This window comes from Pseudophryne corroboree, chromosome 2 (assembly GCF_028390025.1).
Source record: "Pseudophryne corroboree isolate aPseCor3 chromosome 2, aPseCor3.hap2, whole genome shotgun sequence".
Classification (NCBI taxonomy): Eukaryota; Metazoa; Chordata; class Amphibia; order Anura; family Myobatrachidae; genus Pseudophryne; species Pseudophryne corroboree.
The window spans coordinates 587,928,990-588,001,078 of NC_086445.1; the positions used below are offsets into that span (position 1 = coordinate 587,928,990).

At 46.2% G+C, this 72,089-nt stretch overlaps 1 protein-coding gene across 1 annotated transcript; it reads left to right on the forward strand.

Annotated features, from left to right (window-relative positions):
• Positions 1-25,199: 25,199 nt before the first annotated feature.
• STX12 (syntaxin 12) lies at positions 25,200-53,913 on the forward strand. Its single transcript, XM_063954547.1, has 9 exons — positions 25,200-25,446; positions 30,608-30,677; positions 30,843-30,942; positions 32,619-32,756; positions 33,687-33,730; positions 41,696-41,801; positions 42,375-42,447; positions 43,722-43,804; positions 53,063-53,913. The coding sequence occupies exons 1-9, from the start codon at positions 25,350-25,352 to the stop codon at positions 53,153-53,155; spliced, it is 804 nt and encodes a 267-aa protein (XP_063810617.1). The 5' UTR covers positions 25,200-25,349; the 3' UTR covers positions 53,156-53,913.
• Positions 53,914-72,089: the final 18,176 nt, after the last annotated feature.

A 72,089-nucleotide genomic window follows, 5' to 3' on the forward strand; every position in this document is an offset into this window, starting at 1 on the left:
TGTGAAGTCATATAGTATATTTTAATTTAAAACAGTGACAGGCACACAGTTTATTATACAAATAGAAGATTGCAGTGCATGCATCCATCCTGGGACTTGTAGTCCCACTTCCTGTCAAAGTCAGAAAAATATCTCTATGCACGTTGCCATATTTGCACCGCACACTGGTCCGCGCTGCGCATGCGTACGCTCTCCCGTGAAGGCGCATACCCGCAATAGCGTGCACTCGCAGGCGCGGTATGCGTATTTACGGTAGAGTTTATGTAGTCGTAGCGTGCGACTCATTCGTTACATATTTTCACAATTAATGTAGTTTATAGATCATGATCCCTTTGATAGATTCTGAAAGTTTGGTTAATATAGAATGTCCCTGAGCTGAGGAATCCCTCTTTGTATTGTACGAAGGGTCTGATAGGAATCATACAGCAGTGTTTGGTACCCATCGGAAGAGTATTTAATTAGCAATATTCCGGTGTTGGTCTGGAGCGTATTAATCGCTCGTGCGAATAGTTATGGACATAAGAAGTTTATGTCCATTTCTAGTATTTACACATACTCAGGTATGCGGCGGGAAACCCAGTTTCCCACCCACCTGAGCTGTTGGAAATCGTCACAGCCCACCTGTATGAATCAACCTATGACCTTTTGTTATGATACAGGGCCGAATTCCGACGTCCAATGGACAATGGGATTGTAGGGACTATGAGATTGCATTGTGTGTGGGGCATAAATAGGCAGGCCGACCACATCCAGCTCTCACTCTTCAACGGTTCTCACTGCTGAGAATCGGGTGCTGGATGTCCAGGCGCATGCGATCGTTTCCCCTTGTGCGTAAGTTTTCTCTCCGTAATCATATTGTCTTACTGTGAGCCAATCTCTCTCTCTCTCTCTCTCTCTCTCCATCTCTCTCTCTCTTTTTTTCCCTTCTCTTTCTCTCACATCTCCCCTAGACTAGTATTGAATTGTATTAGATAGTATTGTATTTTGGTTAGGAAGTCTCTGTTATATTGTAGTGTATCATTTGTACTGTTATCCCCTTTTACAAGTATATTAGATATAATACAGTTAATAGGCTTTGGACCCTAAACCAGTATCTGTGTATTTTCTATAGTGTTAAGTGTTCACTTGAGCGTCGGTGACGCTCAAGCAGCTTTGTAGTTAGTCAGGTTACACAAGGTTGCACTTACACCCTGTATTCACATTAAGTTATTCTGAGTATTTCATTGGTATAAGGTTTAAACATTAAGGTATAGCGTTGTGAGCGTCTGCGCCGCTGGTGACCTCCTCGTGGTCTCGAGCGTATGCTACGCCATAGCGAATCATTACTCTAGTCATAACCAATAACGTGTCCTGTGATCACTGGGCCGTGAGCGAACGTGACGCTTGAGCGTCTCGCCTACGGCGGAGCGATCGTTACGCAAATAGCGTACCCTTACGGTACTTCTTAAGCAAACAGCGTACAGTGTTCTTAGACTTCATAAAGGGTTGTTTATACGACAAAGGAATTTAGCATTGTCAATTGGGGACTCGTCCTATCCTTCTCATATCTGCACTAGGTAGATCAGCAGACATTATCCCCCCAGCAAAGGGTGGGAGGTTGTCTCGCAGTGCTGACGGGATAAGCGTCTGCTTCGCTTAGATAAAGAGTGCTGAAGGAATCCGGGAACCGGAAGTAAGAACAAAACGCTTGTGTCTTTTAAAAAAAAAAAACTGTTTATTTCTCTTCTGTCTTGCGTATACACGCACGCATACATATATATCTGCATTTCTTTTTCAATTTCGTATATCACTATTCCTGTTTGCCAATTTTTATAGTTGATAGAAAGTGCTAAAAGAGATTTGCTGTTATTTCATAGTAGAGGTAATAGTTAAAATATAGACCAACACACGGCTTGTCCGGGAGATAAGGCAGTCAGTGTGGTGTGCGGTAGATGATCAGGGATCATCCACATTGATAAAAATAGAAATTGTGTTACGGTGGATCTTTGTGTTGCGTACACGTGTCCCTAACAAAAGACTTGCGTACGCAATCCAAAGGCAGACGCACGCAGCGTACATTACGCAACGTAGCGTCTGGTTACGCCCACGTAGCTCGTCACGAAAAGTTGAATTAGCGCAAAGCGATAATTAGCGCAAAGGCGATAGGTAACGCACAGCGGTAAATAACGCAAATCTATTTTTGAAAAAATCTGAAATTTAGTTTAACAGATCCTGCTCCTAATTGGTAACACAGTTGGACTGAAGACAATTTCTGCGCAGAAATAGATATAGAAACAAAAGTGTACATGTGTTGAGTGAGTGTGTTTTTATCACATAAGTTTATATAACTTAGAGGTTGAACCAAAAGGAAAGTCGGGTACTCGTCAAGGGACATACGTGTAAGTGACATATACGGTGGCTAGGGAGGCATCCCTGGTTAAATAATATTTGAGCATTAGAGTATAGCGGACCATAAGGTAACAAGACCAGGAGGTCATAAGGTAACAAGACCAGGAGGTCATAAGGAACAAGACCAGGAGGTCACAAGGTACTAAAAGGTCCGCTATAAAGGTACAAGAGGCACAACGCCTGGGGTGTTGGTGCAGAACCCATATAGGCCATAAGCTCTTGCTGAAGGAATCGCGGCCGGAAACATCGATTCCATTAATCTCTCAGTACATAACAGGTAGTGCTTATGTACTGAACGATTGGACCGCACGTAATTGTGTGCAGTAGTTAGTACGCTATTTGTACATTCTGACGTGATTTGTGTAATTTTTTATTTTTAAAGGGAAGTTCGCTGGTCACTCAGGAACTATCTAACAACCCCAACTTTACTGGAAAGAGTAAGTGTCCTTCGGGTAACCCTCATATGTTCCAGTAAAATAAAGGTTCACAGGGGCCCTGGGTTGGGTACCGCAGCTCTGGTTACAGTGATTGCAGTACTGGCCAACGTGGGCGAGAAGTAAGTGGGGTACTTGATAAACCACCACCGCCGGCCTGCCCAGGACATCTTGGTTTGTTTGTAAGGGTTCGCTGAAAACCTTGAGATAAAGATCCAAGGAGGAATAAGCAACACCTGCAGATTATGGGGGCCATTTGTTCAGGTAGGGGGCGATCAACCTCGGTTCGGGTTGATTCAGGGAACCGGCCAGTCGGGTCGGCACGATATGTGATGTGTGAGAAATATGGAAATCACGCTGAAGTTTTGTGTGATGAATGGGAGAGAATGACTGTACAAGACAGGGAGAAATTCCCAAGAATAGGTAGCTCCAGTCCAGAAGTGTTACAAAATTTAAGGAGGAGGATATGTCTCATTGAACCAACAAAGGGACGAAGTAAACATTATGATTATTTGCAGTTAGGGCAACAGGAAGGTGAATTACAAAGAGATTCAATTGACTTTTCTGAGAGGAGAGATAATGGCATCGGGGGAGGAGTTGATTGCGGAGAGAAAAGCACAAGGTTAAACAATAAAAACGCTCTTAGCAACTGTAGTATAGATTATAAGAATAAGTGTAATAACTGTAACAATGATTATTGTAATACTGTTGAATGTATAACTATTAACCTGTGCAAGTTGCACCCCATGTCAAACTTCCCTAAGGAATACAAACAAGAAAGTGAACCCAGAACGATGTCAGCACCTCTTCCAGCAACCATCACAAAAGCCATCCAGGTGGACGCGACCAAATTGGTAAAGGCAATAATCGAACCCCCTAACGGAGGGTCAGGTGAGGTCGTGTCCACAGGTACGTACAATGTTTCATATCACGCACAAACAGATGTACCCCAAAATGTAAGACCAACACCAGATGATGTAACTGAGCTCGATCTGGCCAGGGTGATCTCAGTCCCCAATGGGAAGACTGACGATCAGGGAATCATTCCCGTCAAGGACAGTGCAATGCGCTGTCTCTGGTCCCGGACCAAATTGAGATCAATTATGTCTGAATTTCCTGATCCTAGGAAAAATCTAGCCAAATGTCAAAGGTTTATTAAAGAACTAGGAAACGCCACAGAACCCACCAACAAAGAATGGCGGACAGTGCTGAGGGCATGTTTGCCCTCCAGGGTTGACCCTGAAAAATTCATTGCTGATTGTAAATTAAACACGGAGGTACCTTGTATGGAGGAACACAATCAGGAATGTATTAGGCAGATTAACCGACAGTTAGGAATATATTTCCCAGCTGCTGTCAAGTGGAATGACCTTTTTTCCATAAGGCAAAACGAAAGGGAAAATGTTTCTAATTATTTCAATCGAGCACTGCAAATAATGGCTAGAAACACTGGGATCGCAGACATCAAGACAAATGCACAACATAAAGGAATAGCGGTTAAGGTATTAATGAATGGTTTAAAAGATGAATTAAAAACAAGGGTACAGACCACCAACCCAAACTGGAGAGATATCTCGGTGACCGCACTAAGAGAGGCCGTCATCAATCATGATCAGAATATCACCAGATACAGAGAGTCACAAAGAGATAAGTTAATGGCAGCAAATATACAGGCCCAAACCACAAGACCACCCCAACAAAAGGCCCACACCCCTGCGAAAAATCCAGATATGGAAGTCTGTTACAATTGTCATAAAAAGGGACACTTTGCAAGAGATTGTAGATCAAGAGAAAGACGACACCATAATCATAAAATCCAAGGAATCAGGGAAGTACAGGGGAAACGATTGATGATGATGAGCATCCGAGCGTTTGAGGAGGCATCAAATCAACCAAAACCTCAGGTCATTGACACGTGGAGGAAGCCCAGGATTTGTTATCATTGTAGAAGAGAAGGGCATTATGCCAGCAACTGTAATAACCCACATAAAGTTAGACCCCCTAGACCAAGAAATGAGCAAAATTACAACACACACACCATTATAATCAGGGATCACATAGGCAGGAAAGGTGATTATTAGGAATGGAGGCAAGCCTGAGGTAACGGTTAATAAAGTGGGAGGTCATTCACTGGAGACACAGGAATGACCAGGTGAAAAGTTGTAAATGTATTTGTGAAAAATGTTTTTTTTTCTCTCTCTCTCTCTATCCCCATCTCTGACGAGTAGTGGTAAGAATTCACACATTGCATATCCACTTGGTCCTTGCAGACGTCTACCAAACCCCAGCATGACCTCCGCCACAATGTATTTCTGGCCAGATACAGACAGTGGAGTAATGCAGGTGCTGGTGGGGAGGGACTGCTCAAGGAGACCATTAGACACATAGACATGACAGCCTAATAGTCTGACAATGTTTTCTTAATGTTGACAATGTTTAAAAATGCTTTGTTTCTCTTTTCTTATTGGTGGTTATTGTCGAGTTATGTAATGTATATATGCACATGAATTGTTCTCTATCTCTTTTGTTTTTTTGTTGTCTCTCTCTTCCCACTCATGTTTCCATGGTTTAAAGATGGTATGTCACCCCTCAGTTGGACCAATGGTAATGCCAGATTTTTGCAACCCTCAGAAAGATCGCCGGTTAGGAAGGAATATTGCATCACCAGAATGTTCGTTTGGAAGACTGAGAGACAGCACCTTTGAGAGGATAGCAGAACAAGAAGAACAACAAGACGAGAGAACTTATTATCGTAACAAGTTCTCTCCCCCTCAAACTGTTTTCTTATACCCCCTTTACAAATTTCTTCTTTTCTCCTCCTGTAAGATGGACTTGCCCCAAGAGACTGTGATATGGATTTTTCCGTTAACCATGATGTTGACCAGAGCAGTCTGTTTCGGTGAGAGTACCAGTGAGGTCGAGAAAGGATCCAGAAAGGTCCTGATGACTGAGACGGAGGTGTAAATTTCCAATAGCAACCCAATCACCAAGCAAAGGCGAGTACCGGGCACGATCTAACAACCATGTTATCTGTAAACATTTTCTTTGAAGGATTGTTAGTTCAAAAAGAAAACTGTATCTGTAGGCTCGGTAACAATAATGCCAATCCAGTTTTAATAACCATATGGACCAGCATCCATTGAGTGACCATCACTCCTTAGTGGGTAACGTGTTAAATAAAACAGATTGTTGGGTATGCTCTCAAGTACCTCAGGGTCATAGCAAATCAGGGCTAGTACCATTTCCTTTAACGGTAGGGGAGTTACTTGAGCCAAAGGGTGGGAGACCGGTGGACAGGAGGTTTAATATCTCCAGCCCTCCTAGTTTGAAGTTCCACCAATATCATGTGGATAGGTCCCTCTTATGTTTTAATATCTCCAATCCCCGTAAGCCGGGAAATTGGGAAGTGTCATGGAGCAACCTTACCATGACCTTTTCGCATAGAGCAGATAGAATGCCTACAGATACAGAGCTTGTACGCCACATAGCCAGTAGAGGAAAATCTTTCCGGTATCGATATACCTTAGGAAATAGGATTACTAGAGTTGGAGAGGTATCACCAGGATACTGTGCACATATCGTACAAACTGATACGTGCATTAAGCAGATGGAAGAATTAGGGTCAGGAGATTTCACCTGGAAGGTTTGTAACATGGTCATGTCCTTCTCCGTCCCTTATGTTCTCCCCGATGACGCATATTTCATATGCGGGAGAAAGGCGTACAAGTGGCTTGCCCCAAACTCTGAAGGATTGTGTTATATTGGAAAAGTATTGCCTGAAGTGATGACTGTTACACATGACAAAATGAAGGATATACACCGTGGTGCCCAAGCTCCTTATACTCACACTCATTACGAGCACCGAGTTAAAAGACAACTGTCAGAAAGGTTAGAGCATCCGGCCTCTGATCTTATCCATGAATCCACCGGGATTCAGGTTCTGGTAGCGTTAGATTTCACTCGTACCGCTCGAGGAGTGATGAATTATAGATACATTTCCGCACTCGCCAATTTCTTAGATAATATCACTGAAATGTATGATGACACGTTTAGATACACTGGAAGAGAACTTCAAGCTTACAAAACAGAACTAGTTCAGCATAGGATGGTTCTTAATTATCTTACAGCAGTAACAGGCGGATATTGTGTTACATTGGCAACACAGTACGGCATAAAGTGTTGCACGTATATCACAAATAGCACCGAGGATCCGGTAGAGGTCATAGACCAAAAGATGGACGATATTTTGCAATTAAAGTGGGAATTTCGTCGAAAACACAATCTCACCCTTGCTGCTGTAGGTAATGAGCTGACTGGTTGGGTGTCATGGTTGAACCCGCGAAATTGGTTCTCCGGTTTAGGAGACTGGGCTCAAGGAGTCATAATGGATGTTGGAAAGTTTCTACTATGTATCTTGGGTGTCGTTATATAGATTGGATTGATATTTAGATGCGGGCAGGCTTTAATGAGGTGCAAACAAAGTACAAAAGTGATGAGCTTGAGGAGTGAGGAAACCGTAATTAACCTGGATTTGATTTATGACCCAATGATAGAAACCAGAATGTGATGAAAATGCGATTATACGGTCCGTTTCTTTCACCTGTTTTTCTGCTTTTCTCCAAGATACAAAGACCCCCTTGGACGAGGAAGTTGACGAGACGCTATACAGACAACAGACAAGCACCAAAGAAGAAGATTTGACAACTTTAAATATGGACACTTGATGAACTTTGCCATGGATCCCCAGTTTCCCTAGTATTTTTAAACTCACGCTAGCCCAATATTTTTTGTAAATCCGATGGCTCTGACAAAGCTATTTGCTCATGCCCAAGGAGCAATACAGCGCAAAGAAGACGACTCTCAACAGATACCGAACACAACTTCAACAACAGATGTACATTTCCCTGACATAGAATATCATTGCATTTTTCGTAAGTGTTCTTTATCTTCATCTCTACAACCCTCAGGTAACGACACACATAGACGATAGGGAATACAGGCACAGATAGCAGCAACCACATACCTCCCCTATTCATGTATCATCAACTAAAATGTGCATCCCCATTTTGTTACAACCACAGCCGAAATGAGCTCGGTAGAGTTTGACAGCCCATCCACAGACCTGTACCACAGGATAAGAAGGAATTCAAATGTATACTTCGCAATACCTCGAAGCTTGATTTACCACACGTACGGCACGATGATACATGACCCTCCAAACATGGACTCATACACACATGCTTCTGCTTTCTCACTAGGTCATACCCTCTTCACACCTACTCCACTCTTCTTCCTTACCCCACCATGGAAATGAATTAACCCCTGACATATATTTTTCTCCTTTTGAAATGTTTTAGAAGGTGGCAGTTATTATTGACTGCCAAAGGGTGGACTGTCAAAGTCAGAAAAATATCTCTATGCACGTTGCCATATTTGCACCGCACACTGGTCCGCGCTGCGCATGCGTACGCTCTCCCGTGAAGGCGCATACCCGCAATAGCGTGCACTCGCAGGCGCGGTATGCGTATTTACGGTAGAGTTTATGTAGTCGTAGCGTGCGACTCATTCGTTACATATTTTCACAATTAATGTAGTTTATAGATCATGATCCCTTTGATAGATTCTGAAAGTTTGGTTAATATAGAATGTCCCTGAGCTGAGGAATCCCTCTTTGTATTGTACGAAGGGTCTGATAGGAATCATACAGCAGTGTTTGGTACCCATCGGAAGAGTATTTAATTAGCAATATTCCGGTGTTGGTCTGGAGCGTATTAATCGCTCGTGCGAATAGTTATGGACATAAGAAGTTTATGTCCATTTCTAGTATTTACACATACTCAGGTATGCGGCGGGAAACCCAGTTTCCCACCCACCTGAGCTGTTGGAAATCGTCACAGCCCACCTGTATGAATCAACCTATGACCTTTTGTTATGATACAGGGCCGAATTCCGACGTCCAATGGACAATGGGATTGTAGGGACTATGAGATTGCATTGTGTGTGGGGCATAAATAGGCAGGCCGACCACATCCAGCTCTCACTCTTCAACGGTTCTCACTGCTGAGAATCGGGTGCTGGATGTCCAGGCGCATGCGATCGTTTCCCCTTGTGCGTAAGTTTTCTCTCCGTAATCATATTGTCTTACTGTGAGCCAATCTCTCTCTCTCTCTCTCTCTCCATCTCTCTCTCTCTTTTTTTCCCTTCTCTTTCTCTCACATCTCCCCTAGACTAGTATTGAATTGTATTAGATAGTATTGTATTTTGGTTAGGAAGTCTCTGTTATATTGTAGTGTATCATTTGTACTGTTATCCCCTTTTACAAGTATATTAGATATAATACAGTTAATAGGCTTTGGACCCTAAACCAGTATCTGTGTATTTTCTATAGTGTTAAGTGTTCACTTGAGCGTCGGTGACGCTCAAGCAGCTTTGTAGTTAGTCAGGTTACACAAGGTTGCACTTACACCCTGTATTCACATTAAGTTATTCTGAGTATTTCATTGGTATAAGGTTTAAACATTAAGGTATAGCGTTGTGAGCGTCTGCGCCGCTGGTGACCTCCTCGTGGTCTCGAGCGTATGCTACGCCATAGCGAATCATTACTCTAGTCATAACCAATAACGTGTCCTGTGATCACTGGGCCGTGAGCGAACGTGACGCTTGAGCGTCTCGCCTACGGCGGAGCGATCGTTACGCAAATAGCGTACCCTTACGGTACTTCTTAAGCAAACAGCGTACAGTGTTCTTAGACTTCATAAAGGGTTGTTTATACGACAAAGGAATTTAGCATTGTCATTCCATAGCAGCTAAGGAGTCCCAGTTAAAATGTTACTCTATATACCTACTCTGGTGTATATGACCATCTTTTTACAGATAACTGTGCACTTTACATAGTACCAGCACTATAAAATAGGCTTCTTAGTACAGTGTGCCCAAGTGTCAATTCAATGTGCGCTCCCTCTGTGCCCATGCCTGCCTGCACTCTGCCAATTCACCATGAATACACTACAGGTGCACAGACAGATCCGTAGTGTCTTACCCGATGCCTATCCCGCTGTCAAGCCCCAGTGGACAACTAGATGACGATTCCCATTTTGGCATTGGCTCGTAGCACTCGGCTGGCTCACACATTTGGGAGGCCTAGAGGACCCTGGAGCGGAAGAGGAACTTATAAGGGTAGCCGCACACTTGCAGAAGTGCCAGCTCGGATGTCATGGCCTCCTGCAGAGCTGCACCGGGTTCCAGTGCTTGCCTGCTACTGCCGGTAAGTGTCAGAGACACCACACAGCGCACCTCTGACATGGGCATATGTAAAAAAATAAGATTTTACTTACCGGTAAATCTATTTCTCGTAGTCCGTAGTGGATGCTGGGGACTCCGTAAGGACCATGGGGAATAGACGGGCTCCGCAGGAGACAGGGCACTTTAAGAAAGAATTTGGATACTGGTGTGCTCTGGCTCCTCCCTCTATGTCCCTCCTCCAGACCTCAGTTAGAGAAACTGTGCCCGGAAGAGCTGACAGTACAAGGAAAGGATTTTGGAATCCAGGGCAAGACTCATACCAGTCACACCAATCACACCGTATAACTCGTGATAAACTTACCCAGTTAACAGTATGAACAACAACGGAGCATCAGATCAATTCTGATGCAACCAACATAACCCTTATTTAAGCAATAACTATATACAAGTATTGCAGAAGAAGTCCGCACTTGGGACGGGCGCCCAGCATCCACTACGGACTACGAGAAATAGATTTACCGGTAAGTAAAATCTTATTTTCTCTAACGTTTTAGTGGATGCTGGGGACTCCGTAAGGACCATGGGGATTATACCAAAGCTCCCAAACGGGCGGGAGAGTGCGTATGACTCTGCAGCACCGAATGAGCAAACACAAGGTCCTCCTCAGCCAGGGTATCAAACTTGTAGAACTTTGCAAAGGTGTTTGAACCTGACCAAGTAGCCGTTCGGCAAAGCTGTAATGCCGAAACCCCTCGGGCAGCCGCCCAAGAAGAGCCCACCTTCCTTGTGGAATGGGCCTTAACTGATCTAGGCAGCGGCAACCCAGCCGCAGAATGAGCCTGCTGAATCGTGCTACAGATCCAGCGAGCAATAGATTGCTTTGAAGCAGGCGCCCCAAGCTTGTTGGAAGCATACAGGATAAACAAAGATTCTGTTTTCCTGACCCTAGCCGTTCTGGCTACATAAACCTTCAAAGCCCTGACCACATCTAGTAACTCGGAATCCTCCAAGTCACAAGTAGCCACAGGCACCACAATAGGTTGGTTCATATGAAAGGATGACACCACTTTTTGGCAGAAATTGTGGACGGGTCCGCAATTCTGCCCTGTCCATATGGAAAACCAGATAGGGGCTTTTATGTGACAAAGTCGCTACTTCTGACACACGCCTAGCTGAAGCCAAGGCTAATAGCATGACCACCTTCCACGTGAGAAATTTTAACTCCACGGTTTTGAGTGGCTCAAACCAGTGTGACTTCAGGAAACTCAACACCACGTTAAGATCCCAAGGTGCCACTGGAGGCACAAAAGGGGGCTGAATATGCAGCACTCCCTTTACAAACGTCTGGACTTCAGGAAGAGAAGCCAGTTCTTTTTGAAAGAAAATGGATAGAGCGAAATCTGGACCTTAATGGAACCCAATTTCAGGCCCAAAGTCACTATCGACTGTAGGAAGTGAAGGAAACGGCCCAGCTGGAATTCCTCCGTAGGGGCATTCCTGGCCTCACACCAAGCAACATATTTTTGCCATATACGGTGATAATGTTTAGCCGTCACGTCCTTCCTAGCCTTTATCAGCGTAGGAATAACCTCATCCGGAATGCCTTTTTCTGCTAGGATCCGGCGTTCAACCGCCATGCCGTCAAACACAGCCGCGGTAAGTCTTGGAATAGACAGGGCCCCTGTTGCAACAAGTCCTGTCTTAGAGGCAGAGGCCATGGGTCCTCTGTGAGCATTTCTTGCAGATCCGGATACCAAGTCCTTCTTGGCCAATCCGGAACAATGAGTATTGTTCTCACTCTTCTTTTTCTTATGATTCTCAGCACCTTTGGTATGAGAGAAAGAGGAGGAAATACATAAATCGACTGGAACACCCACGGTGTCACTAGTGCGTCTACAGCTATCACCTGAGGGTCTCTTGACCTGGCGCAATATCTCTGTAGCTTTTTGTTGAGGCGGGATGCCATCATGTCCACCTGTGGCAGTTCCCACCACCTTGCAATCTGCGTGAAGACTTCTTGATGAAGTCCCCACTCTCCCGGGTGGAGGTCGTGCCTGCTGAGGAAGTCTGCTTCCCAGTTGTCCACTCCCGGAATGAACACTGCTGACAGTGCTCTTACGTGATTCTCCGCCCAGCGAAGAATTCTGGTGGCTTCTACCATCGCCACCCTGCTCCTTGTGCCGCCTTGGCGGTTTACATGAGCCACTGTGGTGATGTTGTCTGACTGAATCAGAACCGGTTGGTCACGAAGCAGGGACTCCGCTTGACATAGGGCGTTGTATATGGCCCTTAGTTCCAGGATGTTGATGTGAAGGCAAGTCTCCTGACTTGACCACAGCCCTTGGAAATTTCTTCCCTATGTGACTGCCCCCCACCCTCGGAGGCTTGCATCCGTGGTCACCAGGACCAAGTCCTGAATGCCGAATCTGCGACCTTCGAGAAGGTGAGTACTCTGCAGCCACCACAGGAGAGACACCCTGGCCCTCGGGGATAGGGTGATTAACCGATGCATCTGAAGATGTGATCCGGACCACTTGTCCAGTAAATCCCATTGGAAGGTCCTCGCATGGAACCTGCCGAAGGGAATGGCCTCGTATGATGCCACCCTCCTTCCCAGGACTCGAGTGCAGTGATGCACTGACACCTGTTTTGGTTTTAATAGATTCCTGACCAGTGTCAAGAGCTCCTGAGCTCTCTCTATCGGGAGATAAACCCTTTTCTGGTCTGTGTCTAGGATCATGCCTAGGAGAGGCAGATGAGCTGTAGGAACCAACTGCGACTTTGGAATATATAGAATCCAGCCGTGTTGCCGTTACACTTCCAGAGAAAGTGATACGCTGTTCAGCCACTGCTCTCTTGATCTCGCTTTTATGAGGAGATCGTCCAAGTACTTGATAATAGTGACACCTTGCTTCCGCAGGAGCACCATCATTTCCGCCATTACCTTGGTGAACATTCTCGGGGCCGTGGAGAGACCAAACGGCAACGTCTGAAATTGGTAATGACAATCCCGTACCGCAATTCTGAGGTACGCCTGATGAGGTGGATAAATGGGGACATTAAGGTATGCATCCTTTATGTCCCGAGTCACCATAAAATCTCCCCCTTTCAGGCTTGCAATGACCGCTCTTAGCGATTCCATCTTGAACTTAAACCTTTTCAGGTATATGTTCAGGGATTTTAAATTCAATATGGGTCTGACCGAAGCGTCCGGTTTCGGGACTACCACATGGTCGAATAATAACCCCCTCCTTGTTGAAGGAGGGGAACCTTAACCACCACCTGGTGAAGATACAATTTGTGAATTGCAGTTAACACTGTTTCCCTCTCGTGGGGGGAAGCCGGCAGGGCCGTCGGTGAGGGGGCATCTTCTCAAAGTCCAGTTTGTATCCCTGAGACACAATATCTATTGCCCAGGGATCTAACAGGGAGTGAACCCACTTGTGGCTGAACATACGAAGGCGTGCCCCCACCGGGCCTAGCTCCGCCTGTGGAGCCCCAGCGACATGCAGTGGATTTTTGTAGAGGCTGGGGAGGACTTCTGTTCCTGGGAACTAGCTGTGTTGTGCAGCTTCTTTCCTCTGCCCCCGCCTCTGGCAAGAAAGGACGCACCTCGGACTTTCTTGTTTCTTTGTTCGAAAGGCTGCATTTGATAATGTCGTGCTTTCCTAGGCTGTGCAGGAATATAAGGCAAAATATCAGAATTACCAGCTATAGCTGTGGAGACCAGGTCCGAGAACCCTTCTCCACACAATCCTCAGCCTTCCATATGCCTCTTAAGTCGGCATCATCTGTCCATTGCATATTCTACAGGACACGTCAAGCAGAAATCGACATAGCTTTGACTCTAGGACCCAGTATACTCATGTCTCTTTGGGCATGTTTTATATATATATATATATATATATATATATATATATATCTTAAGACAGCATCTTTAATATATATATATATATCTCTATATATACATATATATATCTACATACTAGGGTCTCAATCTCTGCTGATAAGGTACCTGTCCACGCTGCCACAGCGCTATAAACCCATGCCGACACAATCGCCGGTCTGAGTAGTGTACCAGAATGTGCACGCTATCTGCAGGATCCCTGAGAATAGCTGTTACGTCAGGGCTACCTTTTGGGCAAACGTGACACCCTAGGGGAAGATTCCCATCCTATCCTGGCCCTAGTGGGGAAAGGATACTGCCTGAGAATTCTTTGTGGGAAACTGCAGTCTCTTGTCTGGAGATTCCCGCTCTTTTTCATCATGAGAGGAGGGAAATTTACCTCAGCTTTCTTCCCCTTAAACATGTGTACCCTTGTGTCAGGGACAGATGAGTCATCAGTGATATGCAAATCATCTTTTATTACAATAATCATATATTGAATACTTTTCTGCCATTTTGGCTGTAAGTTTGCATTATCGTAGTCGACACTGGAGTCAACCTCCGTGTCGATATCAGTGTTTATTATTTTGGATAGTGAGCATTGAGAGACTCTGAAGGTCTCTGCGACATAGGGACAGACATGGGTAGATTTCCTGTCTGTTTTCTAATCTTTTGTGCAATAAATTCACCTTAGCACTTAATTACACATATCCAAACAGGTGTCGGCGTTGTCGACGGAGACACACTCACACACACATATTTGCTCTATCTCCTCCTTAGGGGAGCCTTTTACCTCAGACATGTCGACACACACACGTACCGACACACCACACACTCAGGGAATGCTCATCTGAAGACAATTCCCCCATAAGGCCCTTTGGAGAGACAGAGAGAGAGTATGCCAGCACACACCCCAGCGCTATTAACCCAGGAATAACACAGTAACTTAATGTTAACCCAGTAGCTGCTGTTTATATTGATTTTTGCGCCTAATTATGTGCCCCCCCTCTCTTTTTACCCTCTTCTACCGTGTAACTGCAGGGGAGAGACTGGGGAACTTCCTCTCAGCGGTGCTGTGGAGAAAAAACATGGCGCTGGTGAGTGCTGAGGAAGAAGCCCCGCCCCCTCGACAGCGGGCTTCTGTCCCGCTTTCATGTACAATATTGGCGGGGGCTCATACATATATACAGTGCCCAACTGTATATTATGCAAACTTTTGCCAAAGAGGTCTCTAATTGCTGCCCAGGGCGCCCCCCCCTCCCCCCCTGCGCCCTGCACCCTACAGTGACCGGAGTATGTGGGTTTAATGTGGGAGCAATGGCGCACAGCTGCAGTGCTTTGCGCTACCTCATTGAAGACTGGAGTCTTCTGCCGCTGATTTCGAAGTCTTCTTGCTCCTTTCACCGGCTTCTGTCTTCCGGCTCTGCGAGGGGGACGGTGGCGCGGGTCCGGGATCGGACGACAAAGGGTGAGATCCTGTGTACGATCCCTCTGGAGCTAATGGTGTCCAGTAGCCTAAGAAGCAGGACCTATCTTCAGAGAGTAGGGCTGCTTCTCTCCCCTCTGTCCCACGATGCAGGGAGTCTGTTGCCAGCAGATCTCTCTGAAAATAAAAAAAAATAAGAATTTACTTACCGATAATTCTATTTCTCGGAGTCCGTAGTGGATGCTGGGGTTCCTGAAAGGACCATGGGGAATAGCGGCTCCGCAGGAGACAGGGCACAAAAAAGTAAAGCTTTACTAGGTCAGGTGGTGTGCACTGGCTCCTCCCCCCATGACCCTCCTCCAGACTCCAGTTAGGTACTGTGCCCGGACGAGCATACACAATAAGGGAGGCATTTTGAATCCCGGGTAAGACTCATACCAGCCACACCAATCACACCGTACAACTTGTGATCTAAACCCAGTTAACAGTATGACAACAGAAAGGGCCTCTTAAAGATGGCTCCTTAACAATAACCCGAATTAGTTAACAATAACTATGTACAAGTATTGCAGATAATCCGCACTTGGGATGGGCGCCCAGCATCCACTACGGACTCCGAGAAATAGAATTATCGGTAAGTAAATTCTTATTTTCTCTATCGTCCTAAGTGGATGCTGGGGTTCCTGAAAGGACCATGGGGATTATACCAAAGCTCCCAAACGGGCGGGAGAGTGCGGATGACTCTGCAGCACCGAATGAGAGAACTCCAGGTCCTCCTTTGCCAGGGTATCAAATTTGTAAAATTTTACAAACGTGTTCTCCCCCGACCACGTAGCTGCTCGGCAGAGTTGTAATGCCGAGACCCCTCGGGCAGCCGCCCAAGATGAGCCCACCTTCCTTGTGGAGTGGGCTTTTACAGTTTTAGGCTGTGGCAGGCCTGCCACAGAATGTGCAAGTTGAATTGTGTTACAAATCCAACGAGCAATCGACTGCTTAGAAGCAGGTGCGCCCAACTTGTTGGGTGCATACAATATAAACAGCGAGTCAGATTTTCTGACTCCAGCCGTCCTTGCAATGTATATTTTTAAGGCTCTGACAACGTCCAACAACTTGGAGTCCTCCAAGTCGCTAGTGGCCGCAGGCACCACAATAGGTTGGTTCAGATGAAATGCTGATACCACTTTAGGGAGAAAATGCGGACGAGTCCGCAGTTCTGCCCTATCCGAATGGAAGATTAGATAAGGACTTTTATAAGATAAAGCCGCCAATTCAGATACTCTCCTGGCATAGGCCAGGGCTAGTAACATAGTCACTTTCAATGTGAGATATTTCAAATCCACCTTTTTCAATGGTTCAAACCAATGGGATTTGAGGAAATCTAAAACTACATTTAGATCCCACGGTGCCACCGGAGGCACCACAGGAGGCTGTATATGCAGTACTCCCTTGACAAAAGTCTGGACCTCAGGGACAGAGGCCAATTCTTTTTGGAAGAATATTGACAGGGCCGAAATTTGAACCTTAATGGATCCCAATTTGAGACCCATAGATAATCCTGATTGCAGGAAATGTAGGAAACGACCCAGTTGGAATTCCTCCGTCGGAACCTTCCGATCCTCGCACCACGCTACATATTTTCGCCAAATGCGGTGATAATGTTTCACGGTGACTTCCTTCCGTGCCTTAATCAAGGTAGGAATGACTTCTTCTGGAATGCCTTTCCCTTTTAGGATCTGGCGTTCAACCGCCATGCCGTCAAACGCAGCCGCGGTAAGTCTTGAAAAAGACAGGAACCCTGCTGTAGCAGGTCCCTTCTCAGAGGTAGAGGCCACGGTTCGTCCGTGAGCATCTCTTGAAGTTCCGGATACCAAGTCCTTCTCGGCCAATCCGGAACCACTAGTATTGTTCTTACTCTTCTTTGCCGTATGATCTTCAATACCTTTGGTATGAGCGGCAGAGGAGGAAACACATACACTGACTGGTACACCCAAGGAGTTACCAGTGCGTCCACAGCTATTGCCTGTGGATCTCTTGACCTGGCGCAATATTTGTCCAGTTTCTTGTTGAGGCGAGACGCCATCATGTCTACAATTGGTCTTTCCCAACGGTCTATTAACATGTTGAAGACTTCTGGATGTAGACCCCACTCTCCCGGATGAAGATCGTGTCTGCTGAGGAAGTCTGCTTCCCAGTTGTCCACGCCCGGGATGAACACTGCTGACAGTGCTATCACGTGATTCTCCGCCCAGCGAAGAATCTTGGCAGCTTCTGCCATTGCACTCCTGCTTCTTGTGCCGCCCTGCCTGTTTACATGGGCGACCGCCGTGATGTTGTCCGACTGAATCAACACCGGCTTTCCTTGCAGGAGAAGTTCCGCCTGGCTTAGAGCATTGTAGATTGCTCTTAGTTCCAGAATGTTTATGTGAAGAGACTTTTCCAGACTCGTCCATACTCCCTGGAAGTTTCTTCCTTGTGTGACTGCTCCCCAGCCTCTCAGGCTGGCGTCCGTGGTCACCAGGATCCAATCCTGAATGCCGAATCTGCGGCCTTCTAATAGGTGAGCCTTCTGCAACCACCACAGAAGTGACACCCTTGTCTTTGGTGACAGGGTTATTCGCAGGTGCATCTGCAGATGCGACCCTGACCATTTGTCCAACAGATCCCTTTGGAATATTCTTGCATGGAATCTGCCGAATGGAATTGCTTCGTAAGAAGCCACCATTTTTCCCAGGACTCTTGTGCATTGATGTACTGACACTTTTCCTGGTTTTAGGAGGTTCCTGACCAGATCGGATAACTCCTTGGCTTTTTCCTCTGGAAGGAAAACCTTTTTCTGAACCGTGTCCAGAATCATTCCTAGGAACAGCAGACGAGTTGTCGGGATTAAATGGGATTTTGGAATATTCAGAATCCACCCGTGTTGTCTTAGCACCTCTTGAGATAGTGCTAAAGCTGTCTCCAGCTGTTCTCTGGACCTTGCCCTTATTAGGAGATCGTCCAAGTATGGGATAACTAATACGCCTTTTCTTCGAAGAAGAATCATCATCTCGGCCATTACCTTGGTAAAGACCCGAGGCGCCGTGGACAATCCGAACGGCAGCGTCTGAAACTGATAGTGACAGTTTTGAACAATGAACCTGAGGTACCCCTGGTGTGCGGGGTAAATCGGAACGTGTAGATACGCATCCTTGATGTCCAAGGATACCATAAAGTCCCCTTCTTCCAGGTTCGCTATCACTGCTCTGAGTGACTCCATCTTGAACTTGAACTTTTTTATGTAGAGGTTCAAGGACTTCAGATTTAGAATAGGCCTTACCGAGCCATCCGGCTTCGGTACCACAAATAGAGTGGAATAATAATACCCCTTTCCTTGTTGTAATAGGGGTACTTTGACTATCACCTGCTGAGCGTACAGCTTGTGAATGGCTTCCAACACCCTCTCCCTTTCGGAAGAGACGGTTGGTAAGGCAGACTTCAGGAAACGATGAGGAGGATCCGTCTCTAATTCCAACCTGTACCCCTGAGATATTATCTGCAGGATCCAGGGGTCTACCTGCGAGTGAGCCCACTGCGCGCTGTAATTTTTGAGACGGCCCCCCACTGTCCCCGAGTCCGCTTGAGAGGCCCCAGCGTCATGCTGAGGTTTTTGCAGGAGCCGGGGAGGGCTTCTGTTCCTGGGAAGGAGCTGCCTGTTGGTGTCTCTTCCCTCTTCCTCTGCCTCGTGGCAGGTACGACAAGCCCTTTGCTCTCTTATTTTTGTAGGAGCGAAAAGGCTGCGGTTGAAAAGTCGGTGCCTTTCTCTGTTGGGGAGTGACTTGAGGTAAAAAAGTGGATTTCCCGGCAGTAGCCGTGGCCACCAAGTCTGATAGACCAACTCCAAATAACTCCTCCCCTTTATACGGCAAAACCTCCATGTGACGTTTTGAATCCGCATCGCCTGTCCACTGTCGTGTCCATAAGGCTCTTCTGGCTGAAATGGACATAGCACTCACCCGAGATGCCAGTGTGCAAATATCCCTCTGTGCATCACGCATATAGATAAATGCATCCTTTATTTGTTCTAACGACAGTAAAACATTGTCCCTATCTAGGGTATCAATATTTTCAATCAGGGATTCTGACCAAACTACTCCAGCACTGCACATCCAGGCAGTTGCTATAGCTGGTCGTAGTATAACACCTGCATGTGTGTATATATTCTTTTGAATAACTTCCATCTTTCTATCTGATGGATCCTTAAGTGCGGCCGTCTCAGGAGAGGGTAACGCCACTTGTTTGGATAAGCGTGTGAGCGCCTTGTCCACCTTAGGGGGTGTTTCCCAGCGCGCCCTAACCTCTGGCGGGAAAGGGTATAATGCCAATAACTTTTTTGAAATTATCAACTTTTTATCAGGAGCAACCCACGCTTCATCACACACGTCATTTAATTCTTCTGATTCAGGAAAAACTGTTTGTAGTTTTTTCACACCATACATAATACCCTGTTTTACGGTATCTGTAGTATCAGCTAAATGTAACGTCTCCTTCATTGCCAAAATCATATAACGTGTGGCCCTACTGGAAAATACGTTTGAATTTCTACCGTCGTCACTGGAATCAGTGCCCGTGTCTGGGTCTGTGTCGACCGACTGAGGCAAAGGGCGTTTTACAGCCCCTGACGGTGTTTGAGGCGCCTGGACAGGCATTAATTGATTGTCCGGCCGCCTCATGTCCTCAACTGACTGTTTAAGGGAAGATAAACCATCACGTAATTCCACAAATAAAGGCATCCATTCTGGTGTCGACCCCCTGGGGGGTGACATCTGCATATTTGGCAATTGCTCCGCCTCCACACCAATATCGTCCTCATACATGTCGACACCACGTACCGACACACACCGCAAACTCACAGGGAATGCTCTAATGAAGACAGGACCCACTAGCCCTTTTGGGGAGACAGAGGGAGAGTCTGCCAGCACACACCACAAAGCGCTATATATACAAGGGATATCCTTATATTAAGTGCTCCCTTATAGCTGCTTTAATATATATATATATAGCCATTAATGTGCCCCCCCTCTCTGTTTTACCCTGTTTCTGTAGTGCAGTGCAGGGGAGAGACCTGGGAGCCGTTCTGACCAGCGGAGCTGTGACAGAAAATGGCGCCGTGTGCTGAGGAGATAGGCCCCGCCCCTTTTTCGGCGGGTTCTTCTCCCGCTATTTTTCCAGTCAGGCAGGGGTTAAATATCTCCATATAGCCCCTATGGGCTATATGTGAGGTATTTTTAGCCTTGTATAAGGTTTATATTTGCCTCTCAGAGCGCCCCCCCCCAGCGCTCTGCACCCTCAGTGACTGCCCAGTGAAGTGTGCTGAGAGGAAAATGGCGCACAGCTGCAGTGCTGTGCGCTACCTTATGAAGACTGAGGAGTCTTCAGCCGCCGGTTTCCGGACCTCTTCACGCTTCAGCATCTGCAAGGGGGTCGGCGGCGCGGCTCCGGGACCGGACTCCACGGCTGGGCCTGTGTTCGATCCCTCTGGAGCTAATGGTGTCCAGTAGCCAAGCAGCAAATCCACTCTGCATGCAGGTGAGTTTACTACTTTCCCCCTAAGTCCCACGTTGCAGTGATCCTGTTGCCAGCAGGACTCACTGTAAAGAAAAAAACCTAAACTAAACTTTCTCTAAGCAGCTCTTTAGGAGAGCCACCTAGATTGCACCCTTCTCGTTCGGGCACAAAATCTAACTGGAGTCTGGAGGAGGGTCATGGGGGGAGGAGCCAGTGCACACCACCTGACCTAGTAAAGCTTTACTTTTTTGTGCCCTGTCTCCTGCGGAGCCGCTATTCCCCATGGTCCTTTCAGGAACCCCAGCATCCACTTAGGACGATAGAGAAACTAACAAAATATTTTCTTATAGCAAGCTCAGGAGAGCTCACTAAACAGCACCCAGCTCGTCCGGGCACAGATTCAAACTGAGGTCTGGAGGAGGGACATAGAGGGAGGAGCCAGAGCACACCAGTATCCAAATTCTTTCTTAAAGTGCCCATGTCTCCTGCGGAGCCCGTCTATTCCCCATGGTCCTTACGGAGTCCCCAGCATCCACTAGGACGTTAGAGAAAAAATATATGAAATGACAGGCGGCCCAACAAGTGCGATTCATCCGGGCACTGCCAGGTCCTAAGTGGCTGCCTTGGATGCCTAGTGGTATATCAAGTGGCAAATTTTCCATTAGGCCGTGCCTAGGGGCGCCACTTGTTGGGCTGCAGCACTTGGATGCTGTGTTGGTACTGTCAGCCCAAAAAGTTCCAGTAACTTCAACATATTTCCACTGTACTGTGCCATGTCCCATCTTGAATGGAATGGAAACAGATAGGACATGCAAAGGCTGCCCCTGTAAGCTGTCCTACTTAGTAAATATGTATACATACTTAAAAATAAAAAAGTCATAATTAGTGGCTCTTTCTTTATTATAAAATTCAGTTGGCTATCATGAAATGAGGGCTTTTAACCAATCAATAAAAAGAATAAGACTAGGTAAGCGGGGGAGGGGGGGGGAGCTGGCTGTTACTGTTGTACCTAGGGACGGCCTCACCCCTAAATCCGCCCTTGAGTATATCCGCTACTGGATATGCTCCACAAACAGCAAACAGATACAAGGGTAATAGTAGGCCCCATGATTCCTGTTGCTGGTCCTGGCCGCAAATGAGGACTTGGAGGGCCGACTGATGCCCATCACTTCATTAGGGTCCATCTATCAAGACAAACCTGGAGGTAAGAACTCTGCAGTCCCACTTCATCTTTGTCTTGGTGTGGTCGCATGGCCTAGCAAACATATAGAGTCTCTACACATGAGGCGAGATGTAATAGCGTCTGAGTTTGCCGGAGGAGTGGGTTGCCAGTCCTTTTTTTAAAGCGGCAGTCATTTACAAGGCATGTTTTTACCTTGTAAATGACTGTCGCTTAAAAAAATATATATCCGAGTTCACCTCCAGTAAACTCAGACACTATTACATCCCGCCTATAGTAATTATATTCATTATTACATTATGGCCTGCTCCTTTCAGTGACAAAAGACTACTTTATTTCCTAGGTGGCAAATGTCAGAACTGCTTAGTTTTTGTTAAGAGCTTTATGGAGCCTTAATAATAATAATAATAATAATAATAATAACTATTATTATTATTATTGTAGTATTTATAACACATCTACTATGTTATTGAATGCATTAAGTAACATGAAAATACTGAAGAACATAAAGTAAAACCAGGAAACATTTAAAATCTAAACTCAGTCTTCGTTCTCCATTTCCAGTAAGAATATTGTTGCACGCAGAGGCAGTGCTCTGGGAGGGATTGGAGTCACCTGCTGCCAGGCTCCTGCTCTGAAGGGGGCACCACTCCTCAGGGATGCCCTCACCATCAGTGGGGGACTGGAGTCCTGACAGACAACCAAGGAAGGGATAGATCCAACAGCATACCTGTGCGATGCAGGCTGTCTAACTCTTCTGTGTACCTTCGCCCCCTCCCCCTGCAAGTAAATGCCCCGCAGCCAATAAGATACCCCCAATAGGCTTCTCCCAGTAGTGTTGCATTAATCTTTCCTGATGAAAATCCAGTAAGAAAGGACGAGTATACAGATTTGTATAAAATCACTCCTGAGCTGCTGATATCTGCCAGACTCCGATCTTCTGACAAACTCAAGATCCATGAGGAGAAACTCACACTCCTCTGTCTGGATGTTGCACAGCTTCTTCTCTAGTATCTTGTAGATTGTTTATAATACTGGCTAATTAGTTTTTGTAAAGCGTTGAAAATTGCACCTCAGTGCAGATTGAATTTATCCACTCTATGTATGGTTTAAAGTGCTAGAAATCCGAAGAATGGCAAAACAAGATGACAACTTTATCCACAGAAGTCCTTGTGATGAAGTTAGCTGCCAGTACAGACCAGCTTACGCGTTTCACTGTTAGCCTTTCACAGTTTTATCAGAGACCTGAATGCGGGGTTCACTTTAGTGATGAATTGGCAATCTGTGTTGCCGTTTATTCGCTAAAGGGAACCCTGCATTCATTATCATGTAACTGGTAACAAACTATCATAGCTGGATTTTAACTCTATTGCTTTAGGGGCTTACACACATCTGGAAAATGCATTGCTCTTTAAACTATTTTGAACTTATTACTAATCGTCATTTCAAGTGGCGGTTCTGAGGTTGGTGACACCCTGTGTGGACAAGAGCTCCCCTGCACCCACCGAAAGACAAAAAAGGGGCATGACTTTGCAGGTACAGGGCATGGCATCGTTGAAGCGCCATTTATGACACTATGGGGGTGTGGCCTCACCTTGGTGGCGTGCCCACCATACCGGTACTCGCAGAGCTGCCCCTGAAGACTCTGGCTGCACTGCCAGCTCCTTCTCACTGACAGGAGCCGAGAGCTGCAGGATAATGTCACACTGTACCACTTGGCTACCGTCACTGTGGAGGAGCAGGAATTTAGATGTCACAACCTGGATGGGAGGCACCCAAGTGCAGTCCACACCCATCTTGTGATACTTTTGCTGATTCTGCAGACTTTTTGACCATTATGAGCTGTCTGCTATGTCTATGGGTTTTTCCTTGGTTTTATTTTAATATATTTATATGGTTGCGCAAATGTATACATTTTTACTTATTATTAAATGCATATGTTATTGAAGCTGCATGTTGTTTATATCATCTTATTGAGGTTTATGTTCCTACCTTATGCTTTGTTTTTGTTATGGTCACTTTTTAGGGATCCAGTCAGGATCCCGAATAAGTGCCTATTGGGGTGTTGGGTTTAGGCTGCAGAGGGTTAGGCTGCAGGGGGAGGTTAGGGTTAGACTGCAGGGGGGGGTCGGGCACTACCGGAGACAGTTAGGGCTAGGCTGTGGGGAAGGTCAGGATGCTTTTAAGTATCAGGGATAACTGGCCAGTTATCTAACTCCTTGGAGGGAGAGAGGGAGAGGAGGCTGCTGTGCTCTACATCGCTGCTGCATACTAGTGCGCTGCAGGGAGGGACACTAACAGCAAATACTCATAGGGAGAGGGGGACATTTACTGAGCAGTGATAAAAGTGGAGAAGTGGGCCAGTGGAGAAGTTGCCTATGTCAACCAATCAGCTGCTATAGTATGCAAATTATAAATGCTGATTGGTTGCCATGGGCAACTCCTCCACTGGCTCACTTCTCCACTTTTATCACTGCTTAGTAAATGTCCCCCTAATTATTAGCCTTGAAAAGTGATAAATAGCACGGTGATAAAGTAACAGCCAATCACCTCCTAACTGCCATGCTACAGGCTGTGTTTGAAAACAGACAGGAGCTGGTTGGCTGGTACTTTATCACTGTGCTATTTATCACTTTTCAAGGCTTAGTACAACTGGTTTTCAGAAGCCAGTCTGGTCACACTGCTGCTCCCAAGCAACCCAGAGGCTCTGTCAGCTGTTTCCCTGGATACCATAACGCCACCATCATCGTGTATCCCGTTACTCCATACGTGCCTACCTGAACCTCTCCATGAGGGAGAAAATGCTCTGTTCCTGGACTTTCCTGGTAATGTATGATTGCCATCACCTGTGGTGAGCTAGTTAATTGATAAGAAAGGTGTTTCCCCACAGGTGATGGCAATCATACATTACCAGGAAAGTCCAGGTACAGAGCATTTTCTCCCTCATGGAGAGGGTCAGGTAGGCAAGTATGCGTTACTCACACATTGTATATACAGTATGACTTGTATTATACTGACAGCAACCGGATGAAGTAACAGCTGATCCTGGCCACGCCCAACCACCGACCGCGTCCACTCATAGCGCGTCTTCTACTGAAGAGGTCTCTGAGCACGCGCAGTTGTGCAGAGTGACGTCACCCAGTCCTCCTCGCCCCGCCTCGGGTGTCGCCGTGCGGCTGCGCAGTGTCTGTGGCCGGGGTAGTAGACGCAAACGGTACCGATCCCATCCCAGGCCAAGCACTGAGCATCATGTCCAGCCACTGGCAGCACAGCGGAGGATCGGGGCGACAATTCAGCACTATCATACAGACATGCAGCGGAAACATCCAGAGGATCACGAACAACAGTGAGCATCCTCCGGAGGGTGTAACGGGTGTAGCACTGACGTGCGCCGTCATCTCACCGACCCAGTCTCTAATGCTGTCTGATGTTCCCAGACATCCACCGTGCCCAGCCCAGTGCGGTGGCATCAGACATGAGCCCCTATCACCCCTATGCCAGACGCAGGCACTGTCTGGGGTACCTGTGTGTGTCTACACATCTGGGTCATATATGCACATCACTGGGGTCTTTGGGAATGATAAGTCAGCCCATGTGTCCAATCAATACGTCATTGTATCTCACTCTCTGTGGCATATTTATCATTATTGCAGTCTGCCCTTGACAATAAGGATTCCTCATTCCTGCGGGTTGGGATCAGGTGACCGGCGATCAGGATCCCGGCAGTAAGCATACCGACGCTGAGATCTTGGCCGCCAGAATGCCGGCAGGAGGGTGAGCGCAACAAAGCCCCTTGCAGGCTCACCACGGTGCAGGCTCGGTTGCTCGCTGCACTCGCCACAGGTTCTATTACCCTGCAATTGGATGTTGTGGACACCCACAAGTGGGAATAGTCCCAGGCCCCCTGTTGGCATTCTGGCGGTCGGGATCATAACTACATCCCATTCCTGTAACTTGCGGCAGTAAGGAATGCTTGCTTAAATGTATTATTACAGAGTTGCTGGGGCAGGTCACTGACTGGAGCATTTTGCGGGGACCAGTGGAAATAAAGTAATAACATCCACAATCACTTTACTTTCCACTTCAGCCAGCTACTGCGTATGCGCTGATGTCCGGTGACGTATGTGTGAGTGGGCAGCAGCCGGGAGGAATCCTCTGCATCTTTTTCCTGGTGCATTCTGTAACTGTAGTTCATAGCCTTCAAATGGCTAACAGTGTGTAAAGATGGCATTTTAGTGAGATACATGTATTACGATAGATACAAAGTGGTCTCTGACTCCCTTCGGAGCAGACCTACCTTTCTCAGGAAATGGGGTGATTGTATCTAAACCAGAAGATGTGCAAAATCAAATATATGCCTTAATAGATTCCCCTATTCATTTTCAGAGGTGATACTGTCTTGTTTAAGAGTTACGGGTTAAAGGGGGGCACACACGCAGAGATCAGTGGTTGCTTAGAATTTAAGCACGGATCCTCCGTGTGTATGCCCCCAGCGATAGCGATGCGCAGTCCCGTGCGTCGCTATCGCTGGTGCTAGATTGGCCTGGGTGCAGGCACAATCTAGCAGGTCGCTCATTAAACCCCAAAATGAGCCCCCTCTTCCCCGTCCGCCCCCTCGCTGTGCTGAGCGGGGGGAGAGAGGTCGCTCAGCACATATCTCTCCCCGATACATGGTTCAGTAATCAGCTCTTTTGACTTACTTGATCTCTATTTGGCTCAGTTCAGGTGTTTTTTTCAGTTACATTATTACCCCGAGGCCGGAGCACCTTCACTCAGGTATACAATTCATCAAGGTTACTATATATCACATGGAGTCTTTCTCACATGACCTTATATATTGATGTGTTATTCCTTCCCACATATCGAAGCCGCCTACGGGTCATACTCAAATTTATCATCACTTGCCTTTGTTTGCAATGCTGATGCCCACAGATGTTGCCGGTATAAATGTGTATGATGTAATCCCCCCCCCCCCCCCCTTTCTTCTTTAATGCTACCTCTAGACTCCTTCATTTCTATATCTTCACCTTCTCTCTCTCTCACTGACAAATTGTTGTTTGGATAAATGATCTTTCACTACATGGTACAATGGATGCACTTTACCATGTTTTTTCTACTCTATATGCCAATCTCTGTGTGATTGACTCTATGCTAGTCTTTGTATTATGTGGCTTGCGATGTTTTATTTTTTGTCAGTGTCCATTATTCGAAAAATTAAATATATTTACTAAAATAAAAGATGGCATTATCTGCTGGAGCTTGGTAAATCCAATAGCCTAACAGCGCCCCATAGAAACCCATGGGGGATGCTTCTGCTGTCTTCATGGTACATCCAGGGGATCCTTAATATTTGCATGTACCCCCACGAAACAAGTGTTTTCAGGGGATATCCCACAAATATTATTTGATAAATAGGCACTTATATAGCACTACTGACCTAGATTATAGATTTGATCACCCTATCCGTAGGTTAGATAAGGGTCGGGAAGTTCTACAGGAATTGTAAAATCGTCATTGCCATTCAATCACACTACAAGTTTTGTGTTATTTATATCTGCTACATTTTTGTTTTAAATAGACTCCTTTTTTCAATTCTGTTGTACAGTAGTATTGTTATTGCTGTTTTAGGATATATAATGTGAATTATAGAATGTGTAACAATGACTACTTTAAGATGATTAATTAGGAGCGTTGTGACTACCCATATTCTAATTTTAGGAATCATGTGCCTTTAATTTGAAAGATTACTGTGCATAAAGTACTGCTTATTGTGTGTAGTCATGTAGATGGTGTGCAGCATCTGATGTACAATGCTTCCACTGTACAGGAAAACTTCTGTCCTACAAATGACTCTGGGGTGGACGTGGTTTTTGCACTGATAACTGCTTGACATCAGATAACATTGTTCTAGGTTTTGTGTCCTGCTGCTGGGTTAGAGCAGCCTCGGTTTGTGAATGTCAAGGTGAGACATATTTTAGCTGGCAATTAGACACTGTTTATTCTTCTCTTTCATACACCAACACAATTGCTCCACCTGGTTTGCCATGGCTCGGTATGACATATCTACAATCAAAATACCGTAAAAAATTGTCTGACTGTCAAAATACCAACAAGGTCAAAATGCCGACATTTAAAATACTGACATGGTCAAAATCCCGACAGGTCAAAAATTCGACATGAAAAAAAAATTGTATGTCGACATGGACACCGTATAAGTGTATCGCGTCCCCTCGCATGGCTCGCTGCACTCGCCATGCTTTGGGCACAGTGCCTCTCTTCGCTCAGCACACAATAATATTCCTCCTCCAGGTCCACTGGGATGGTAAAGTATGAACAAGTTGGTTTCAATTAAAAAAATCATATCTACTTTTTGACCTGACAACATTTTAATTGTCAGGATTTTGACCATGTCGGTATTTTGACCTTGTCGGTATTTTGACCGTCAGTCAATGGTTGTCTGTATTTTGACGATCAGGATTTTGATTGTAGGTAAATTGTCTGCATCCCAGTTTGTGATGTTGGTGTTGGTAATCATCAGAGAAAGTACAAAGTGGATATGGTTCAGAGTCCAGGAATGTGTAAGCTAGAAATGCTCATGGGAAATCCTCTCCAACGTGAGTCACCAGGGACTTTTGCTCAGCTGGTTTCCCCTACCCCCTAACCTCTCCATCCACGTTAGTGCCTGAACCTAACCTTTCCTCAGTGATGCCTAAACCGAACCTCCCCCCGCAGTCTAACCCTAACCTCCTTGGGCGGTACCTAAACCTAAGTATTCCTCCCATCCCCCTGCCTGACCCTACCCCGCCTTATATACTTAACGTTCAGAATGCCGGCTGTTGGGATTTTGGCGTTGCTCTCCTGACCCTGTCGGGATTCCGGTGTCAGAATTCTGGCGGCTCTCGGTATTCCGGTGTTTGTATTCCGCATCCTGTTAATTTGGATTCATGGAGTGTGACAGAGGTGTTCACAATGCCAGCAAGATGCATTGTAAAAGCATTTGGAGGGTGCAAAGAAACAGCCACAATGAATTTAGCTGCTACTTCAGTTGACACATCACCAATAGTGGGAGGAGGAAGACTTATTCCACAGTGTGAAATTTAAATACTAAATACTTTTCATGTTATTCTTTCACATATGCAAACCAGCACCAACAATCGTTGTGCAGATAATTAACATATATATGTAGATAACTTCACAGTGGTTAATTTACGAAGCATCCTGGTGCTTCTAATTGGTTTATGCCCGATATTTAAAAGGGCAGTGCTTTAAATATCAGGCATAAACATAATCCGAAGCTCCGGGCTTTACAAACCAATGCTTCCAAAGTAAACACCATTTCCTTTTGCACGATAGCATGTAAGCAATTGTGGTTTGAATGTGTAGCATACTGTCGAAGTCGAAAATATTATATCCACATGCATCACGTGCAAACACCACGCAGAGTGGCCTCCGTGCGTGTGCTTGTTCAGCCGTGCGTGCGCATGCCTGCACGTTGCGTATATTGGCTCACGAAGTCCTGCGTATTAATGCGTGGTATGAGTAAATACGGTGGCATACGCATTCGCATGGAAAAGCCACAAAGACATATCTGATATTTAATCCACATAGGGCATAATTTACACATAGCCTACACGTACCACCACAGCAAGTTACATTTGCTTTGGAGGTATAACAACAGAGGGATATAACTTTACAGGATATGAGGGGACAGAATTAGGTTAGGATGTGGTGTTTGGTATCCAGTTGTACAGTATTTCAAGGGCAATATTCCGATGGCAGTTTGCAGAAAGTAGCATGCTCCTGCACATAGATATGCGCAGGAATATATTATTAATATCACACTGTATTTACTGTACTCCTGATATTCGGCGGGAACCCAGTGGAGGGAAACCTGCAAGTGCACCTGGACCAGGCATCGCCCACCTATTCAAACCGACCTATGACCCCTCATGTACTGTAAATTATCAGCCCTTTGACCTATGAAAGAAGAGATTACAGTTTCCTTTGTTTCATGCTTTGGACTATTGTAGAAAAACCAAGCCTCCTGGCCGGGCTCAGTCTATTCTCTGAAGGTCATCTTTCCAGATTGACTGAGGACCGGATCCGGGTGGCGTAGGCGAACAAACGTATGTATCCGTTGGTTGTAGCTTTTCTCTTGTATTGTATTTCTCTGTGAACCCCCTTTTAAGTAAATATTTGTTGCTGCATTGGACCACAACATAACATATACAATTGGTGTCGCATTCCTTTCCTGTTAGGGGTTTAAAGTGTATTCGGCCGCACGTGTAGCTACTTTGTGCTTACAGCGTGACGGCGTGCTTACGCAACGTGTACGCATTTCATAGATGGTTATCACGCACGCTTAGCGGTCGCAGCTGCCTGAACATTTCTGTATTTAGGTATTGCTTTTTCCTGTAAGTTAAACGAACTTAACAATACAGATAGATTTATTGCTTGTAATAGTCTTTGCTGAATCCAATCTAATTGTTTTCTTAAATATCTTTCAGCTGCTCAAATTCGGACATTATTAAATCAACTTGGAACCAGTAAAGATTCTAGTAAACTTCAACAGAATCTGTAAGTACATATATATTTATTAAAATGGTGATTTATTTGGTGTAATCATACACGCACTCTTCTATTTTGTTTTGACTTTCTTTCCTAGCCTCATTATTTTTCCATAATATGCTGTTTATTATATGAAATATCTTTACCTTATACTATTTATTTTACTGTATGCAGACAACAGATTCAGCATTCCACTAATGTTTTGGCAAAGGAAACCAATACATACTTGAAAGATCTTTCTTCTGTTCCTGCTCCATTGTCTCCCAGTGAGCAGGTAAAGTGGCTCACAAGTTACATTTTATATGCATACCACGTAAACAATGAGAAGTCGCTCGGAGCATTGATATTGCAACTTGATATCCTTCAAGTGGCGCATATATGGCTCCCTACCTTTTAAAAGAGTCACACTTTGGGCCTAATTCAGATGTGGTTGTTTTTGTGATTGCTGTTGCTATTTTTTGCTGTTCGCAATTGCGACTGTATCCTAATATGGGCAGAAGCTAACCTGAGTATAGGGACGTCCACTGCTGTCTATTCATTTCTGACCGACGGCATACAATGGCTGATACATCGTTACCATCATGGCATATGGGTTCTGAAGACCCGCAGGCTGAGCTGCTCTCTAGTAGCAATCTGAACGCTCATGAAATGCCTGCGATTACTAGATCACTTCCCCATTACCACCCCCCAAGTGCTGTCTTCCTGTCACTCACTTTCCGACTAATTCCTCGTTGTGACCACCATTGCACTTCAATCGCTGCGCGTGTGCACTATGGCTCAGACACATGCGCAGTATGGAAAGATCGACCAATATGTGTATAATAGTTGCCTTGCGGCCACAGCTGAATTAGGCCTATTATCCTTAATCTCAATAATAAGTTAAAACAGTACATTTAATAAAAGATAGACACACATTTGTTATAACATGTCAGTAGCCATTTTAAACAACTGTTAGAAACTATAACAGACAAATCTGACAATAAAAGAAGAAGCTGGGGGCTGTAGGTAAAGGCTCTGAGGGCCCACTGACTAAGTCTGGGTACATACTTGGCCGACAGATGGGCCATCCGCTCTAACAAGTAGTTTGTGCATAAACATTACCATTTTGTGCACAGACAACCGTCAAACCAATATGTATTGCCAGCAGACCAATTTGAATATGCCTGCCCACTTGTGATATTATAATGGGTTCTGCGAGATGGATATATATATCTATCCCGTACACACGGGCAGATGCACCAAAATATTGGTATCGGCTGTGCTACAGGGCCAACCCTGATATGTCTGTGAGCAATGTCGTTCACAAACATATCACTTGTACACAATTGCTAATGGTCCAGACGATCTATCATTCGTGTGTACCCAGCCTTAGAGACACACATTAATCTGATAGACCTAACCTTCAAGATACGTTTATGTTGCATTATTTAGCAAATTGAGACATTGGGGTTTATTAATGAAGCATCGGGTTGCAGTACCCAGCACTTCTGATCGTGTTTATAGCTGAAAGTTAAATGGCAATGATTGTACTAGTAAAAGCCTTGCCCTTTTACATTATGGGAATAAACCCCATTGTTTCCTTTCTTTAAATATCTTCCATTGCTTTAATCACTGGATTCTTCCTTGATTATACAATTAACAATAAATGTAGTGAAAAGCTTCTGATAAAGTAAGAGACCCACTAGTGGTTATAAAGTAATCCGTGGCCATCAGAAATTGTAAGGTGCAAAGGTTTTCCTGCTTCTGAAATTGTATAAGGAATACAGCAGTTTCTAAAATTTGCAGAGACTAAGCTGAAGGGAAGCCGCACCATCCTCACAGCTTTACAGTGATTTCTGCAGGTCACATTATCTTACTGCAATACAAATGCTAGTGACATACAGCTGGTTGTATTTAATCTTCTAAGTAATTTGTGTACTGATCCCTATTTTATTGTGTTCTGTCCACCAGCGTCAGCAGAAGCTACAGAAAGATCGTCTTATGAATGATTTCTCTGCTGCACTAAACCATTTCCAAGCTATCCAGAGACAAGTGTCTGAGAAGGAGAAAGAGACCGTTGCTCGTGCAAGAGCTGGTTCTCGTCTATCAGTAAGTACAATCCTAGCTGTGCCCTATTGTGGGCACTGGAACACAGGAATTATTTTTGATTGGGGGCCGGACATAAGTGACTAATACTGGATACACACTATGCAATATATTGTCTGTTCTGCTGATAGATGATTTATTGCATAGTGCATCCGTGTGTGTGTGTGTGTGTGTGTGTGTGTGTGTCACGACGTCATTCACAAGTATATATGATCGGCCCTGCTACACAGCCGATGATGATATATCATTTCATCTGCATATGTATGCAGGTGACCAGCCCATTAGGCGGCCACGGGAGCTGCCAACAGTGCCAACTGGGGAGTAAAATGTAAATGCTCGCCCACTTGTGATGTCTGTCCAGATATATGGAGCAGCCGATTGATAAGTTTTTATAGCTTACCAAAATAGCCACTCAGTTGATGCGACAGGCTGTTAGCCTTAGACTGAGATTCGGAGGACTTAATACTACCCATTTCACACATCGGACATGGAAAATTGCCTGGTCTAGCAGCCGGCAAATTCCCAGGTCTCAGTCCCGACCCTGGTAAAGAGCAGGGTCGGGGACCCTGTACTTAGTTCCGGGTAGTTTGCATTAACGAAACACACACACACACATCCTGGGTTGATGGTCGTTCACGTGCAAAAGACCGGGACTTTTGTGCTAGTGTGAAAGGGGTATAACGAATAAACATGGGGGCTCAGAAAACCTGTTAAAGTTTATTATTTTTATTATTATTCTATGTATGTAATTTACAGAACTACTAGGTAAAAAATTGTTAACTTTACCATTAGTAAAGCTGTCGTTTTTAAGTTGACCCAAGAGCTGTAAATAACCCCAGAGACACTGCTTAAGTTATTCTACTAACTGTATGTTTACTTGTGGAACTTATAGTTGTACTGTGCATATATTCATGTTTTCTTCTTTGTTTCTAGGGTGATGAAAGGCAGAAGGAAGAGCAACTTGTATCATTTGACAAGTAAGTGTCAAGCAGCAGCAGGGAGAGTTGAGAATTCTTAACCTGTGGATTGATATGGGTCCTCCATTATAATGGTCAGTACACAAACAGCCGTTGTAATGGACTAATTTAATTGACAGTAGATCAGCAACATTTTATGGGATTCAATAACAACCACAGGAAGTGCAGACCTGCATTGCCACACTACACGCTGCCTTGTTGGTGTGTCGCATTTCAAAGGGTATGCACATTTCTGGTTTCTGGGGTCTGCTTCAAGAAAGTCAGTGACTAGATAAGCCTTATTATTTGTCTATTAAAAGCATGCGTTCACCAGAAAAACTAACAGATTGTATTTATCTGTACTTCTAGTAACCCTTTATGATGAGTTAACACATATAAATGGGGTACTTGTCCTAAGACCAGCATCTGTTTATAAAAGTAGGACAATCACTTTGTTTTTTTTTACTTTTATTTAGTCAATAAATGAAAGGTTCTGCATTGAACCACTTTCTCAAAACTACTATGTGTTCTAGGCTGCAAATGCTGGGGGTGTTCTTATTGGGAGACACGCTGTCATTTACAAAAAGTGTGACAAGATCTTTGTTTAATACTGCTGGCCCAACTTATTAAATAATAGGTTATCCAAGAAACCTCTGAGTTCTAGGCTTGGCCTATATAAAACAAATGTTTCTGAAATTGGATTCAGAGCCCATAAGTGCCTATATTATCTTGGCAATGCAAGGGTTAAAGCGTAAGCTACCAATTTAGGATCGGTTTTTCTCTCATCCATCTGGGGGACGCTGCGCTGTTACTTGTGGTTAGAGGTGTGTGGTAGTGGAGTTTGGCACAGAATCTATCAAAAAGCTGCCTCCTCCCCCCTCTAACGGAATGCAGTCAGTTTACCTCCAATCAAAATCCCGACATTCAAAATCCCGACACCAATTGACCAATGGTCAAAATCCCGACATGGACAAAATACCGACATTTAAAATACCGACAAGGTCAAAATACCGACATGTGAAATGCCGACAGGTCAAAATACCGACATGAGTTTTTCATGATTTTTTTTTCATTGAAACCGACTTGTTCATACTTTACCATCCCAGTGGACCTGGAGGAGGAATATAATAGTGTGCCGAGCATAGCGAGGCACCGTGCCCGAAGCATGGCGAGCGCAGCGGTACACTTTATATGGTGTCCATGTTGACTTATGTCGACATACACACAAAAAACAACAAGAAAACGTGTGTCGGTATTTTGACCTGTCGGCATTTTACATTTCGGTATTTTGACCTTGTCGGTATTTTAAATGTCGGTATTTTGTCCATGTCGGGATTTTGACCTTGTCGGGATTTTGACCATCGGTCAATTGGTGTCGGGATTTTGAACGTCGGGATTGTGATTGGAGGTATTTCATACCGATCCCCCTCTAACCCCTCCCATCTCCTTCCTGCTCAGCCATCACCCAGTTTTAGTTTTGCGCCTGTGGAGTACAGACACAGTTTTTCTTTCTCCTTAGATTTTTTGTTTTTTTTTTGTTTCAGAGTTTATTCTCAAGAGTACCTAGTCCCTGTTTACAGGTGACAGGTACTACTGGAGTGGGTTTAGTATCCCACTCTAAGCTGCTGCTGGAGGCCACCACACTTTGGTCACTGGGGCCTTTATTCACTTCAGGATGCGGCAGGAATAAGGTACAGGACAGCCACAATCTGTCACTGACAGTATTGGGCTGTCCCCTCTGTTATTGTCTCCTTTTATGCTCCCCCCACCCCCCCTGCCGGCCAGCCGCATCGGACACCTTCTCCCTCCACCCGCAGTGAGAGTGACTGATCGGGTTGTGGGGACTTGCAGAGACTAGGTCCGGGAGAGTGTTATACACTCCCTGGGACAAACACAAAGCTGCCGCGACAGCCGCTGTGTGTAGCGGCGCGCGGGAGCCCGAACTTCCGGTTTCTGCAATTACACAGTGAATAGCCGCGGCGGTTACGTCAGACGTGCAGGGACGGCTTCCCTCCCTGCTCTGCCGCGCGCGCTGTTCTGCAGCTTCCTGAAGGCTCCGGGGCGCCATTTTCTCCGGCTGCAGACTGGGGGACGCTGTGCTACTCAGGCACACACGGAGCACTATCTTCCAGGGGAAGTTTTTTCATTACAGTCACACATCTAACCGCAAGTATATGGTGGGCTAGCCCTAGTGGGGGATAGCAGTCGGCCTTCTTGGGGACACTAAAGATAACTGCTAGGTCACTTGTCTAGGGATTTATAGTACATGTTTACTACTTTTAAATATTAAACATAATTAGAATAAGAAATGGCCAGTAAACCGGACAAGGCTACAAAGGGCAAAACGGCCTCAGTAGTTTATTTTTCCTGTTCACAGTGTGGCTCAAAGCTGGCTAAGGGTAGTGCTGACGCAGGGACCCTCTGTACTTCGTGCTCTGGTGCATCAGTGGCGGATCAGCAGGGAAGTTCCACAGATCAGTCTATGCCCCCATGGGTCAAGAACATGGTGGATGCCATTTCAGATTTGCGTCAGTCTAGGTCGGAGGCTGAATCTGCCCAGACTCAGGTGGAGCCTCTGTGGGCCCAAAATATGGGCAAGTGTCTTACTGATTTAACTCATTCTTTAAATAAGTTTGTAAATTCTGCCAGCAGTTCCGCTGCTACTAAGCGACCACAGCCGTTACCCGCTATAGCGTTTCCGGGAGAGGAGTTGGATTCTCTGACATCTCCATTGGAGGAAGGGGAGGTAGATCCTGAATGGGACGAAGTTTCGGCTTGGGAAGATGAGGAGCTATCAGGTGTTAGATTACTAATAGAAGCCATTCGTCAGACTCTTAATATTCAGGATGCGGCAATGGCGGAGACTTCCTCTGCCTTTTTCAAACGACAGAAGAGACCGGTTACTGCCTTCCCTTCTTACTCTCACTTTGCGGATATTTTAAAAGAACCCTGGTTTAAACCGGATTCTCGTTTCCAGGCCCCTAAGAAATTAAAATTTCTATATCCTTTTACGGAGGAAGATCCAAAATTTTGGGAGACAGCCCCAAAGGTAGACGCTCCTATTTCACATTTGGCAAAAGCTACGGTTATTCCTTCGGTACAGTCCGTGACTTTAAAAGACCCTACCGATAGGAAGATAGAAGTATTACTAAAATCTATGTTTTCTTTATCAGGTGTCTCTCTCCGTCCAGTTCTGGCGGGTGCCTGGGTCCTTAAGGCCGTGGATGAATGGCTAGCACAGGTCGTATCTGGAATGCAATCGGACGATCCGTCGGAAGCCATTCAATTAGCAGAACAGATTCAGAGGCTCTTACTTATGTGGGTGAGGCCTTGTTAGATTCTGTTACGCTACAGTCCCGTGTTTCTTCCTTGACAGTGTCGGCAAGACGGTCTCTTTGGCTTAGGGTTTGGAATGCTGATTCGGACTCAAAGCAGACCTTGACGGCAGTTCCTTTTGAAGGGGAGTTTCTTTTTGGATCGGAGTTAAAGAAGATTATTTCAGATACTACTGGAGGAAAGAGCCCCATTCTTCCATCTGCTCCTCACAAACCGAAACCTACAAGGTTTCGGTCCTTTCGTACGCAGGGCAGAGGTAGTTTCCAATCCTTTCGTGCTTTCTCCAGATTTCCACGAAGAGGGTCATTCAGAGGTAGAGGATCTCAGGCTACTCGCAGACCGGCCAGTAAGCCTGCCGACAAGCCTGATGCATGACGCTTCAGGTCTTCCGGGGTATAGATAAAGGTTGGGGCTCGGTTACTTCAGTTCAGGGAAGTGTGGCTCCTGTCGAAACCAGATCGGTGGGTAATGGGGGTCATATCCAGAGGATATATGTTGGATCTCGAAGAGACAGTCCCATTCCGGCTATTCGTCACACCTCTCCCAGACGATCCCTCCAGACGTCAAGCTCTTTTCCAGGCAACAGCAACCCTCTTACAAAATGGAGTAATCCTTCCGGTTCCCTCTCCTCAGAGGGGTCGGGGCTTTTACTCGGGTCTTTTTCTCGGGGACAAACCGGATGGTTCGTTCCGACCCATTCTGAATCTAAAAGCCCTCAACCCGTATCTCTCAACCCAAAAATTCAAGATGGAATCCATTCGCTCAATTATCGCCGCCATGGAGCCAGGGGAATATTTGGCTTCAATAGACATAAAAGACGCCTACTTACATGTCCTGATTTGGATAGGACATCAATCTCTTCTGAGATTTGCAGTCGGTCCGTGGCATTTTCAGTTTCAGGCTCTTCCCTTTGGTCTCTCTACGGCTCCTCTGGTTTTTACAAAGGTCATGGGTCATGTCGTCGCGGTTCTCCGTTGTCAAGGGGTCAACATCACTCCATACTTGGACGACCTGTTGGTCAAGGCCCCGTCAGCAGAGATTCTCACTCAGAACCTGCGTCTAACGACAGAGACTCTACAGTCATTCGGGTGGATAATCAACTTTCCAAAGTCGTCTTTACTCCCTTCCCAGAAAATGGTTTTTCTGTGACTTTTATTCGACACCAACAGCCAGAAGGTGTTTCTTCCTACGGACAAGATTCAGGATCTGCAGTCCAGAATCCGGACCCTGTTACACTTACCGGTAGTGTCGGTCCTCAGATGCATGCAGGTGTTAGGCAATATGGTGTCCTCATTGGAGGCAGTCCCATACGCCAGATTTCATGCCCGACCTCTTCAGGCTCAGATTCTCAGCTGTTGGGCTCGGACGGATCCACGTCTCGAATTGCAGTTGATCCGCTTGTCGGTAAAGACTCGTCAGTCACTTCACTGGTGGCTTCACAGTCACAATTTGAGAAAAGGAGCGGCGTTCACGGTTTGGTCTTGGATGATGGTCACCACGGACGCAAGCCTCAGCGGTTGGGGAGCAGTGTTCCAGACTCATCCCTTCCAGGGGCGCTGGAACAGTCAGGAGTCAAAATTACAGATCAACATTCTGGAATTGAGGGCGATCCGGTATGCACTCCTTCAGATTCAAACCATGGTACAGGGTCATCCAGTTCGTGTGCAGTCCGACAATGCCACGGCAGTGGCTTACATCAACAAACAGGGAGGAACTCGCAGCTGGTCCGCAATGAGAGAAGTCGCTCCGATTCTCACGTGGGCGGAACGTTGGGTTCCCGTTATATCCGCAATTCACATTCCAGGAGTCGAGAACTGGGAAGCAGATTTTTGGAGTCGTCACACGATTCATCCGGGAGAATGGGAACTTCACCAGGAAGTGTTTCTCTCTCTAGTGGGCCGCTGGGGAATGCCCGACGTAGACCTAATGGCGTCTCGCCTCAACAAGAAACTTACTCACTACGGCTCGAGGACTCAGGATCCTCAAGCATTTTTGATCGATGCTCTAACAGCTCCGTGGCAGTTTCAACTGGGTTACGTGTTTCCGCCAATTCCACTGCTTCCACGTCTACTTCAATGCATTCGGCGAGAAGGTCTCGCAATAATTCTGGTGGCTCCAGATTGGCCGCGCCGACAGTGGTACACTCTTCTGCGCAGCATTGTCGTCGGAGACCCCTTTCGTCTCCCCCTGCGACCAGATCTTCTTCTTCAAGGGCCTTGTCGCCACCCAGATTTAAGTCGGCTGGCTTTGACGGCTTGGTTCTTGAATCCAACATTTTAAAAGCTAAAGGTCTTTCTCGTTCTGTTGTACAGATGATGATGATTCGGGCTAGGAAACCGGTGACTTCTGGCATTTACCATAGGGTATGGCGTATTTACATTGCTTGATGCAAAAAGCGGGACTTGACTCCGCATTTGTTCAGACTTCCTCGCCTGCTCTCTTTCCTTCAGGAGGGTCTCGATAAGGGCCTGAGGCTTTCTTCACTGAAGGGTCAGGTTTCAGCCTTGTCTGTTCTTTTTCAAAAGAAACTAGCGATCATTCCAGAGGTTCAAACATTCCTTCAGGGAGTACTTCGAATTCAACCACCTTTTGTTCCTCCGGTTCCTCCCTGGGATTTAAACTTGGTCCTTACGGCCCTTCAAAAATCTCCATTTGAACCTTTGGAATCTGTGGAACTACGTTATCTAACACAAAAAGTTGTTTTTCTTTTGGCTATTGCTTCAGCTAGACGAGTGTCTGAGTTGGCGGCTCTTTCTTGCAGGCCACCCTTGTTAGTGTTTCATGAGAACCGGGTGGTTCTGCGGACTAAGCCTTCTTTCCTTCCAAAGGTTGTTTCAGCATTACATTTAAATCAGGACATTGTCCTTCCAGCATTTACTCCGTCGTCTTCTCCTGGGGAGAACTCCCATTTGGCCCTCGTGGATGTTGTTCGGGCCTTACGTATTTATTTGTCTCGCACGGAGTCTTTCCGTCGTACGGATACCTTGCTGGTTTTGATTGATGCTCCCAAACGAGGTTGGCCGGCTTCCAAGAACACTGTGGCCCGTTGGGTAACTTCGGCCATCAGACAGGCTTACGTGTCTTCGAATGTTTCGGTTCCTGACTGAATTAGGGCTCATTCGACTAGAGCAGTTGGAGCATCTTGGGCTGTTCGCGGTGGTGCATCTATTGAGCAGCTGTGCAGGGCGGCGACCTGGTTGTCAGTCCATACTTTCACAAAGGTTTACCGTTTACATACTTTTGGTTTGGAGACTGCCTCTGTTGGGCGTCGTATTTTACAGACGGCTATGCCGTCAACGTCTCCCTCCTCTCATTAGCTTGCTTTGGGAAATCCCACAAGTAACAGCGCAGCGTCCCCCAGATGGATGACAGAGAAATAGGGATTTTTGTTTACTTACCGTAAAATCTCTTTCTCTGAGTCCATCTGGGGGACGCTGCGATCCCTCCCGTAGTTTTGTCTGGTTTATTTGGTTGTTTTTTTGTTCTGGTCTATCTCCTTTGGCTTGGCTAAACGTTAACTGAGTGATGGCTGAGCAGGAAGGAGATGGGAGGGGTTAGAGGGGGGAGGAGGCAGCTTTTTGATAGATTCTGTGCCAAACTCCACTACCACACACCTCTAACCACAAGTAACAGCGCAGCGTCCCCCAGATGGACTCAGAGAAAGGAGATTTTACAGTAAGTAAACAAAAATCCCTATATTTATTCATGTAATTTATTCATCCTACACTAGGGGGCACAGGGGACACTGGATATAGCCTGGAGAGGACAGAGTCTGGGCACTAAATGGTTACTTCTTTTTTCCCAGCAACCTTAGACTTCCTCTCCACCATACCCTGCCACTGGCCAGACAGTTTTAGATTGGTGCCGGCAGGAGCTGGCACCATTTTGGGGGGGGGGGGGCTGCTATTATGCGGTCCTCCTGTTACTTTTATTTAATTTGATTTACTGTTATTTAGTGGACATCAAAATTGTATTTTTAACACTTGACTTTTTTTGTGTTCCAACTTTTATTGACATTGACCAGTCTACATCTAAGGTTGTGCTCTTCCGTAGAAGTACAACTGAATGGTGCAGAATATGTCTAATTAATACGCACACTGTTTACAACTGCTGCAAAGTAGGTCTATGCCATCGCAAATGAGCGCTTTTGCTAGTGGCCTTATACATATGTGTCCACACTAACCTATTCTCAAATCGTGCTTAATAGCCCTGTTTGGCACACCACAGATCATGGGACTAAGACGTGCCATGCATCCCACCACACAGCTTGTACCGAATATGCATCTTAGTTGCGTCACTAAGGTGACAAAAGTAAAATGCACAAGTGACCTGGACGCTGGCATTCCATGCAGAAGCTGTGAGTGACTTGAGCGATAACCTGGGGAAAAATAATACTTGAATTGCTGTTGTGACTATCTTCTCTTAAAGGACTGCCTTATTTGGCAAGCATCCTGCTCTCAGTCTGTTACAGCCATTTAAAAAGGAAAAAGGTAATAGCTCAGATATTGAGGAGAAAAGATAACCATAACCTCCTCAGATTACCTTCCCCGAGTGATTAGAAGAAAAGTGCACCATTACGTAGATTGATTTTGACAAACACACTCTCTGCAGAGCCTTCATTTTATTTACTTCTTTGTTCTCCCTCTGAAGTAATGAAGACTGGAACCAGATGCAGAGCCAAGAGGAAGATCTTGGAATTACAGAAGAGGATCTGGAACTTATAAAAGAGAGAGAGAGTACTATCAAGAAGCTAGAGGTGGGACATATTTATGTCATGTATATACTGACTTCCTAAGGTGTGTCCTGTATCCATATTGCACACGCTATGGAAGCTAGGGCCTCTCCAATGGCTTCAGGTGCACAGGAGAGGGGACAGACCTAGCTCTGAAGAAGAGTATCAGGATAGGGTAAGTGGGGTTGCTCTGGCAGGAGTATAACAGGAAGGAGCGTGTTCCGGGGGGGCACAGTGGAATAATGATATGGGCAACATATCAGCAGAGCCGGGGGCATGGACTAGGCAGAGTCGGCAGGGGCAGACTGAGGTGACCCAGCATATGACTGGTCCCTCTACTAGTCTATTTATACTGTATATGTGGATTTTCTGTGAAGAGCTGTGGGAGATAAAATAATCTACGTACTTCTTGTAAACTGTAATAGTACTGCACTGAGATCATTCTATGAAATTGTTATTTTCAATCTGTGATTGTAGAAACGGAACACAAGTGATTATAGTTAGACTTTTTTTTATATATTTTACAGACTAACATTAGAATAAGACCAAGCAACATAAACCATAAACTCACACTTTCCATTTGCTTTCTTGTTACAGGCAGACATTCTTGATGTGAATCAGATTTTTAAAGACTTGGCAGTAATGATTCATGACCAAGGAGAGATGATAGGTAAGCATGTTTTCTTACATAATACTATGTGTTTACTTTACACATCTACTGTTCTGTAGCATAAATCCCCCAAACAGCATTAATCATAATGGTTATCTTACTCAGAGAAACATTAAAAAAGTTAGCCTGTTTGTACTGTAGCGGCAACATAATGTCACCATAAAATCATGCCTGAAGAATAATCCAATAGAACAGAGCTGTCCACGTTTTACATGAACAGAGATGAATTTGTTACAGCTCCATGCAAGCAGGCAACACTTTCCAAACTTTTAGTTATACAATATACAGTCCTGCAGTCGGTAGCACCTTCTAATCAATTAGATACCATGTTAACTATTACCGTATATACTCGAGTATAAGTCGACCCGAATATAAGCCGAGGCACCTAATTCTACCACAAAAACCTGGGAAAACTTATTGACTCGAGTATAAGCCTAGGGTGGGAAATGCAGCTCTAGCCGTACACAGCCCTCAACGCCAGATATGCCCCCACAGTGCCAGATATGCCCTCATACTGCCAGATATGCCCCACAGTGCCTGATGTGCCAGATATGCCCTCATGCTGCCAAATATGCCCCACAGTGCCAGATGTGCCAGATATGCCCTCATGCTGCCAGATATGCCCTCATGCTGCCAGATATGCCCCTCATGCTGCCAGATATGCCCCACAGTGCCAGATATGCCCCTCATGCTGCCAGATATGCCCCTCATGCTGCCAGATATGCCCCTCATGCTGCCACATATGCCCCTCATGCTGCCACATATGCCTCTCATGCTGCCACATATGCCCCTCATGCTGCCACATGCCCCTCATGCTGCCACATATGCCCCCTCCCCCAGTGCCTGTTACTTACCCCTCCGTCGATCCCGCGCTGTCTTCTGAAGGAGGGACACGGAGCGCACAACGCGCGCCTCTCCTGTGTCCCTCCTGCATCTCCGGCGGCCGTGGCAGGTCTATTAAAGGAAGTGCCGGTTCGTGATCAGAGGTCACGAACGGGTACTTCCTTTAATAGACCCGCCGCTGCCGCCGGAGATGCAGGAGGGACACAGGAGAGGCGCGCGCTGTGCGCTCCGTGTCCCTCCTTCACACTGCTCTGCCTGTCACACTGCACTGCCACTGACTCGAGTATAAGCCGAGGTGGCTTTTTCAGCACAAAAAAAAGTGCTGAAAAAGTCGGCTTATACTCGAGTATATACGGTATTCTGAAATAGGTTAAGTAGGACCGTAGCCAATGTATAACCTATTTTTAACTGTTAGTCCTCATCTTTAACAGATAGTATAGAAGCCAATGTTGAAAGTGCAGAAGTTCATGTGGAAAGAGGGGCTGAGCAATTACAAAGGGCAGCATATTACCAGGTAAGACCTTCTTTCACCCGCAGTTAAGATTCTAAGGAGGAATTCAATTAGCGGAATTGCCACACTGCACTTAGTAAATTAGCAGGGTTTACACCGCACGCAAGTCCCCAGAGTCGGACTGAACCTAAAGTCAGAGTAAAAAGACAGTCCGTTGTGTTTAGGAAAAAACACACTGATTCCGTGCGTGATTCCTGATTTTTCATTGCTGGAAAAAGCTGTGTTATTGACTAACCTTTCCCCGCTCTGCGTGGATTTTTGCTGGCATTTAGTCACCGGGTAAACCTTGCGGCTAATTGAATACCCACCCTAAGGGGCAAATTTAGTGACATAGCCTGTGTTATGTATTTATCTGTCTGGTACGGTAGGCTGATTTTGCTAGCAGCTTACAGTTGGGTGTACGATCAGCCTTCTGTGAGGTAGTGTCAAGCTGTTGTGTTGGCATTTGCTGTTAATTGAATCTGCCCCTGAAGGTATAGCTTTGTACACTTAATGAAGCGCTTGTATACGGTGAATTAGATTCACCACCCTCAAACAGTTTTGCACAGCATGAGGTGCTTTTTGTTTATTTTATTATTATTTTTTTGTACACATACAGATGCACAGTGAATTCAAAAATCAATCCTCACAATTTTCTCAATAGATGCAAGATGGATGAGAGGGATAGATAGAAAGGCCTCCTCATCCAAAACGTCGTCCTCCCCGTCTGCCGACACGTCGTCCTCCTCAGACATGAAATCCTCCTTCTACACATTCTTCACGTCGTCGTCCTCAGACACATCTTTCCCCTCCTCAGACATGGCCTCCTCCCCCTCCGATGACATGTCTGCCTGCCTTCTCCCCCTCCGACGACACATACCCCACACCGATGAGGCGTCCACCTCTACCCCACACCGATGAGGCGTCCACCTCTACCCCACACCGATGAGGCGTCCGCCTCTACCCCACACCGATGAGGCGTCCGCCTCTACCCCACACTGATGTGGCGTCCGCCTCTACCCCACACCGATGTGGCGTCCGCCTCTACCCCACACCGATGAGGCGTCCGCCTCTACCCCACACCGATGAGGCGTCCGCCTCTACCCCACACCGATGAGGCGTCCGCCTCTACCCCACACCGATGAGGCGTCCGCCTCTACACCACTCCGATGAGGCGTCCGCCTCTACCTCACTCCGATGAGGCGTCCGCCTCTACCCCACTCCGATGAGGCGTCCGCCTCTACCCCACTCCGATGAGGCGTCCGCCTCTACCCCACTCCGATGAGGCGTCCGCCTCTACCCCACTCCGATGAGGCGTCCGCCTCTACCCCACTCCGATGAGGCGTCCGCCTCTACCCCACTCCGATGAGGCGTCCGCCTCTACCCCACTCCGATGAGGCGTCCGCCTCTACCCCACTCCGATGAGGCGTCCGCCTTCGATAGCACATCCACCTCCTTCCCAAAGGGAGGACATGTCCTTTTCCAGCTCACCCTCCTCCCCCAACATGTCCACTTTTTCGGACACGTCCCCCTCCCCCCATGGGCAACATGCCCGACTCTTAAATCCCCCTCCTTCCATCCCCCCATGGGCGACAAGTCCACCTCCCCCCCCCTCCGATGCCACGTCCTTTTCTGGCGCATCCTCCTCACCCAACACGTCCTCCTTTTCTGACACGTCCCCCTCCCGACGACACATCCTCTTCCTTTCCCATTCGCCGACATTTCCCCCTCCGGGCAACACATCCGCCTCCTCCCCCTCCGGGCGACACACACACTCACAAGCAAGCACATACACAAGCGCGTACGCACGCACATGCGCGCACACACACACACACACACACACACACACACACACACACACGAACTTCAACCTTACATGTTTATACATACCAAGCAGGGGCTTAGAGAGCAGGTGGGCGGCACTATGAGGATGGAGGGAGCTGCTGTGGTCGAGCATGTGCAGCCAGCAGATCCACCCAGACTTTCTCTGTACTACGGAGTTCTCTGATACTGCAGCTTCCCGATTGCGGATTTTATTTAGACTGAGACACAGCTGTCTCCGTCTCTAAAATGAAATGTTCGGCTCAGGGGAGGTTTACAGGTACATAACGGGGTTTGCACGATAATTGTAACCAGCAACAGCAGATATAAGTATAGGAGAAAATGGGGAAATCTGCCTGTACCCCCTAAAAAGTCAAACTATTACAGGATAACAGTATAGAAGTCTATAAGTGGCCATAATAAAACTATTTGATGATAATAAATTGGGTCAAATGGCTGTCATTTAAAAAAAAAAAAAAATGTGGAAAAATGTTAGCTATTTTCTGCTGCGGGGTACACTGGGCTCCACAGGGAATGACATTGGGGTGTAGAGTAGGATCTTGATCTGAGGCACCAACAGGCTCAAAGCTTTGACGTTCTTCCCAGAATGCATAGCGCCGCCTCCTCTATAACCCCACCTCCGTGCACAGGAGCTCAGTTTTGTAGTTGGTGCCATGCAGTAAGCAGGCATACAACAGGGGAGCTGCTCCAGCAGCCCTGAGAAGCTTTTAAAGAAAAATGAAGACTTCAAGGGCTGCAGCAGAGACACTGACTGTGTTAGATGTCAGTCAGACATCTCCTGCTGCAGCCCCATCACCTCCCCCAGCAGCGCTGTATACTCCTGTGCCCTGGTTGCCGGGTACTTACAGCGGAGGCTCCGGCTTTCTTCCAGTTAGTCACACACACGGCCGCTGTTCTCCTGGATCGCGTGGCTGCACTCAGGGAGGAGGTAAGTGGGTCCCCCCAACGGGAACCGCTGTAAATCGTGATCCCACGCAGCCAGTGGGAGGTGGGCCGCGCGCGCTGGCATAGACACTGTGGTAGTACAGGGACCCCACTAGACCACCAGGGCAAGGGCACAGGTCAGTTTTCTCTCATAAACCGTTTATATAAGCCCACAGTACCCGGTGGTGAAGTCCTGTAGCCCCTTCCCCAGCCCCAGGGCGCCATTTAGAGTAAATGTTCCCGCCCTGGAGCTGCATATCTCTCTCTCTCCCTCACTCCCTGTCAGTATTTGGGCGCCATTAGCACAAGCTGAGCTGATCCTGGGACTGTTTGGACAAATCCTCCTCTGTAAAGCTGCTTGCATGTCAGCGGTGTGCATTTTACAGGACACTTAAGTATTCTACATGTCTGCTGACAGTGTTAGTTAAGAAAGAGTGCATTTAGTCAGGGTTATATAGTACAAGTACCCTGTGATAAACATCCAGTCTTTACTGTGCATTGTTATTTCTATTGAGTGTATAGCTATACATAGTACTACTCTGTATTGCTAGTCCAGTGCAGTTTTATTGCATGTCATAATTTCTGCATTGTACAATGTGACTATGTGTGTGTGCATATAGCTGCTGTGTGACCTCCATTTCGTGTATCTCACTCAGATTGCTATCCCTATATTCTATAACCTGAGGGGGCTAAGTGCATCAGGTTTATCATTTAATATAGGTAGTTCACAGGATATACTCTGTGTGTATTTTTCTCTGTGATTTTTAGTCACGATATACCTCTTGAATTCCCTGTTTGTGCTGATACACTGCACAGGGGGTTCTTGTCAGGTATTGTGCTGCTGATATTGAACTGTGTTGCCTTGCACTGAGCTTTCGGATATGTCGGCTACAAAGGACAATGGTGCTGGGGCTGATCCCATATTGCGTGGTGGTGAAGCTGCAGACACATTTGAGGAAAACATAGCAGCTGAGGGTTCAGGTTCTGGGGGATCCTTACCCCCAAGTGGGACTGTAGCAACAGGGGTTCAAAATGACCCACCTTGGGCTACCTTCTCCATGATTTTGAATACGCTGGTAACTAGACTATCGCCCCCTATGGGACCTCCTGTGCTGGTGCAACCGCTTATGGTCCCCGCTGTTAACCTGCCATGGGCAGATCAACTGTCTGCTCAGTTACAGCAATTGAACCAATCACTGACTTCTCAGAAGTCTAACCCTCGCCCGCCTAAGACCAAGGGGTCCTCTAAGCAGGCCATTACTTCCTCACAGTCCACCAACGCCCCAGACTCCTCGTCTGATGAGGATGGCGTTTATACTGACCCCACAGATTCTGATCCTGACGCTTCTGATGGGGAATCTGTTTCACAGGTGGATGTTCCTAACTTGTTGGAGGCTATCAGGACCATTCTTCAAATTACTGATGACCCGGAGCCTGATGCTGCCCTTAAGAAACCGGACAGGTTTAAACGTCAGAAAGTGGTTAAACAAGTTTGACCTCAATCTGACCATTTCGTTGACATTCGTCAGGAGTCCCGGGAAAATACAGGAAAAAAATTCACGCCTCACATGAAGATGCTGGCTCGCTACCCCCTCGCAGCGTAGCTAAGTAAAAATTGGGAAACACCCCCGCAAGTGGATTCGCAAGTGGCGCGGCTGGTGGTATCCTCAGCTCTGCCGGCAACTACTGTCACGTCTCTCTGAAAGAACCGACGGATAAGCGTGTGGAGGGTTGTTTAAAGGCAATTTACACCCTAACTGGTGCTGCGCATAGGACCACCATTGCAGCGACATGGGCTGCAGAGGCTGTTGAAGCATGGGCTCAGGAGCTGGAGGCGGAGTTCCCTTCCAACGCTTCTGATCATGCTAGACAATGTCTGTCTTATATTGTCACAGCTTCTCATTACATTAAGGAAGCGGCTTCTGATGCCGGTATTCTGGCGGCCAAGGCTTCTACTATGTCCATTTTGGCTCGCCGGATTCTCTGGTTACGGTCCTGGTCTGTGGATCTGGGCTCTAAAAAAAAAACCCTGGAGGTACTCCCTTTTAAGGGAGATATTTTTTGGAGAAGACCTCAACAAGATAGTAGCTGACTTAGCTTCTGCTAAAACAACATGTCTACCTTGTACTGCTCCTTCGGTGCCGAAGGCGAAGAGTACTCCATTTCGATCCTTTCATCCTTCAGGAAAAGCAAAAGGTCAGGCGTACACGAAACAGGTTCGCACTTCCAAACCCAATAAGCCCAAACGGGCCTGGGCTGCCCGTCAGCCTGCTTCCAAAACTGACAAGCCTGCCGCATGACGGGGCGGGCCTCCCTCTGGGGGATCCCAGGGTGGGGGGCCGACTTCTAGGGTATACCCAGGAATGGTTGAGGACCACTTCCGATGCCTGGGCACGGGAAGTCCTCACTCAAGGTTACGACGTATCCTTCAAGAATCGTCCCCCTCATCGATTTTGCCTGACAGATGTCCCTTCGGATCAGGTGAAAGCAAAAACTCTTAATTCGGTGGAACAGTCACTCCTGGACACAGGAGTGGTAGTACAGGTGCCTCTGGCTCAGAGAGGCAAGGAGTACTATTCACCGCTGTTCCTAGTCCCGAAACCGAATGGGTCATCCCGGCCCATTCTCAACCTCAAGTCATTGAACAAATTTGTGAGGGTCTCCAAGTTTCATATGGAAGCTCTATTGTTCTGGCCTTGGAACCTGGGGATTATATGGTCTCCCTGGACATACAGGATGCTTACCTGCATATTCCCATTGCAGTGTCGCATCAGCAGTACCTGAGGTTTGTGGTTGGCAACCTCCATTACCAATTTTGTGCATTACCTTTTGGTTTGACCACGGCTCTGCGAGTCTTCACCAAGGTAATGACTGCTGTATTCCGCCGTCAAGGGGTCAGGATCCTCCCGTACCTAGACGACTTGTTGATCCAGGCAAATTCCCCAGAAATTCTCCTACGCCATCTGGATCTTACTATCCAGTTTCTGCAAGCCCACGGGTGGCTCATCAACTGGAAGAAATCTTCCCTGGTCCCTGCTCAGAGCATGGTGCACCTGGGGGCGTTGTTTGACACTCAAAACCAACGGTTGTTCTTGTCTCAGGAGAAAGTCCTGAAGCTTCAAGACAGGATTTGATGCTTCCTGTCTCGTCCGCAAGTGTCGATACATTCGGCAATGCAAGTGCTAGGTCTCATGGTGTCGGCTTTCGACATGGTACGCTCCATTCCATTCCCGCCCTCTGCAGAAGCTGATTCTTGCCAAGTGGGACGGCCTGCCTCACCGGATCAGTTCTCAAATTATCTCCTTGTCTCCAGAGGTCCATCTGTCACTGAGCTGGTGGCTTCAGGACCAACAATTTGAGCAGGGGTCTTCCCTTCTGGATCTCCAACTGGGTCCTTCTGACGACGGATGCCAGTCTGAGAGGTTGGGGTGCAGTGTTGGAGCAACACTCCCTTCAGGGTCGGTGGACCGAGGAGGAGTCTCTCCTCCAGATAAACATTCTGGAATTGCGGGCGGTGTTCAACTCATTGAACTTGGCCCAGCATTTAATACAGAACAGACCTGTTCCAGTACAGTCGGACAACGCCTCCACGGTGGCGTACATCAGTCAACAAGGCGGTGCTCGAAGCCGCATGGCATTGAGGGAAGTATCTCGGAATCTTCAGTGGGCGGAACGCCATCTGCCTGCCATATCGGCAGTGTTCATTCCGGGGGTCCTAAACTGGGAAGCGGACTTTCTCAGTCGTCAGGACGTACACGCCGGTGAGTGGAGCCTCCATCCAGAAGTGTTTCACTCCTCGTGGACAAGTGGGGCTTTCCAGATGTGGACCTGATGGCGTCTCGACACAATCACAAGGTTCTGGTCTTAGGAGCAAGGACAAGGGATCCTCAAGCAGAGTTTGTGGATGCACTGGCAATTCCATGGAACTTTCGGCTGCCATACGTGTTCCCTTCGGTGTCACTTCTGCCCAGAGTAATAAGGAAGTTCAAGCAAGAAGGAGGAATCCTACTTCTGATCACTCCAGCGTGGCCCAGACTGCATTGGTTTTCAGACCTTCAGGGTTTTTCGATAGGGCGTCCCCTTCTACTTCCGCAGCGCTCAGATCTCCTCGTTCAGGGCCCCTGTGTATATACGGATTTAGCCCGATTGGCTTTGACGGCGTGCCTCTTGAAGCTTCCTTCTTGAGGGCCAAAGGATTTTCTGAGGCGATCTTTCAAATCATGTTGAAGGCCCGGAAACCGGCTTCTGCTCGGATTTACCATAGGGTCTGAAATTCTTACTTTGCTTGGTGCGCATCTAACAATTATGACGCTTTCAAGTTTAGTACGGCCAAACTTTTGGCCTTTCTACAACAGGTCCTGGACTTGGGCCTTCGTCTGGCCTCCATCAAGGTTCGTATTTCTGCCTTGTCGGTTTGGTTCCAGAGAAAAATTGCGACCTTACCTGATGTGCATACGTTCACTCAGGGTGTGTTGCGGATTCAACCTCCTTATGTCCCGCCTGTGGCTCCTTGGGACCTGTCGGGTGTTTTGGAGGCGTTGCAAGGGTCTCCGTTTGAGCCTCTTGAATCTGCAAACCTTAAGTGGCTTTCTCTTAAGGTATTGTTTCTGCTGGCTATTGCCTCTGCTAGATGGGTGTCTGATTTGGGTGCCTTGTCTTGCAGGTCACCTTACCTGATTTTTCACCATGATCGGGCGGTTCTTAGAACACGTCCCGGGTATTTACCGAAGGTGGTGTCGTCTTTCCACCTTAATCGGGAGATCGTGGTTCCAGCCTTTGCCTCTCCTGACTTGTCTTCCAAAGAGAGTTATTTTGATGTGGTACAGGCTCTCTGTATCTACTTGAAGAGAACTGCCTCCATCAGGAAGTCGGACTCTCTCTTTGTTCTGTTTGGTTTTCACAAATGTGGCTGGCCTTTTCACAAGCAGACTCTGGCCAGATGGATTAGAATGGTGATTGCACATGCTTATGTACAGGTTGGCCTTCTAGCTCCTGCTACCATAAAGGCCCATTCTACTCAGTCGGTTGGACCTTCTTGGGCGGCCCGCCGTGGTGCAACCCTTGAACAATTGTGCAAGGCGGCTACGTGGTCCTCAGTGAACACGTTCAGAAGGTTCTGTGCCTTCGATACTTCCGCCTCCCAGGATGCTTCCTTTGGACGCCGGGTTCTAGTGCGTCCCCTCCCATAAGGAACTGCTTTAGGACATCCCCAATGTCATTCCCTGTGGAACCCAGTGTACCCCGCAGCAGAAAACAAGATTTATGGTAAGAACTTACTGTTGTTAAATCTCTTTCTGCGAGGTACACTGGGCTCCACAGGGCGCCCACCCTGACGCACTTAGCTTCTTTGGGTTGGTATGGCATTAGCCGCTGACACTTTCTCCTGTCGTGAGAATGTGGTGGATGTGGCTACTAACAGCTGCCGTCTCTCTTGCCTGCTACTGCATTGGACTGGTTAACAAAAACTGAGCTCCTGTGCACGGAGGCGGGGTTATAGAGGAGGCGGCGCTATGCATTCTGGGAAGAAGGTCAAAGCTTTGAGCCTGTTGGTGCCTCGGATCAAGATCCTACACTACACCCCAATGTCATGCCCTGTGGAGCCCAGTGTAGCTCGCAGAAAGAGATTTAACAACGGTAAGTTCTTACTATAAATCTCGTTTTTTTCCCCGCAATATAAGTGCGGTCATTAATTTGGGGGTAAATAAAAAAGGGTATAAGTATATATTTTAGCCATTTTTAGGTGACTTTAAAAAAAAAAAGGTGGAAACAGACCGATTACTCCCATCTGTAAGCCTAAAAACACTTGTCCCACTCATAAAGCACCCCAATATACCTATCCTATACCTTGTACCACAATTTCCATCACTGCATTTTTGACCCCCAAAATGACATGCATACTTACCGACATTCTGGCTGCCCCATGCGGGAGGGGGCAGCCAGGTCGGTCAAACGGGGGCGTGGCCTCGTCATGGGTGGGCGTTACGGGAGCGTGAATGTGCAATCACGTCATCATGCCCCCCCTCACCTTGCTATTCAATGATCATTTACCAGCACTAAATTGCAGGGGGTGGGACTGTGGGGGTGATGAGGTGGCTCCGGGAGACTTGCCTGCCCTTCCGTGGGCTGGGAGTGCCACCCAATATTCTGGAGCCTTCCAACCGATCCAGGAGAGTAGGTAAGTATGCATTATTGACCAATTAAAAAGAATTAAAAACTTCTAAGTGGCAAAGTTTCTCAGGGGTTCTGAACCAAATCCTAACTTTTTTACCTTAAAATAGGGATTTTGTACTACTTATCCCGTGGCTAAGAGATGGTGAAGAGAAATCCGTGATAAACCCTATGGAGAGTTATCGCCGATTAACGTTTTGCCCCTAATAGGATACCTACTTATAGCAAATGTGATAATTTAGCGCAAAATCGCCATATCACAGCAAATTAGATACCCCCCTATATTTGTAAAATGTTGCTGTGTCTATGTAATATAAACCAACAATCTGTTTTTCTTTCCCCTCTCAGAAAAAGTCACGGAAGAAGATTTGCATCCTAATCCTTGTCCTTACCTTTGTAGCAGTATTCCTGGGTATAATTATATGGTTGATAGTCAAATGAGCCATACTCTCAACATGCCTTGCTGCAGGAGGGTCCCGGTCTCCTCCCACCTTTCTGTATATATTGAGTTCCTGCTGTGCAAAAATTTCCATCAACAGTAAATGTGAAAGAAATGTATTCTGAGAAGACACAGAAAAGGGATGTAAACAAGAATCTGCATTCAAAATCTACAGCTCTGGTGCAGCAGAGAGAATAATACATTCTAGATATTTATCTATGCAGCTGACTTAATAATGGTCCATTAGAGACTTCAGGATAATCGCTATTTTGTTAAATTTTACCTTCTTATATCACATTAACATTCAGGTCTTTTGACACACTACACTGGTTAGGACCGTTCTGATGCTTTCTTTCTTGGTGGTGTAGACCAGGTTTACAGCACACTGCTCACCTAATAACCAAGGTTAAATTAACAAATCATCCCTTGGAGTTTACGTTGTGTCTGCAGTCCTAAAAAAAAACATATACTCCCTGTATATAAAACTCAGTGCTTACATCTTTTTTTTTTTTTTTGTGTGTGACTTTTTTTTGTAGAAACAAAAATATTCATATGTTAGTAAAATAACAATTGCATAATATTTTCTACTGACTGGACAATAGTGATTCATTATTCTGAAGATGCGTGTGCCCTGTGTATACGTATTATGTGCTTTTCTTGTATATATTTTTTCTCATTTATATTTCAACTTGTTGATGGGCCATTGAGAGGAGTAGTAAAATGTCAATAAGTGTTCAAATATAAAATGATTAAACAAGGACATTTATGTTGTGTCTTCATTTAGTTTGGTTTGCTGACGTAACTGCAGGCTAAATGTATGTCTTTGACAATCGGATAGCTGCAGAAAGTTTTATTTGATTGTTAATATAATATGATGTACAGTATATATACTGTAACTGCAAAACGGAATAGAAAAGTAAATCAAACTGACCAAGGGGCACATGTAGCAGTAAGGAGGTTTTATTCACCGTTCTTAATTCGCTGATTTTATATTTAATATGTCTGTCTTACATTTAAGGGGCATCATAAGGACAACTCTCAGGAAAATGGCAATATCTGGAAACCCAAAAAAGTGTCCTTAAACATTTCTCTCCAATTTTTATAAAGTTTAAATCTCAGGATTCAGAATGTTTGAAGACCAAAAAAGCAAAAATGGAGATCATTGCTTTTTTTTTTTTTGGGTGGTGGTGTTACACCCAGCAGGACATGATCATAACATACACTACTTGCTGAATTTAGCAGGGTTTCCAATATATTTAATACTCCTGTACTTGTGGCCTGGCCAGCTATTCAATTCTCCATCTCACTAGGGAGGAGTATTGCCACACACGTGAACTTTTTGAAACAGGTAGGTTTTTTATTGTGTAGAGTTTAAAGATTTCGTTTACAACTAAAGGGTCAATTCAATTACCCGCAAAAGGTGTGTTCTGTCCTTGCAGTGGCATCTCCAGCACCTCAACTCACGCTCCTCCCAGATTTGGCTCACGCGTTTTTTATCAGCCCCATGGGGCTGCAAGCAAAAGTCTGCGAGTCCGGAGTTACTAGAAGTGCGGCAGATAGCCGGGCTTACTTGCAAGTATGAGAGGATCGCATGTAATTGAATCAACCCCTATGTGTTGACCCAAATTTTTTTTAAGAACAAATACAATGTCAGTACAAATTGTTAACAACAGCCCTCTTATAAAGCCCAGACACAGAGCTCCCAACACACTGCATGTGGATTCCTGCTGTAATTTCTGGCTGCAGTCATTACCACTTCTGAACCATCATGGTAACGGCTAAACAAACAGGATACAAACAATGCAGGACATTGAATTAGGCCCTATATGGAGCAGAGTTGATTGCAGCAGCAAGTTTGTTAGCAGTTGGGCAAAACCATGGTGGTCATTCCAAGTTGATCGCCCGCTAGCTAGTTTTAGCAGCCGTGCAAACGCTATGCTGCCGCCCACTGGGGAGTGTATTTTAGCTTAACAGAAGTACGAACGCATGTGCAGCCAAGCTCTGCAAAAACAGTTTGTGCAGTTTCAGAGTAGCTCTGAACCTACTCAGCGCTTGCGATCACTTCAGCCTATTCGTGTCCGGATTTGACGTCACACACCCGCCCAGCCATGCCTGCATTTTTTCAGACACGCCTGCGTTTTTGCAAACAGTCCCTGAAAACGGTCAGTTGACACCCAGAAACGCCCCCTTCCTGTCAATCTTCTTGCGGCCGTCAGTGCGACTGAAAACTTCGCTAGAACCTGTGCAAAACAACGGGCTTTGTACCCGTATGACGCGCGTGAGCATTGCAGTGCATGCGCAGAAAAGCCGTTTTTTTAGCCTGATCGCTGTGCTGCGAACAACGGCAGCTGGCGATCAACTTGGAATGACCCCCCCCATGTGCACTGCAGGGGGGGCAGATATAACATGTGCAGAGAGAGTTAGATTTGGGTGGGGTGTGTTCAAAATCAAATCTAAATTGCAGTGTAAAAATAAAGCAGCCAGTATTTACCCTGCACAGAAACAATATAACGCACCCAAATCTAACTCTCCCTGCAAATGTTATATCTGCCACGCCTGCAGTGCACATGTTTTTGCCCAACTGCTAACAAATTTGCTGCTGTGATCAACTCTGAATTACCCCCATAGTGATACAGAATAACACGTGGCATTTCAGCAGGACTGGAGCGGACGCTGAGTAGCACTAGACTTGTACAAAACAGAAAGGGAGGCTACTTACTATTTAAAGGAAAAAAAGAACCTATGTAAGATTGCTGCTTTATGTATAAGACTGTTACTTCGCAGAGGTTTGTGAAATACAATGCAGCTCTCCTGCCCAGTGTTAAATGCATAGCCTATTCTAGTAACCAATACATAATAGAGAGCATTCTTATAAATAATATACAGATAGTATTATAGGGGCAGATTTAGTCAGGCACAGGGTTTGCCCCACAGCTCATTGAATGCACTGCCCAATTCCGTTAGCTGCGGGAACAGCTAACCCCCTTGCAACCACATAAACTGTAAAAAAACAATCTGCGTTAAAACGCAGACACTGCATTTTAACGTGCTGGAAAACACATTCCAGCACTTTGCGTGGAATATATGGGTTAGTGCACGTTAAAGCCGGAGCTATTCTCCCCCACCCCTTCCAGTGTTTTCACTTGTACAATGCAACCGGAGAAGTTTGGATGCAATAAAATTAAGATTGCTACCCATATCTGCCTACTCTCTGGGAATGTCTTGAGGAGTATGTCACCCTCCCATATCTCGCCCACTTCCTTGTAAATTGTGTGGGGTGGTTTACAAGGAAGTGGGTGGGATGTGGATACCCACGAGTGGGAAGAGGCCCTTTGGGTAGGCATTCTGACTGCCGAGATTTTGATCACTCGGGGTTCTGGTGTCGGCATGGTGACAGCTGGGAACCTGAGTGCCGGTCATATGACCACATCCCCTTTATACTGGCTCTGCCTCCTCTCCATGATCCCATGATTTGTAACATTGTACCATGGGTGGTGAGATTAATTATGCATCGTGCCCCGCCTTACCCCCCCTTCATCTCCAAAGTGACTAACTTCACCCATGCATGTGCTCTACCGGATGTGAAAAATAAAACTTGGGTAAAACTTTTGAAGTACGCTTCAAGCTTGGGTAATCGCCACCGCTGTGTTTCTGCCCAAAGGTCTGTCCCAGAAAGCTGTTTTTATATATATATATATATATATATATACATACACACACACACATATACATTATGGTAAGAACTTACCGTTGATAACGGTATTTCTCCTAAATACAACTGCTGGTTTTACAAATATGTAATTTAATCATAAAAATAATATAAGTATAATAACACTTTAAAAACAATTCATGTGATACAACATAGGAACATTACAATACTAGACACAGCTGTCTTTTCAGACTCAGACTTGCTGGTTTTAATGTACAGAGTTTTTAAGAAATTCTTAGAGGGCATGCATAAGCCGGCTGTTAAGCAACACGTGTATAAGCAGCAAAAGCACAGTTCATCAGTATTGTTAGTAAGGCAGTCTCTGCTTATTATAATGAAAACAATACTTCACCAATTTAGGAATGCTGGTGTTAGGTGTCCTGCTGAAAGGATGACAGTGCAGGCTTTGGCTAGTGTTAAATCGAATCCACCCTAGGCTTGTTTGCCATGTGCCTGGATTAATTACGTTCCCACACTCCTGTCAGTGTACTTTGTTTAGCCGCACTGCGGCGGCTGGCATAACGTGGCAGTACCTTGGAGCTGGGAGGCAGTATGGTGGGCGGGTGGACACTGTGAGCGGCCATGTGTCGCAGCTGGAGGCTGTGTCACAAAGTCCAGAGCTGCAGGGGACACTGTTGGTAGTTGCGTACCGCGACTTCGGGTTTGGAGCTTCCGGCTGCGTTCCATGTTTGTAATTCCAGTCAACTGACGCGTTTCTCCACCTTCTGGGGTGGCGGTTTCATCATCCATAAAAATCAATTGGTGGATTTCCAGATCCTCCTTGTGCGGGCTGCCATTAGACGAGTTACCAAACTATATTTTATCTATTGAACTAGCGCCCATTGTTTTGTTTGTTTTCCCAAAGCTTAAGTCAGGAGCATCATAGATAGCCCTAATCAGGCGAGAAAAACACACATGCACACCCTTCCGTACAAGGAGGAAGAGGTTAGTGAGTAAAAGGATCCTCAGATCAGGTGCGTCAGGGTGGGATCCCTGTGGATCCTGTGGACTTAGGAGAAATACCGTTATCAACTATGAGTTCTTACCATAACATATTTATCCGACAGGGTCCACAGGTTACCCACAGGATAACATTGGGATTTCCCAAAGCAATTTAGTGATTGGACAGGAGAATCCTTCGCCCGAAATCAGCGTCCTGAGAGGCAAAGGTATACACGGCATAATGTCTAATGAATGTGTTAATGGAAGACCATGTGGCTGCCTTACATATCTGTTCTGCTGAAGCACCACATTGTGCTGCCCATGATGGACCTACCTTACGAGTAGAGTGAGCAGAGACATTGGCCCTCATTCCGAGTTGTTCGCTCGCAAGCTGCTTTTAGCAGCATTGCACACGCTAAGCCGCCGCCTACTGGGAGTGAATCTTAGCTTATCAAAATTGCGAACGAAAGATTTGCAATATTGCGAAAAGACTTCTCTGTGCAGTTTCTGAGTAGCTCGAGACTTACTCTTCCAGTGCGATCAGTTCAGTGCTTGTCGTTCCTGGTTTGACGTCACAAACACACCCAGCGTTCGCCCAGACACTCCTCCGTTTCTCCAGCCACTCCCGCGTTTTTTCCAGAAACGGTAGCGTTTTTTCGCACACTCCCATAAAACGGCCAGTTTCCGCCCAGAAACACCCACTTCCTGTCAATCACACTCCGATCTCCAGAACGAAGAAAAAACCTCGTAATGCCGTGAGTAAAATACCAATCTACATAGCAAATTTACTTGGCGCAGTTGCAGTGCGAACATTGCGCATGCGCAATTAGCGGAAAATCGCTGCGATGCGAAGAAAATTACAGAGCGAACAACTCGGAATGAGGGCCATTGTCCGGAACAGGGAGATCAGCGTGAGAATATGCTTCTGAAATAGTCATCCGAAGCCACCTTCGCCAGTGTCTGCTTATCAGCAGGCCATCCTCTCTTGTGAAATCCGTAGAGAATGAAGAGAGAATCTGTCTTTCTGATAGCACTGGTACGATCGACGTATATCCTTAAGGCACGGACCATGTCCAGCGATGCATCTCCCGCAGAAAGGTCCGGCCCTTGGAAAGCCGGGACTATAATTTCTTTGTTAAGGTGAAACTTAGACACCACATTGGGAAGATACCAAGATTTAGTTCTGAGAACCGCTCTATCTGGATAAAAGATCAGAAATGGAGTACGACATAACAATGCCCCTAAATCTGATACTTTTCTAGCTGACGCCATGGCCAGTAGAAAGAGAACTTTATCTGTCAACCATTTCAGATCCACTTTATTAAGTAGTTCAAATGGGGCAACTTTATGGGCCTTTAGGACTAAACTTAAGTCCCAAGGCACTGTAGGAGGAACAAAAGGAGGTTGAATGCGCAGCATTCCCTGGAAAAAAAAAGGCACATCCTGTAAGTTGGCAATTTTCTTTTGGAACCATACAGTTAATGCTAATACTTGCACTCTCAAGGAAGCCACCTTCAAACCTTTATCCATTCCTGCCTGAAGGAAAAGCTAAGACCCTGGAAACTCTGAAAGACATAGGATCCATTTTCAGTTCACTGCACCAATGAATATAGGTTTGCCATATTCAGTGATAAATTCGAGCTGAGGAAGGTTTCCTTGCTCTGAGCATTGTTTGAATTACCTGTTGTGAGAATCCTCTTGACCTCAGGATAGAGGTCTCAAGAGCCACGCCGTCAAAGACAGTCGATTCAGATGTCTGTGATAACAAGGACCCTGCGTCAGTAGATCTGGACGTTGGGGGAGCAGGAATGGAGCATCCATCAGCATTCTCTGCAGATCTGTGTACCAATGTCTTCTGGACCAAGCCGGAGCTATTCGTATCATGGCACCCTTTCCTTGCTTTCTCTGACGTCCTAAGTGAATGCTGGGACTCTGTAAGGACCATGGGGAATAGCGGCTCCGCAGGAGACTGGGCACAACTAAAGAAAGCTTTAGGACTACCTGGTGTGCACTGGCTCCTCCCCCTATGACCCTCCTCCAGACCTCAGTTAGAATCTTGTGCCCGGCTGAGCTGGATGCACACTAGGGGCTCTCCTGAGCTCCTAGAAAAAGAAAGTTTATTTTAGGTTTTTTATTTTCAGTGAGATCTGCTGGCAACAGACTCACTGCTACGAGGGACTAAGGGGAGAAAAGCGAACCTACCTGCTTGCAGCTAGCTTGGGCTTCTAGGCTACTGGACACCATTAGCTCCAGAGGGATCGAACACAGGGCCCGACCTCGATCGTCCGGTCCCGGAGCCGCGCCGCCGTCCCCCTTACAGAGCCAGAAGCAAGAAGACCGTCCTGGGAATCGGCGGCAGAAGACTTCGGTCTTCATCAAGGTAGCGCACAGCACTGCAGCTGTGCGCCATTGCTTCCCATGCACACCTCACACTCCGGTCACTGATGGGTGCAGGGCGCTGGGGGGGGGGCGCCCTGGGCTGCAATATTAAGTACCTTGGCTGGCAAAACTACACATAATATAGTCATAGAGGCTATATATGTGTAAAATCCCCTGCCAGATATACCTACAAAAAAGCGGGAGAAGTCTGCCGGAAAAGGGGTGGGGCTATCTCCCTCAGCACACTGGCGCCATTTTCCCTCACAGCTCCGCTGGAAGGATCGCTCCCAGACTCTCCCCTGCAGTTTCCGGACTACATAGGGTAAAAAAGAGAGGGGGGGCACTAAATTTAGGCGCAATATTGTGTATACAAGCAGCTATTGGGAAAATCACTCAGTTACAGTGTTAATCCCTGTGTTTAATATAGCGCTCTGGTATGTGCTGGCATACTCTCTCTCTGTCTCCCTAAAGGGCTTTGTGGGGTCCTGTCCTCAGTCAGAGCATTCCCTGTGTGTGTGCGGTGTGTCGGTACGGCTGTGTCGACATGTTTGATGAGGAGGCTTATGTGGAGGCGGAGCAGTTGCCGATAAATGTGATGTCACCCCCTGCGGGGCCGACACCTGAGTGGATGGACTTGTGGAAGGACTTACGTGAAAGTGTCAACTCCTTACATAAAAGGTTTGACGACATAGCAGATGTGGGACAGCCGGCTTCTCAGCTCGTGCCTGCCCAACTGTCTCAAAAGCCATCAGGGGCTCTAAAACGCCCGCTACCTCAGATGGCAGACACAGATGTCGACACGGATACTGAATCCAGTGTCGACGACGATGAGACTAATGTAACTTCCAATAGGGCCACACGTTACATGATTGAGGCAATGAAAAATGTGTTGCACATTTCTGATGTTACCCCAGGTACCACAAAAAAGGGTATTATGTTTGGGGAGAAAAAACTACCAGTAGTTTTTCCCCCATCTGAGGAATTAAATGAAGTGTGTGAAGAAGCGTGGGCTTCCCCCGATAAGAAACTGGTAATTTCTAAAAGGTTACTAATGGCGTACCCTTTCCCGCCAGAGGATAGGTCACGTTGGGAAACATCCCCTAGGGTGGATAAAGCGCTCACACGCCTGTCAAAGAAGGTGGCACTACCGTCTCCGGATACGGCCGCCCTAAAGGAGCCTGCTGATAGGAAGCAGGAGGCTTTCCTGAAGTCTGTGTATACACACTCGGGTATTATATTGAGACCGGCTATTGCTTCAGCATGGATGTGCAGTGCTGCAGCTGCGTGGTCAGATTCCCTGTCAGAAAATATTGATACCCTAGACAGGGACACTATATTGCTAACCGTAGAGCATATAAAAGACGCAGTCTTATACATGAGAGATGCACAGAGGGATATTTGCCGGCTGGCATCTAAAATAAGTGCAATGTCCATTTCTGCCAGGAGAGGATTATGGACTCGGCAGTGGACAGGTGATGCAGATTCTAAAAGGCACATGGAAGTTGAGGAGTTGTTTGGGGATGGTCTCTCGGACCTCGTTTCCACAGCCACAGCTGGGAAGTCAGCATTTTTACCCCATGTGCCCTCACAGCCAAAGAAAGCACCGTATTATCAGGTACAGTCCTTTCGGCCCCAGAAAGGCAAGCGGGTTAAAGGCGCGTCCTTTCTGCCCAGAGGCAGAGGTAGAGGGAAAAAGCTGCAGCATACAGCCAGTTCCCAGGAGCAAAAGTCCTCCCCCGCTTCCTCCAAGTCCACCGCATGACGCTGGGGCTTCACAGGCGGAGCCAGGTACGGTGGGGGCCCGTCTCAAAAACTTCAGCAATCAGTGGGCTTGCTCACGGGTGGATCCCTGGATCCTTCAAGTGGTATCTTAGGGGTACAAGCTGGAATTCGAGACGTCTCCCCCCCCCCCCCCCCCCCCCGCCGTTTCCTCAAATCTGCCTTGCCAACAACTCCCTCAGGCAGGGAGGCAGTGCTAGAGGCAATTCACAAGCTGTATTCCCAGCAGGTGATAGTCAAGGTGCCCCTCCTTCAACAAGGACGGGGTTACTATTCCATAATGTTTGTGGTACCGAAACCGGACGGTTCGGTGAGACCCATTTTAAATTTGAAATCCTTGAACACTTATATAAAAAAATTCAAGTTCAAGATGGAATCGCTCAGGGCGGTTATTTCAAGCCTGGACGAGGGGGATTACATGGTATCACTGGACATCAAGGATGCTTACTTGCATGTCCCCATTTACCATCCTCACCAGGAGTACCTCAGATTTGTGGTACAGGATTGTCATTACCAATTCCAGACGTTGCCGTTTGGTCTGTCCACGGCACCGAGGGTATTTACCAAGGTAATGGCCGAAATGATGATACGCCTTCGAAAAAAGGGAGTTTTAATTATCCCGTACTTGGACGATCTCCTGATAAAGGCGAGGTTCAGGGAGCAGTTGTTGGTCGGGGTAGCACTATCTCAGGAGGTGCTACAACAGCACGGTTGGATTCTAAATATTCCAAAGTCACAGCTGGTCCCTACGACACGTCTACTGTTCCTGGGGATGGTTCTGGACACAGAACAGAAAAAAGTGTTTCTCCCGGAGGAGAAAGCCAAGGAGCTGTCATCTCTAGTCAGAGGCCTCCTGAAACCAAAACAGGTGTCGGTGCATCACTGCACGCGAGTCCTGGGAAAAATGGTAGCTTCCTACGAAGCAATTCCATTCGGCAGGTTCCATGCAAGGACTTTTCAGTGGGACCTGTTGGACAAGTGGTCCGGATCGCATCGGCTGATAACCCTGTCTCCAAGGACCAGGGTGTCTCTGCTGTGGTGGCTGCAAAGTGCTCATCTTCAAGAGGGCCGCAGATTCGGCATACAGGACTGGGTCCTGGTGACCACGGATGCCAGCCTTCGAGGCTGGGGGGCAGTCACACAGGGAAGAAGCTTCCAAGGACTATGGTCGAGTCAGGAGACTTCCCTACACATAAATATTCTGGAACTGAGGGCCATTTACAATGCCCTAAGTCAGGCAAAACCCCTGCTTCAAAACCAGCCGGTACTGATCCAGTCAGACAACATCACGGCAGTCGCCCATGTAAACCGACAGGGCGGCACAAGAAGCAGGACGGCGATGGCAGAAGCCACAAGGTTTCTCCGATGGGCGGAAAATCACGTGTTAGCACTGTCAGCAGTGTTCATTCCGGGAGTGGACAACTGGGAAGCAGACTTCCTCAGCAGGCACGACCTCCACCCGGGAGAGTGGGGACTTCATCCAGAAGTCTTCCAACTGATTGTAAACCATTGGGAAAGGCCACAGGTGGACATGATGGCGTCCCGCCTCAACAAAAAGCTAGAAAGATATTGCGCCAGGTCAAGAGACCCTCAGGCGATAGCTGTGGACGCTCTAGTGACACCGTGGGTGTACCGGTCGGTTTATGTGTTTCCTCCTCTTCCTCTCATACCCAAGGTACTGAGGATAATAAGGAGAAGAGGAGTAAGAACTATACTCATTGTTCCGGATTGGCCAAGAAGAGCTTGGTACCCGGAACTTCAAGAAATGATCTCAGAGTACCCATGGCCTCTGCCGCTCAGACAGGACCTGCTGCAGCAGGGGCCCTGTCTGTTCCAAGACTTACCGCGGCTGCGTTTGACGGCATGGCGGTTGAACACCGGATCCTGAAGGAAAAGGGCATTCCGGAGGAAGTCATTCCTACGCTGATTAAAGCTAGGAAAGAAGTGACCGCAAACCATTATCACCGCATTTGGCGAAAATATGTTGCGTGGTGTGAGGCCAGGAAGGCCCCAACGGAGGAATTTCAGCTGAGCAGTTTTCTGCACTTCCTACAGTCAGGGGTGACTATGGGCCTGAAATTGGGTTCCATTAAGGTCCAGATTTCGGCTCTATCGATTTTCTTCCAGAGAGAACTGGCTTCACTACCTGAAGTTCAGACTTTTGTTCAGGGAGTGCTGCATATTCAGCCCCCTTTTGTGCCTCCAGTGGCACCTTGGGATCTCAACGTGGTGTTGGATTTCCTAAAGTCACATTGGTTTGAGCCTCTTAAAACCGTGGAATTAAAATATCTCACGTGGAAAGTGGTCATGCTGTTGGCCTTGGCTTCGGCCAGGCGTGTGTCAGAATTGGCGGCTTTGTCATGTAAAAGCCCTTATCTGATTTTCCATATGGATAGGGCAGAATTGAGGACTCGTCCCCAGTTTCTCCCTAAGGTGTTATCAGCCTTTCATTTGAACCAACCTATCGTGGTGCCTGCGGCTACTAAAGACTTGGAGGCTTCCAAGTTGTTGGACGTAGTCAGGGCCCTGAAAATGTATGTTTCCAGGACGGCTAGTGTCAGGAAAACTGACTCGCTATTTATCCTGTATGCACCCAACAAGCTGGGTGCTCCTGCTTCAAAGCAGACTATTGCTCGCTGGATCTGTAGTACGATTCAGCTTGCACATTCTGCGGCTGGACTGCCGCATCCTAAATCAGTGAAAGCCCATTCCACGAGGAAGGTGGGCTCTTCTTGGGCGGCTGCCCGAGGGGTCTCGGCTTTACAACTTTGCCGAGCAGCTACTTGGTCGGGGTCAAACACATTTGCTAAATTCTACAAGTTTGACACCCTGACTGAGGAGGACCTAGAGTTTGCCCATTCGGTGCTGCAGAGTCATCCGCACTCTCCCGCCCGTTTGGGAGCTTTGGTATAATCCCCATGGTCCTTACGGAGTCCCAGCATCCACTTAGGACATCAGAGAAAATAAGATTTTACTCACCGGTAAATCTATTTCTCGTAGTCCGTAGTGGATGCTGGGCGCCCATCCCAAGTGCGGATTGTCTGCAATACTTGTATATAGTTATTGTTTAACTAAAGGGTTATTGTTGAGCCATCTGTTGAGAGGCTCAGTTATTATTCATACTGTTAACTGGGTATAGTATCACGAGTTATACGGTGTGATTGGTGTGGCTGGTATGAGTCTTACCCGGGATTCAAAATCCTTCCTTAATTGTGTCAGCTCTTCCGGGCACAGTATCCTAACTGAGGTCTGGAGGAGGGTCATAGGGGGAGGAGCCAGTGCACACCAGGTAGTCCTAAAGCTTTCTTTAGTTGTGCCCAGTCTCCTGCAGAGCCGCTATTCCCCATGGTCCTTACGGAGTCCCAGCATCCACTACGGACTACGAGAAATAGATTTACCGGTGAGTAAAATCTTATTTTATCTTTCTCACCGCCCTGGGTAATAAGGTGATTGGAGGAAACACATAGGCATCAGTGACAAAAGTGAAAAAAATCCTTGCTGGGACTACTCTTTTTCGCATGCACTGTCCCAGTATATGTGTTAACACATCTCTGGATGGCGATACCCTATAGAAGCCTATGGGCTTCTTTTCGCCGGCTGCTGCAACCTGCCGCAGACGCCGACCCCCCTCTCCCCCGGCTTACGTTTCTCCAGGAAGCCTGGACCCGGAAGGTCCTCTCCTCCACTTCTGACAAGTACAGGGTGCTATAAAGGGGGGGCACAAAGCGATTGTGGTGGATTTGATAGTGTATATTACTATTTAAAAGCGCTTTTGGGCTGTGGACATACTGTGTTCACAGGCAATACTGGCGCTGGGTTTGTGAACTGGCTACTCCTATCCTGTGTCCCTCTGACAGATTTTACTGTGGGTCTGTTCCCAAAATAAGTCCCAGTGTGTCTGTGAGTGTGGTGTACACGTGTGAGGCATGTCTGTGGCAGGGAGTTCCTCCCCGGAGGAAGCCATTTTAGGGACACAGAGTTGTAATGTGGTGGCGCTACCGGCACACCAAGAGCCTGTGTCAAAGTCGAAAAAAATTGCAGTACACACATCACGTACAAACTACGCACAGATGGCCTCCGTGCGCGTACTTGCTCTGCTGTGCGTGCGCATATTCGCAATTTGCGTATGACCGCTCCTGTGGCCCTGCGTATTAGCGCGTGGTATGAGTATTTCCGGTAGAGTTTGTGAACGCATGGAAGGCTATCAAAACATATTACATATTTAATCCAAATAGTGCACAATGTACACACAGTTTCCTTGCACCACGTCAGATTACCAATTTAAATGGTATCAGAACAAAGGGATTCACCTTTACAGGATAGGAGGGGACAGAACAAGGTTATAAGGTGGTGTTTGGTATCCAGCTGAAGGGTATTTTAAGGGTAACATTCCGGTGTTGGTTTGAGAAAGATCGCATGTTCCTGCGGATATTTATGTGCAGGAGCAGAATATAGATATAAACTGTATTTACTGTACATTATGTATGCGGCAGGAATCCAGAGGAGACCACCCACAAGAGCAGTTGGGAAAGACATCGCCTACCTATTCAAACCGACCTATGACCTCTCCTGTACTGTAAATGTGCATCCCTGTGTCCAATGGACAAAGAGATTACAGTATCTATTGTATTGCTTTTTTGAAGAATTGTATAAAGAGAGCCTGCTGCAGGCCTGGTCAGACACAAGACTCACAACGTTATCTATCAGATGACGGAGGACCGGACCAGGTAGTGCAAGCGAATCCACTCACGTATGTAACATTGACTGTAGCCATTATTCTGTTGTATTGTATTGTTTATATTGTAACCCCCTTTCAGCAATAATACGCTGTGGTGTCGGAACCCAGTGGTTTAGCCACAGACTGGTGTTGTGTCTTTTTTCCCCTGCTAAGGTTTAAAGTGTAATTACATCACACTGCATTGCTGCATAAGGTTTAAAGTGTATTAGTAACGCATCACATTGCTGTATAAGGTTTAAAGTGTGTTCATTGAGTGTGTACGCGCTGTGTGTACTTCGTACCGTCAGCGCGGCGTTTGTACGCTAAGTCCGTACACAGCACGGGACTTTGTACGCTAATAGCGTACAAAGTACGTAGAGTGTGTATTAAGTACAGCGACCGCAGCGGCTCCAGGGTAAAGTGTATTTAAGGTGTGTTTAAGGTATAGCTTTCATTCCTAAGGATAAATCAGCATTATCAATTGGGGGCTCTCACGGGATATCACGTTCTTAATGATGCACTGTACATTAGAACGCGGCTGTAATTAACCGGCTCCAATGGATGCATTGAGAAGCTGATGAAAATGACATCCACGTTAATGTATTGTTGTGGTATCAGTAAGCCGCTGATATGAAATTCAAGGGACAATGCGTTTCTCATAATATTTAAGATGCTAAAATTTATTTTTATTGTTGCAAAACAAGGTTCAAATAAGTCATATTGTGTTTGATTCAGATTGGATTGTTTATCTGTTAAGTAGGTTTAAAAGTACATTTAAAAGTTGCTGCATAGCCTTGATATAGTTTTTATTTTTAACTCAGGCCTAATATAACTTCTGGTGCTTGTATGATGTGTAACATAGTAACATAGTATCCGAGGTTGAAAAAAGACAATTGTCCATCGAGTGCAACCTATTTGTGGTCTCCTATGCATGATGATTTGACTAAAATTTCTGACTGATGCTGCTGTCAGCCGTTGCATTTTATCCCTATTTATAGTAACTATAATGCATGACTATGCACCATACCCCTGGATATCCTTATCCATTAGGAATTTATCTAACCCATTCTTAAAGGTGTTGACAGATTCCGCCATTACAACTCCCTCGGGCAGGGAATTCCAAACACATATTGTCCTTACCGTGAAAAAGCCTTTACGCCGTATTGTGCGGAATCTCCTCTCCTCTAACCTGAGCGAGTGTCCACGAGTCCTCTGTGTTGATCTAACCAAAAACAGGTCCCGCGCAAGCTCTGTATATTGTCCCCTTATATATTTGTAGATGTTGATCATATCCCCTCTTAGTCTCCGCTTTTCCAATGTAAACATGCCTAGTCTTTCAAGCCTTTCCTTGTATTCCATCGTCTCCATGCCCTTAATTAGTTTGGTCGCCCTCCTCTGTACCTTTTCAAGCTCCAGGATATCCTTTTTGTAGTACGGTGCCCAGAATTGTACACAGTATTCAAGGTGTGGCCTCACTAGTGATTTATATAACGTGAGTATAATACTCTCGTCCCTAGCATCAATACCCCGTTTTATGCATGCTAATATCTTATTAGCCTTCTTTGCTGCAGTCCTACTTTGGGTACTACTGCTTAGCTTGCTATCTATGAGGACACCTAAGTCCTTTTCCAGTACAGAATCCCCTAATTTTACCCCATTTAGTAGGTAGGTGTAATTTTTGTTCTTGTTACCACAGTGCATTACCTTACACTTGTCTGTGTTGAAGCGCATTCTCCATTTGGCTGCCCATGCTTCTAATTTAACTAAGTCTTTCTGAAGAGACTCGGCATCCTCCTCTGTATTTATAGCCTTACACAATTTGGTATCATCTGCAAAAATTGACACCATGCTCTCTAGACCTTCTGTTAGGTTGTTAATGAAAATATTGAACAATAGCGGTCCTAATACTGAGCCTTGCGGCACACCACTTAGCACTTCAGTCCAAGTTGAAAAAGATCCATTAACCACAACGCGCTGCTCCCTATTATCTAACCAGTTTTTTATTTCTTTGTGACAAAGGAAGCCGCATGGTCTGTCCTCCATTTTGGACTAACCACATTTTGTGTAACCCTCATGGATGTGGAAGGGGGAAGAGCAGCGGCCATTTTGGGAAGGTCATTTTTCTAAATGGCTGATTTTCAGTCTACTCAGAATAATCAGCTTTCCTTGGTCACATGAAACACGATTTATGAGTTACCAATGCATTTGTTTAACCCATGCCATAGTCAATTCAAATAGTTTCAATGGGGCCTAGTGAAAGTTAATAGTGAGATGAATACTTGATGTAAGAATTACACACAGATATATACAAAGTTTTTTTTTCTTTTACCTTTAGGATTTAGTTAACTCTGCTTGCTATAAGATAGCCATTGAAATGCAAATTAACCTGTGTAACTGCTTTTTGTACACGTGTCTCGGACAAAGTACGGAACTGTACACGCGGCGTAAGAGACACGCACAGTAGCGCATTTACGCAAATTGCGTAAGAAGTACGGTTGCTAAGTACAAATTACACAATAGTTCGTTTAGTTTAAAGGCGGGACAGTAGCCACGCTACAATAGCACCAAACTATCCGGTTTCTAAAGAAATTTAATATAAAAACAAAATTTAGTATAAATAATTTTTTTTAAATTGCCTCTGGGGGTAAAGCTGCCAACTTGAAGGAATCCTAATTTTCTGTACAGAAAAAAACCAAGTATACCTGAGTGAGCGAACGTATGAGTGAGTGAAATTCGAACCCAGTAATTTGGGATCCCGTCGTTCGGTACATCAAGTGAGTGGAGGCTTGGTGGCATGAGAAGGCTGACTCACGTTAGTATAAGGTTTAATACGCAAATCGTGAGGTGATTTGTAGAGGAGCGTGATAGTGCATTTTATTGCGAAGTATTGAAGTTAAAAGGTTTTTGGTATTACGCTCCGGACTGAGGGTCCCAGTTTGTACAACGACCCGTGGTCGTACGGCAGATAAGTAACAAGTACCTATATGCTGTGCGATTGGACCGCGCGTTTGTGGGTGCGATAGATAGCGCAACTTGATATCCTTTTTACAAGCTTTTGCGTAAAATCGCGGTATCATTAGCGCTGCATAGAGCATACGCAAGCGTGATTTGTGTATAGCAAAGTGCATAGGGAGTTTTCGCTGGTCTCTCTCAGGAAAATCTCCAAAGGCCGATACTTTACTGGAATGGGTAAGTTATTCCTAAAAACTTCCAGTAAATATAGGTCAGATAGGGCCCTAGGTTGGGTACATTGCCTTCGCTATCGACAGTGTATGGTAGTACTGGCCAACGTGGGCGGTGAGTGGGTGAAAGCGCTCTAAGAACTTTCACCGTCTATTTGTATTGTGCATTGGGGATTGCGTAAAAGGAAAAAGCCCGTGATGGGATCCAATTGCACAAGCGGTGGATGTTTTGTAACCAGGGTTCAGATTGAAGAGCCGCGGCCCATGGGGTCAGCGAGGTTTGTTATGTGTGGGAAATATGGTCCACACACGGAAGGCTTTTTGTCTTAATGGGTACGTATGACTAACAATGATAGGGAACCATTCCCTAGGGTGGGAGGCTTTGAACCAGAGGCACTGCAGAATGTAGGCAGTAAAATATGTCTTCTTAAATCCAGAAAACAAAGGATTAGACATATAGATTGTTTAAATTTATGGCAACAGGAGGGGGATATACAAAGAGAATTAGCTCGAGCAGCAGGTTCCAAACCTAGCGGGAAAATAATGGCGACCGCACCACCACCACTACCGTATATTGTGGGGGAGAAGATGGCTACAGTCAGTGGTATATCCGTAAAATATAGTAGTATGTAAAAACAATGTATTAACCCTAATTATTTTTTTTTTGCAAGATGTATCCTGTTTTTGAAGTCTTTTCAAGGTTATAGGTCACAAGAGGATGATGGACTTGCTGGCAGATCAGTTCCTGTATTTATTTACAGAGAGAGAGAGACATAAGATGCATTGGAGGGAATGGTAATTGTATCGCTGGCCTGTAATTGTATGTAACTGTATGTTTTAACTGCTTACTGTATGAGTTGTAACTATAGGTATACTGTACTTTGTAATATATATATTGAATCTATATCTTTTTTTTTATAACAAATATATCCAGCCAAATCGCAGCTCTCCTCCAAGCAGTCACCTTGCTGCAGGAAACTCAGGTGGGGCCTGTCCAACCAGGTAGAGCAGTAACAATATTCCCCAATGAAAGAACTGGCGAGGTCACAGCTACCGGTAAGTGTGAGACAGTTCATTGCACAGAGACAACAACACCTCACAGTAAACAGATTAGGAACGGAATGGTAGGATTACACCCTGTCTTGGAAATAGTAACCCCCAATGGGGGAACCGATAGTCAGGGAATAATCCTCACCAGGAATAATGCAATGTATTGCCCGTGGCCCAGAGATGAGCTGCGATCAATCATTTCAGAATTCCCCGACCCTCGGAAGCATTTAGCAAGATGTGAGACATTTTTCAGAGATCTGGGTAATGCTTATGAACCGACAAACAAACACTGGCGGATATTTTTGAAAGCGTGCCTACCTCCTAATATTGACACCCAAAAATGTATCACTGATTGTAGATTAGAGTCGGATAGTCTTATGACTGACAAAACACAATTAGGAGAACTTAGAGCAAATTAACATGCAACTAGAGTTGTATTTCCCCACAACTGTTAAGTGGAGAAAAATTTTCTCCATAAAACAGAGGGAAAATTAAATGACATCTGAATACTTCCATCAGGACCTGCAAATAATAGATAGATACATGGGGGTATCAGATACAGGGAACGATGCGAATTACAGGGAGGTAGCTGTTTCTGTATTAATGGACGGACTCAATCAGACAGTAAGGGACAGGGTACAAACATTTTTTGCCTGATTGGAGAGGGGCCACAGTAGCTTGTCGTAGAGAGTGCGCGACTGAACACCATAATAATATTGCTAGGCGTAGAGAACTGCAGGAGGAGAGGCTGGGGATTGAAAGTATACAGGCTCTTACACCAGAGTCTCATCAGCCTAAACCCCAAAAACCCTGGTGGTAAGAAAAGACTGAGAAATTGTTACATTTGTAAAAAAAATAAAGGACATTTTGCTAGAGATTGCAAGAGTAGTAGAGCACATAGCCAATATAGACCCATAGACAGAGAAAACAAGCCACGTTATTAAACACATAGATGGGATCAAGGGACATATAGTAAGGAGTCACGAGCCATATAGAAAACACAGATTCGGTTAATGGGAAGAATGCTATAAATGCAACTTTACCCTTTTGACAGAACTTACTGGGGTTAGGAGGAGGTCTCTAAACTTCTGCTTCTTTCTCTAGCAGAAGTGACCTCTAATTAATTTAACAGAAGTTTTGTTAGAGATGGTATACATATAGCGTGCTCCCGCCCAGGA

Coding starts and splice junctions, on each gene's coding strand:
- STX12 (XM_063954547.1), top strand. CDS start 25,350: ATGTCCAGCCACTGGCAGCACAGCGGAGGATCGGGGCGACAATTCAGC. Junction 33,731..41,695: donor CAACTTGTATCATTTGACAA/GTAAGTGTCAAG, acceptor CTCCCTCTGAAG/TAATGAAGACTGGAACCAGA. Junction 42,448..43,721: donor TGACCAAGGAGAGATGATAG/GTAAGCATGTTT, acceptor CATCTTTAACAG/ATAGTATAGAAGCCAATGTT.